The sequence below is a fragment of the Microtus pennsylvanicus genome, chromosome 12 (genome assembly GCF_037038515.1).
Source record: "Microtus pennsylvanicus isolate mMicPen1 chromosome 12, mMicPen1.hap1, whole genome shotgun sequence".
Lineage (NCBI taxonomy): Eukaryota > Metazoa > Chordata > Mammalia > Rodentia > Cricetidae > Microtus > Microtus pennsylvanicus.
The window spans coordinates 24,688,759-24,760,847 of NC_134590.1; the positions used below are offsets into that span (position 1 = coordinate 24,688,759).

The 72,089-nt window shown below is 38.7% G+C and overlaps 1 non-coding gene across 1 annotated transcript; it reads right to left on the reverse strand.

Moving 5' to 3' along the window:
• Positions 1–43,438: 43,438 nt before the first annotated feature.
• LOC142833258 (U6 spliceosomal RNA) lies at positions 43,439–43,548 on the reverse strand. Its single transcript, XR_012907384.1, has one exon. It is a non-coding gene; the product is annotated as a U6 spliceosomal RNA (small nuclear RNA).
• Between the last annotated feature and the right edge of the window lie 28,541 nt (positions 43,549–72,089).

Here is a 72,089-nt window from a genome sequence, read left to right on the forward strand (position 1 = left end):
CTCCACCCACCACAGCCAATCACTGCACAGAAGTAGTTCATCTGTAGTTGGAATTATCTTTAGGCCACTAACCAGTCCCAAATAAAAACAGAGATTTATTATTAATTATGAATGCTCAGCCTTAGTTTAGGTTTGCCCCACTAGCTCTTTTAACTTGACTTAACTTGTTTCTATTCATCTGTGTTTTGTCTCAGGGCTTTTTACCTTTCTTTCATTCTATATGTCTTTTGCTTCCTTTCTCTTGCTTCTTCCATGTCTGACTGGCTGGCCCCTGGTGTCTCCTTGGCATCTCTTTTCTTTCTGCCTCCTCCTACTTACTTCCCTTGCCCCAAAGTCTACCTATACTATAGGCCATTCAGCTTTTTTTTTTTTGAGACAGCTTTTTTTCTCTGTATAGTTCTGACTGTCCCAGAACTCACTCTGTAGACCAGACTGACCTTGAACTCACAGAGATCCACCTGCCTCTGCCTCCCAAGTGCTGGAATTAAAGGCGTGCGCCACCACCATCCAGCTTAGCTTGTATTATACAAAGCAGGTGTCATAGACAGGCAAAATAAAAAAAAAAAACATATTTCCGTAGTTAAACAAATATTCCACAACATAAACAAATGCAACGCATCTTTGCATAGCTAAACAAATGGAACACATCTTTGCGTAGTTAAGCAAATATTCGCCAACATTCATCTGTTACTGCCATGTCCATTTCTTTCTTTAAAGGGTAATAAATAAATTTGTCTTTTTTTCACTGGTTTATATTTTTCATCACTCTATAAAGAGCTGATTTGTTAATCAACCCCCCCAACCCTCACCAAACAATAGTGTCAACACTCCCTGAGTCAGAGTATGGCTAGAAAAAAAGGCAAGTGGTACCAGATTGAGGACCTTGACATTGCCTAGAATTTTAACATGAAACTTTAGAGCAAGAAATCGTAAAAAGGAAGTCACAGAAAGTACAAGATGATGGGAAACTATTCTATGTCCATAGATAAGCAGAATTAATATTATGAAACTATATTAACAAAATTAGTATATGAAATTAATGTCATACATATCAAAAATCATATGGACCCACAGAATACTAGAAATAGCTAAAGCATTCCTATGGAGTAAGAACAATGCTGGAGGTAGTACAATCTCTGACCTCAGATTATGCTGAGAGGAATGCTGATAAAGACAACCCAATGCTGGCATAAAAATAGACTGGGAGACCAAAGGAACAAAATAGAGGACCAGAAATAAAACATCAAAACTATGCCCACTTAATTTTTGAGAAAGGAGACGAAAATATTCTTTGGAGAAAAGATAGTTTATTTAACAAATGGTGCTGGCATCCTGGACTTTTCCCTGCAGAAGAATAAAATTAGATTTATATGCTTCTCCATGTACAAAAATCAATTCAAAATGGATCAAAGGCCTTAATTTGAAACCTAAAATACTGAAACTTTTACAAGCAAACACAGGGGTACACGTCAAGACACTGGGATAACAAGGACTTTTTCAGAGAACTCCACCAGCATAGGAACTGATGTCGAGTACAACAGAAGATATGACAGGGAAACAGAAAGTTTCTGTACAGCAAGGGAAACAGACAGTCCACAGAATAGGAGAAAATCTTTACTAGTTATGTGTTAACCAAAGGTTTAATATTTAAACAGTATAAATAAGTGCAGAAATTAAATGCCAAGGAAATAAAACTGTCAATTGAGAAATAGGCAAGTGAACTGGACAGTTTGAAAAAAGGAAAAAAATGAATTAAGGAAGGAAAGGAAGAAATGCAATTAATTGGCCAATTACTATTTTTAAAGATGTTCAATATCCCAAGCCATCAGGATATTTTGAGATACTACCTTATTCTAATCAGATTGGCAAGCACCAAGAAATCTTACAAGTGTTGGAGGGGATGTAAAGAGAAAAGAACCCTCATTGATTGGTGGTGGTGGGTACAGCCGTAGTGGAAATCGGTTTCAAGATTTCTCAAGAGATTAAGAACATGACAACCATATGATCCAGCTACTTCCTTCTTAGGCATTGACCCAGAAAATTCCATATCAAATTATAGAAATATTGGTATCCCCACACTTATTGTTACTTTATTCACTGTGATAAAGAATTTGAATCAACTTAATTGTCTAACAACAAACAAATGGATAATAAATATTTGGTAAATATAGAAATTGGAATACTATTCAGTTCTAAAGAAAAAAGAGATGATTTTTTTCAGGAAAATCAGCAGACTTAAAATATAAACTATTAAGCAAGGTTAAACAATCTCAGAAAGAAATAGTGCATATTCTGGCTCATAGCCAATACTACATGTATATGTATAAACAAATGTACAACTGGTTACAATATAATGTGAAAAAAAGAGAAGAAAAGGAAATATAATGGAGTAAAGAAAGACTGAACGTAGGTAATGGACATGAGTTATGAAAAATCATATAGAACTGTTTTATGTTAGAACATATAATTGTTTACTAGCTCTAATTCTGTCATATATATTTAATACTGATGTTATAAGATTTAATGTGAGCTTCTGTTACAAACGCCTCTTCTAACTGCATAGACATTCGTCCAGTTGCATAGACTTTTGGTCTGAATAATTTGGATATGCATTATTTTTATTTATTGGAAAGTTTTTATAATAAAATTTATAAATTTACATTTAAAATGATATTTGGGTACTTGTCATTTTTAGGGCCCCATCTGCACCAAACTTCTGTGAAGTATGGGGTCCTCATAGTATCTTTTCCAGTGAACTTCAAGTTGTACATTGAATACTTCACTAAATCTCCCCTTTTCACCCAATTCTTTCCAAAAGAGAAGCAAAAGAGAAGCCATTGAGGATTTCCATTTTCAACTTTTGGTCATGTGTCATCCCCAACTGAGGCTTCCATTTGAGAGCTCAGGTATTGTAAGACTGTTGTTTACCATTGCAGAAATTTTGTTTCCAAAGATGTGACACTGTGAGAGGCTACTTAATACTATGTGTGTGTGTGTGTGTGTGTGTGTGTGTGTGTGTGTGTGTGTGTGTATGCGTTTCTCTGTGTGTCTGTCTGTGTGCTTCTGTATTTGTATCTGTGTGTCTCATGTGTATGTGTCTATGTCTGTGTCTGTGTGTCATGTGTGTGTCTGTATGTGTGTTTGTTTCTGTGTCTGCATTTGTGTGTGTATGTAATGTGTGTGTGTGTGTGTGTGTGTAAATTTGAATGTTAAGGAAATGGAATAGCTTACAAATTATTTTATCAACAAGAAGAGCAATATGCTTTGCTAACTGTTCATCACTAAACTATCAGCTAAATAATACTTTTAAGTGAATCAAAGTAAGAGCCTATCTTTCATTAAAAATCTTCCTGATGGACCTGTTATAGTTTTGGATGTGAAAAGCCATCTATCACCCATCAATGTTTGCATCCCCTTGTCTTACAGGATTGCGTTTGTGCCCTTACAAAACTTGATCATGAAGGATCTAGAATCACAAGTCCATCGGGAAGTTTTAGATTTCTTTTCTTGTGTTTATTTCGTCAATACCAACTATGTATCTGTATTTCTAAAATGAAAAATGTGCAGCTGCAAGGAGCCAAGAAGGGTGCACATTCTATAAGCCCCAGGATCATCGGGGGGGGGGGGGTAAAAGTAGACTCAAACCATAAAAACTCTCATACCGCTAAAGTCCCTTCAAGTCATAAAGTGACATTTCTTATGGTGTCAGGAGCCCTTTGAACATGCTGAATTAGCAGCGCAATTTAATGAGGACTAGGCTAATTTGACAGAGAGTAGGACACTCTCTCCATACTGCCTCACTTTAATTTCAATCTGCTGTCCAGTAGCTAAAGGTGAAGTTGTGTGTGACCTTTACCAGCAAATTTGAGTCTCCAACTTGACAGAGTAGAATTGCTCTTCTTCAGATGTCAGGGTAACCACGATGCATGATGTTGATAGGGGTCAGATTGTCTGAGATATCTATTTTCATTCACCTCCTTAGAGATTGGACCTGACAAAACTGTAATAGTTTATTGAGTTCCAAATGACAATGACATACTGGATATCTTCTTGCACTTTTATTTCTCTGACTTCCTGTAAGCACTTAGGAAAGAAATCCCTTTATTTCACAAAATAATTGTCATGGAACAATTTCGAAATAAAATTTTCATGTGCAATTAGGCAATGCGATTGTATGCCTCATCCTATGGTATATGTACATTAAATACTGAATGTACATATACAATAAATGAAGGGACAGTCACCATTGTTTTTTCACTAGTTTCACTATGATCTTTGTGGTCAGAGGGGTTGGAGGACACCAGGAGAAGATGGTCCACTGAATCAGCTAAGTACATATGGGCCCCCGTGACTGAAGGTGTAAATTAGTGGCCTGCCGAGACCTGTACCAAGTTCTTTGTTATGGCTGTTAGCTTGGTGGTTGTATGGCACTCCTAACAGTGGAAGCAGTGTATTTTTTGACTCTTTTTTCCTGTTCTTGGGACTCTTTTATTCCTAGTGGGTTGTCTTGTCCAGCCTCAATATGAAAGGCTTTTGCTTTTTCTTATTGTATCTTGTTTTGTCCTGTTTGACTGCAGTCTCCTGCTCCACTCTGAAGAGGAAACAGGGACGGAGTGCATCCGGGAGAGAGGGAAGATGAGAGAGAGCTGAGAGGAGTGGAGGAAGGGAAAACTGTAGTCAGGTTACAGTGTTTGAGAAAAGAATCTGTTTTCAATAAAAAAAAAAAGAGTTTCTTCTATGTAAACACCATCATGAATATAGATCAAAAACTAAAAACATGTTCTGTAAAGGGTCGGGAGTAACTGGTTCCAGCTTTGCAGGTTGTTTTTTTTTTTATTTTATTTATTTATTTATTAAGGATTTCTGCCTCCTCCCCGCAACTGCCTCCCATTTCCCTCCCCCTCCCCCGATCAAGTCACCCTCCCTCATCTGCTCAAATTGCAATCAGGGATCCCTGACCTGTGGGAAGCCCAAGGACCGCCCACCTCTATCCAGGTCTCCTAAGGTGAGCATCCAAACTGCCTAGGCTCCCCCAAAGCCAGTACGTGCAGTAGGATCAAAAACCCACTGCGATTGTTCTTGAGTTCTCAGTATTCCTCATTGTCTGCAGGTTGTAAGGCACCTTCCCAATTCAGCTATGTACTGGACAAAGACATCAGCTACAGCACTGGGCTATCAGAAGTGAGTGTCTGTGCTTCATGAGACTTCAACTGTCAGCACAAAATTAAATTCATGTCATGTTCATTACATATTCTGTGGATTTTGTTTCAGCCATCTGAAAATGTAAAAACCATTTCTAACTCAGAGACTACACAATGAACAGTGGTTGCTGTCTAAAAATCACATTGTAAATTGGCATGTGTGCTCTAAACTATACTTCTTTTGGCTCAAGTTATTTAGGCTTTGAAAAGCACTTAATGTCAATGACACTGGCCTCAAAGGACACGGACTATTGTAGCTGCGATGTGTGTTTTGGTTACCTAAAATGCTACATCAAATGTAAGCTCTGACTTCTAGTGAGTCAAGAGTCAAAACCGGGCTCCCAATTTCTAAGCATCATTTTGAGGGCTGGGTATTGAACTCACAACCTTGGACAAGCTAGGCAAAGCCTCTACCACAGAACTCCATCTCCAGCCTCAGGTTCTGTCTTCTCAAGCTCTCAGTGAGGCTGCCTTTCTGAACCTTACTTCAGGTGGCAAGGCAAGTGCATATAGAATTAAAGTCAGCCTCAGTCGCTGTGTAGAGTGATCAGACAGAGAAATGAGGAGCTGACTTGTGTCCTCTGTGCTGGGTGGCACGCGGACTCTGAAAATATATAGGATATAATCCTTTCCCACTGGAGCTTATAATCAAGGTGAGCACACAAGAGTAGGTAATTGGGGAATAAATAAAAGAAATTTTAAGTGACAATTGAGTACATAAAAACGGATGAAACCCAGGGTATGAGATAGAACAGATAGATTAGATTTCATCCTGAATTACAAAGAATGAACAGTAAAAGAAGAGAGACTTAAAACAGCCTTGGCTCAGGTGGTGGAAACGGGTAAGGTAAGGGATGTGTAAGTAAAGTGGAAAACGTGTCATAAGGAAGCCCATTATTTTGCATAATAACTAAAGAGGCAGGGATGCAGGAATGCAGTGTGCCAGCTCACGGAAATATGCACGAGAGGCCACCTGGCTAGAAGGGGCGTGTGTGAAGCTATTATTGGATTATATGTTTATTGAGTGGCTTTGACAACTCCCTTCCTCTGGAAGGGAGGGGAGATTTTTGCTACTCTGCTATAAGACACCTTGTGGCACCACTCTAGGGATACCTCACAGCAAGACTCCTTTTGGCTTCTAAAGCAAGTTTCCTTAAGAACACATTTCATTATCCTTTATTATTGTTGCTGAATGGGGCAGACGCTTGCAGACTAGGTAGTTTACTGTGGGAAATGGTGTGTTCTGAGTGCTCACTGCTAAGTACATTTATCGGGACTGCCATTAGGGTTTAAGCATCTCTCTCTCTCTCTCTCTTTCTCTCTCTCTCTCTCTTCTCTCTCTCTCTCTCTCTCTCTCTCTCTCTCTCTCTCTCTCTCTCTCTCTCTCTCTCTCTCTCTCAAAATTCTGCCTGCAATCCCACTTTAGAAATTGCTTATTTTAGATTAGGACCATGCTTTTCAAGTTTGGGAGCGTGTAGTGTGCAGGGAGCACAGACACTCCCAGCCAAAACATCAGAACATCTCCCAGCAAGCCAATTTTTATCAATTTAGCAAAAATAAAATTTAAGCAAATTTAATCATGCTCTAAGATATTATTTTTAGCACCCAAGCATGAATATACTGTGCAACAGAATGCAAAATCGGCATGCTTTCTTTGTCACACATAGATCGTTCCTTTAAAATGAATATGGGCTTGAGCCTAGAAGTTTGGGCTCCCTTTGGAGAATCAAAGGCTGTAATATTCACTCTCCTTAACCTTTATAAGTTCTTTGGTAGGAAGTTTGCAAAGTTTGGGTGGATGTACACCTGAAAATGCAGTATAACAATTAAAGAAGGGACACGGTGACATTCACAAAAATGTGGCTGTGAAGAAGGCCACAGAAGGATGAGATTCAGTACGCAGTATTCTATTTACATAAAGGAAGCTACACACACAGTAGAAATGCACGGGCTATGGGAACAGAAGAATGCACAGTGAATATGTTAAAATGGTTGTCCTGGTGTATGAAAATAGAAACGGAGACTGTGTGAATGAAGGAGAAAAAAGCTACCTGTCCAGCCAATAGAAATAACAATGAACTAAACAATAAATAAATTAAACCAAAGCTCTGCACTTGATGTTCAGAGAGGACTGGAGAGTGGCCATCACCAACTGCAAAGGTTTTCTAATTATTACTACACATTGCCTGAGAGAGGAGACACTGAGGGGAATACTGAGGAGCTTAGGGGGTAACACCAGAAAGGAGGGGGCAGAGGGATATGGAGGGAATTCCAGAAGGCAATGGAAAGAGCAACACCTTCTTCAGCTTAGTCCTTAGTCTGCCTTAAAGTGTAGGCTTATGATTTCCCAGCTCAGCTGTACCTGATCTACAGCTTCCCATAAATAATGGAAGCATCTTTTACTCTTTCTTCTAGAATTTGTTTTTATTACTTATTTTTTATTTATTTTTGCTTATATAACATTCTTATTTTACTTATCAATCCCAATTCCTTCTCCCTCCAGTCCTCACATTCCTCCCACCTTCTCTCCACTCCACTCCCCATACACTACTCAGAGAGGATGAGGCCTCCCATAGGAAGTCAACAAAATCTGTCACATCACTGAGGCAGGACCAAGGCCCTCCCTGAATCTAGGCTGAGCAAGGTATCCCTCCATAGGGAATGGGCTCCAAAGAGCCAGTTCATGCATTAGGAGTAAATGCTGGTTACTCTGCTAATGACCCGACAAACTGCCTTTGCCACACAACTGTCACCCGCATTCAGAATTTGTCATCAATGTATTTAGGACATTTTCATAACAATCTTTATTAAGAAAAAAAGACAAATTGAGGCAATTTATGAAAAACTGCCCTTTAAAGAAAAAAGTCAAATTGAGGCAATTTCTGAAATTTAATTTAATTAGCAAATTAGAGTACTTCGGGTGGAATTTTTAAAGCAAATATCTTTGAGCCTGTTCCTATAAACCTTAATTGTCTGGCCTACAGCTTAATAGTGTATAGTGATTTATTTTTTTATTGATTTTTATTGAGCTCTACATTTTTCTCTGCTCCCTTCCCTGCCTCTCCCTTCCCCTTCAACCCTCTCCTAAAGTTCCCATGCTCCCAATTTACTCAAGAGATCTTATCTTTTTCTACTACCCATGTAGATTAAATCTATGTATGTCTTTCTTAGGGTCCTCATTGTTGTCTAGGTTCTCTGGGATTGTGATTTGTGGGATGGTTTTCTTTGCTTTATGTTTAAAAATCACTTATGAGTGAGTACATGTGATAATCGTCTCTCTGTATCTGGGTTACCTCACTCAAAATGAGGTTTTCTAGCTCCATCCATTTGCCTGCAAATTTCAAAATGTCATTATTTTTTCTGCTGTGTAGTACTCCATTGTGTAAATGTATCACATTTTCCTTATCCATTCGTCAGGTGAGGGGCATTTAGGTTGTTTCCAGGTTCTGGCTATGACAAACAAAGCTGCTATGAACAGAGTTGAGCACATGTCACTGTGGTATGATTGAGCATCCTTTGGGTATATACCCAAAAGTGGTATTATTGGGTCTTGAGGAAGGTTGTTTTCTAATTTTCTGAGAAATCGCCACACAGACATCCAAAGGGGTTGTACCAGCTTGCATTCCCACCAGCAATGCAGGAGTGTTCCCTTTACCCCACAACCTCTCCAGCATAAGCTGTCATCAGTGTTTTTGATCTTTGCCATTCTTAATAGGTATAAGATGGAATCTCAGAGTTGTTTTGATTTGCATTTCTCTAATGACTAAGATGTTAAACATTTCCTTAAGTGTCTTTCAGCCATTTTAGATTCCTCTGTTGAGAGTTCTCTGTTTATGTCTGAACCCCATTTTTTGGCTGGATTATTTGTTCTTTTGATGACCAATTTCTTGAGTTCTTTGTATATTTTGTAGATAAGACCTCTGTCTGATGTGGGGTTAAGAAATCTTATAAAAATAATTAGGTATCTACTGCTTAGTTACTCAATGATGTGTGTGTGCTGTCATAGATCAATGTCTCATTCTGACATTATCAGAGAAGCTTCTTGGAGTAGATGGTAATTGACAAAGAGAATCATTAGTAAACTATGTACAGAGAATGAGACTTTGAATGTGATGCCTCCATTAAACCTTTCACAAATCCATGTGGAAGAAGAAGGAGAATACTTTTTGCTCCAGAGGGGACAGTTGACCCAAAGGAAACAGTGTCATCCAGACACAAAAGCACTGACACACACATGAACTCACAGAGACTGTGGAATGCCCAGGGCTTGTGCAAGCTGAAGTCAGATGGGATCCCAATGCTAAGAGGGAGGGAAGTGGATATGGGCTCCCACTCCTAACCAAGAAGCTATCTGTAATTAATACCCACTGGCAAAAGAAAAACTAGTTTCCTCTAGTGGAGTCTCACTGGGCATATTAACTACACATAAGGGTAGGCCCCAGGAGTAGTTGGCCAACACAAAATGAACTCAGTGATATTTTTGTAGACATTTGTCTCTTATTGCTTTGTTTTGACATGTCTTGTCTTAGTGTTCTTTTCTTTGTATATTTTAGGTTTCTTTTCTTTTGTGTGTGTGTGTGAGAGAGAGAGAGAGTGTATGTTTATTGTTTTGTTTGTTTTTTAAAGAGAGAAAGCAATGACTACATGGAGTTGGGTGGGTTGGCAGGTGGGAAAAAATATGGGAGTAGTTGGGGAATGGAAAAATTATGATCAGAATAGATTGTATGAAAAGATTCAATTAAAAATAAAATAAATAAACACCCCTCCAGAAAACAAAAGAAATAGTAATTCTTTTTTAATGATAGGGTAAGGGTCAGAGAGCTCGAGTTTTCACAGAGCTGTGACACAGAAAACACTGTGCCAGGATTATGTGCCTTTGCTGTGGAATTTTTTGTTTCAATCTTTCTTTTTAACCATGGAGAACCTAAGCCTAAACTAGGGAATTTAGTTATCCACCAGACCCACAGTGCTCCTCACCCTGGCTCTTCCTGAAAGATCACAGATAAATTCTCCAAGTTCTGAGAGAATAAAAAGTGTCTGACGCTTTTGTTATGGTCTCCTACAATTCAGCAGAGCACTTATTGATGAACGAGGCAAGAGTGTCCCAGAATGTGGCCTTCTGTCTTGTTTACACACTTTAATAATCTACAATCACCTCCTTATAGAAATTGCTTTCTTGAAATTTCTCCAGGATTCTCCCAAAAGGATTTTGACTCATGTGTGTATTTGTTGTCTTATCTTCTTTTTTGCCGTTATCTGATGTATTAATTTATTGCACCTGCATGTGTATCTCTCTCTGTGGCTGGGAGGGTGTGTGTGTGTGTGTGTGTGTGTGTGTGTGTCTGTGTCTGTGTGTCTGTGTCTGTGTGTCTCTGTGTGTCTGTGTGCAGTGCAAGCATGAGTAGCATAGGTGGAGAATTCAAAGGACACCTTTTTTCTGTTTAGGGTCCAGGGACTAATCTCAGAACATAAAGGCTTTCACCGAGCAACTTTCCCTGTTGAGCCATTTTTCTGGTCCTTGACATTGCTAATTTTTGTTTCTGTGCTTAATTTTCTTTAAGCAGCCTTGAGGGTCCAAAATGTTAAGTTGGGTTTTATGATTAATTTTTAAATGTTGTCTTCTTTCATATTGCATGTTACCCAGATTAAATGACATAGAGCCTCAAAAGATTTTGTCTGTCTTTTTTTTTCTTTTAAATCTAACATGGAATAACTACTCCCTAAACTTGGGGAGCAATGAGGTTAAAAAGACAGAAGGTTGCAAATGCTGTTTTCAAAGCCTTCTCCTATGGTCTTCTGACCCTTGTCTTCTCAAATGAAAAAATTTTAAAAACAGTGTTTAAGTGAAAGTTTGTTTAACAAAGCAAATCAAGCTTTGATTCTAAATAGAGATTTGATAAGCTGTATCCAAGTCTGCAAGCAGACCAGTGGACTCTGTGCTGTGGGATTTAAAGATGTTTTATGAATACTTACAAGGTGGGTAATATTCATGGGGTATAGGTACCAGTCTTCTGTCCCCAGATAAGGTGAACCAAATCTTCCTTTTATAGTATTTCCTCCCATGATCCCCTACCGAGCAACTAAACATGGAATTTTTAAACTACAGCTAATAATGGCACAATGAAGCCAGGAACTTCTAAGGCTATAGATTTTTCCTTGGAACATGTTTGACAAGTGAGAAAGTGCCTCAGTTCACACCATAGCAGGAACAATCTAAGCTCTGCGGAAAGAAGTTTAACCACATCCAGAGCCCCAGAGACACAACTGCCAAGATGCTCTGCAGCTGTCCTTAGCTGCCTCGTAGCTATCTTGCCTAAAAAGCAGCAAAGTACTAACATTTTAACACAAATACTATGAAAGGGTATCTATTAGTATTTTTGTTTGAAAAATGTGGATATTTAAAACTATTTAACAGGTGACATTTTCGTCACATTTTGTCTGTGATTGAAGGAAGAAAAATCAGACTATGAAAATGAAAACAGGGATTAAAGCCTGAGACAAATGGAGGATGGGGCAAAAGGGAGTAGTGGGGGGAGAGGGGAGAAACTATCTCAAAGCACAATGTATATACCTGTGTGAATATTTTGATAAATTAAAAACTAAACAGAAAAGATAGACCTATTTTAACAACACATTTAAACAGTTGTATTTCATAGATTAAAATGCATATAATATGAACACAATTTTCTCAGGAAAAGAGACAAGGCAAGAAAATTTTGGATTGATATTTCCAAAGCATGCTAACTCTGTTGAATGAGATGAGAGTAGAGAGAATCATAATAAAAGTTTCACATTTGGCTAATCTGAGAACATCATTCCAAAACAACAAATCAGTAGTTCATGTATCTATCTGTGTTCCCTCAACATCTTCTGCTTCTCAATATTGCAAAAGCTGCAGGAACAGAATGGTGGAAAGTTTATTGGCACTGGCATCTATGCATTAAACATCTGCACACATAAAATAATTCTCCCATTATTTTTTAGTGATTCAAACCTTCGTGTCAATTTGCTTTCCCTAATTGCTTTTTTATTTCATTACCAAGACTTTTTCAAGTAATTCAGAGTATGCAGCAGTGTTTGAAGATGTTTGTCATCTTAAGTAGCTTTTTCTTTCACTTACCACTCAGAAGCAGAAAGAAATTTCAACATATTAAGTAAAACACTAGGGTTTTAATAGATGTAATTAACAGAGAGACAGTGCTTGAGGACTTAACCACTCACTCATCCATCCATCTACCCATCTGTTCCACAAACTTTTTTGAGCAATTATTTGACACTTATGCTAAGATAATAAAATGTCTTAGGGATTTTCAGATTTAGGAGAAAAAAGAATGAGCAATAATTGCAGTGAAGTCTGAGAAATGTTAGGTTAGAGACTGGTGCATAGCATAGGAAATAAGAATAAAAACTCCCAGTAGAAGCCGCAGCTCATACTGTATACACTATTCCTTTTATTCCAATATAAAATTCTGTATTTCACCAATCACTCAGGATTCATTTCAGAGTTTTTTGAAAATGAGATACTAGAACGGAGCTTTCAACCTATGGTTTCTGAACCCTTTGGGGGTCAAATGACCCTTTACAGGAGTAACCTAAGACCATCAGAAAACACAGATATTTACATTACGATCCATAAGAGTAGCAGAATTACAGTTACGAAGTAGCAATGAAAATAGTTATGTTTGTTGTCACCACAACATGAGGAACTGTATTAAACACCCTCGGCATTTGGAAGGCTGAGACCCACAGAACTAGAAGATGGAGTTGTAAGGACACATATCATCTCTCACGTGACCTTTCACTGTTGACTACTCAGGAAGGTGATACCATTTTATGTTTGTGGGTGTCCAAAAAAGGGTTTTTTTTCATTCATTTAAAAATACGAGAGAGGAAGATATATGAATCCCTACTTTAGAGAATCTCATAATTTAGCAGAAAAGATTATTTTATTAATAACCATAATGTAATATAATATGAGTATAATTATATTATGAATATAATATAAAGATGAAAAGTCAAATGTTAGTATTTTGATAAGGCCAGATATAGGTCACATCAGTAAACAAACAATAAGATAAACAGGGAGAAACAGGGACACAAGTAGCTTTTTGAATGCCAAGCTTGGAGATGCTTAATAATGAGTCAGCATTTAAGAGCACTGGCTGCTCTTCCTGAGGACCCAGGTTCACTTCCCAGCATGCACATGGCAGCTCATGACTGTCTGTAACTCCAGTTCCAGAGGATCCAACACACTCAGATGTGCGTGCTGGCAAAACGCCAGGGCATATGAAATAAAAATAAATATAAATAAAAGAAATGCATGTCTTGTGTGTAATAACAGGAATAATTAAGCAATTTTAAATTACTAGAGTGGCATCATGAGGTCAAATGAACATAACAATAAAATTTTAAGGTAGATATCTGTATTATTAAAATAGTTTGGTCCTTATGGGCTTTCTTATGTCTGTTTTAGCAAGTCCACTGTGTTAGCTCAAGCTATAGACAACTAAGGAAGGCAGAGAGCCTTCTTGAGGAACAGCACAGCCCTGAAAACATGTTACAAGTAATATTATCCAGACTGAGAATATGACAATAAACAATGAAAAAAGGCCATGAATTTGAAAGCAAACAAGGGGTATATTTATGGAAGGGTTTGAAGGAAGGAAAGGGAAAGGGGAAATGATGCAATCATATTATGTTCTCAAAAAAGTAAAAGAAATTTTCTCAAAAAATAAAAGAAATTTTCTCAGAAAGTAAAAGAAATTTTAAATTACAATATAAATAATTGCTATAATATATACAATAAATTTAAGCAGAAGTATAGAAAATTCTGTGGAGACTTCAGACTTTAATGTAAAAGAGCATTTTGTTTTTGTTTTTTCTTTTTAAAGAAGTTTTTTTGAGGAGCTAAACTTCAGTGGCAATAAGGGGCAGATAACCTAAAGAACGATAAAAGAGGGGACATCTGATGGAGCTTGGAGACAGTGGTACATCAGGTAAACATGGAGACTACAGAAGAATCTCTCCAGGCTCTCCATAAGGAGATAAACTGAACAAAATAAAGACAATAGGAATCTAATCTAATAAAAGAAATTGGCTAGTACTTACCTGTTCTGTAGAAACATAAATGATAAAAAATAACTCTCTTGAATATGTAGAATAGTCTAGATACCATAATTAGTGGCTCTTGCATACAGCTTATATAATTCTTATTTTAATTAATCTGTAATTTATTTATTTATTTAGTGGTGGGCGTGTGCACACCTGCCCCCACCACGTGGGGAGAGACGACAACCCTCAGGGTCTGATTCTCTCCTTCTGCCACGTGGATCTCAGGGGCAGACCTCAGCCTGTCAGGTTTTTTCACTACCGCTTTCACCAGCTGAATCACCTGAACAATCTCCTCCCCTTTAAAAGATATATTTATTGATTTAATTGAGCTAAACATTTTTCTCTGCTCCCCTCCCTTTCTTTCCCCTCCCTATCTACCCTATTCCAAGGTCCCTGTGCTCCCAATTTACTCAGGAGATCTCGTCTTTTTCTACTTCCCATGTAGATTAGCTCCACTCTTAGGGTCCTCATTGTTGTCTAGGTTCTCTGGGATTGTGAATTGTAGGCTGATTTTTCTTTGCTTTATGTCTAAAAGCCACTTATTAGTGAGTACATATTATACTTGCCTTTCTGAGTCTGGGTTACCTCACTCAATATGATGTTTTCTAGATCCATCCATTTGCTCAAAAATTTCAAGATGTCATTATTTTTTTTCTTCTGTGTAGTTCTCCATTGTGTAAATGTGCCACATTATCCTTATCAATTCTTCAGTTGAGGGGCATTTAGGTTGTTTCTAGGTTTTGGCTATGACAAATAATGCTGCTATGAACATAGTTGAGCACATGCCCTTGTGGTATGATTGAGAATCATATGAGTATATACCCAAAAGTGGTATTGCTGGGTCTTGAGGTACGTTGTTTCCTAATTTTCTGATAAATTGCCATACTGATATCCAAAGCAGCTATACCTTTACCCTACAGCCTCTCCAGCATAAGCTGTCATAAAAGATCTTTATTTTTAAAAAGATGAACTCATTGTACTTATTCTCCAGCGAATGAAATTTATATAAAAATAAATTGCATGACCTGATAAATGCTTCACAGCTGTCAAACAAAACAGTTCCATTTTAAAAGCAAGATTTGCCTGATTCTTAAACAAAGGTTGGCCTGTGGCTAAATCTAGCCCATCACCTGCCTTATGTCAATAGTCTTCTAGCAGCGCAGCCACTCCCGTCTGTGTGCACATAGATGATAGACAGATGATGATAGCTAGGTGGGTAGACAGACAGACGGATGGACAGACAGATAGATACATGGTTACATAGAATCTGTTTCAATTTTTACCAACCGAATTAAATAGCACCAACAGAAATACCTGGTTTCTAAAGCCCTTACCAGCTGACTGTTTTGCTCTATAGTCCTCAATATGAATCATTGAGCAAATATGTATCTAACCTGAGAATTCCAGACATTGATTCAGGTTCTAAGCTTCAGCAGCTCACACAAGTGATAATCTGCCAGCCACGTGAGACAACAAAGATGCTCCTTACTTTAGCACTCAGAGGGAGAAAAAAACCTTGAGCTGACTTGACCCTGACCCCATTCACCTTCAACAGCACTTCTCAGTCTTCCAACCATGACAAAAAAAAACAAGTGTTTTCCTAGTACTGCATCCCTTCCTCAGCCTAGGTATGCCTGGTCTGGAGAGATCTTTCCAAGGAAGCCACCCAATCTCTTCACAGATCTTCTTAACGTCAGATGGAACTTGAACAAAAATTCAACTGAGTCAGAAAGAAATGAATATCTGAGATAATGCTTTTAGATGAAAAGTGATTCTATAAATATAACATATACACTTTTAAAGCTATTAAATAAATTCTATAAATAAAATCAAATTATAACTTGTCTAGGATGCCAAAAATTTCATGGAAAGTGGCAGCAATTAGGCAACAAGAGAAATAATAAACTCTGCTAAGTGGACATTTCAGACAATGTTGGTGCCTCTTTCTTCACCCCTTCCCTCTGAAAGCTTTGCCTGCTTCAGGAAAACTGTTAAGAAGCAGAAATGGGAAGGGGGAAGCTTTGCAAATTAGACACATTTGAAGAGGCCTGTGCTATGACCCTCACCTTCTTGACTCATTGACTCTTGACTTCTTGACTCAAAGAGAAGTAAGTGCTCCAGAAGGCTGAAGAAAGAGTCCATTTTCACTATGCACGGGGCCCAAGTGAGAAAAGCCCTGTTCCTGGCTCTACATGTGGGTTGCTGTATAACATTTCTTTGAATTTGATGTCATAACACATCAGTTTTATTTTGTCCATGGGTTCTTTGAGTCGGGAATTTAAATGTGCACACTGAGCAGTACCAGTTTCTGCTCTTGGAATATCAGTATCCTCATCAAGAATAAAAACCTGAACTTTGCCAAGAAGATACAGGAGTTTGCCAAGTATTCCTAATTAAACATTGCTGCTAGCACTATCACAAATAGTCATAAAAATGGGACTTCTTTTTCTAAAAGTAGCAACATTAATCCATATTACAGTCAAATATCCACGTTTGTTCTCTCTACCCTATGTATGTCGTCTATGGAACAAGGTTTGGAGTTCTTTTTCTTAACATAGAACCATGTTGAAATTAATACCTTGTCCTCCATTAGACTTTAAAAATAGTGATGTCCACCCTGACTTTTCTACCTCATTTCAACCAAGTAAACTATCATCAAGCCGATCAAGACTCGACGTTTAAAGTTTTCTCGTTATTAGCTTTTCGATGCAAAACTTTGAGGAAATCCTGTGACTACAAATGCAGACTGTTCTGAAATTGCATTGTATTCCTCCCCACCCCCAACTTTCTTTCTGCTCAATCCAAATCACTGTATCCAAGGCACCATCATTAGATAGCATGGACTCGGGTATCGACTCGTACTTTGTTTTGTTTTCGCCTTGTTCGTTTTGCTTATTAGTCATTTCCCCTGCTCTATCTAACCTCTAGTCACAATGTTGTCTACTTGACTCATTGATGTGCCAAATCCATCCATGTATGTGCACATACACATGCTGTACCTTGGTGTTTCCAAGGTCTGGAACTAACACATTTGCTAGGGTTTCCTTCCATCTACTTTATAACATACTAAAATTAATTTGACATTTAAAATACCTTCTATTTTCACAGTTGCCTTAAAAATGAGAAGGTTGTAGATAAGCAAAACTTAATAACAAATAATTCAGGATTTCTGTTCTCTCTCTGAAGCACAACTGTCATAAGCATATACTTTCCACTCTGGGTTACCGTGAGAAACGTATTAAAATGACAAACAGGAAAATGGATATGCTCCCAGCCAAATATTTTCATCATTAACAATAATAGAAATGCTGTTCCCAACAAGCCCCTGGGTATTGCAAGTGCTCAGCCTGGGAAGTAATTGCTCATAGATAGGGCTGGGCTGGCAGCAAAGCCAATAGGGCTTCTTTTTTTCTTAAATAATGATTACATAAAACCAATTCAAACATTCTTCCATGAAACATCTATGAAAAGACCAGGAACAGCTCTGGCTCAGAAAAACTACCTTGAGACAAGATATTGTTTGGGGGCTCGTGGGGTGAACTCTGCTGTGGATTTTCATGCTGTAAACCCTTTATGAATATTCCAAATTGTGGAATCAACCTAAGTCCCCCCAACAGAAGAATAGATAAAGAAAACACAGCACTTATACACAGTGGAATTTTACTCAGCCAAAAGGAATGAAATTATGTCTTTTGGATAAAAATACCTGAACTGGAGATTACTCTGTTGAGTGAAAAAAACCATTCACCCAAAAACAAATACATACATGCTGGCACTCACAGGTCTAAGCTGCAGCAGGAGCGAAGAGCATAATTACAAGGGGAAGTGTGGAGATGTGGAACTAAAAGAGGTGAAAGAAGAATGAGGAACAAGAAATAGTAATGGAAGGATGAATATTCCTAGCCTGTAAATACAAGCTCTGCCTCTTGTGGGGTAAACACCACAAAGGCTGATGAAGAAAGCATAATACCCCAAAGTTTCTATAATCTTTGGAAGAAACCAAAGTAAAGAACCAGAAGAGGAAACATGACAGTAGAGACATAGCATCTTCACCAGCACTCAGTCAAATGAAGGCACAGGCTCAGTCTCCGTTGTCTTTCACCTTTTCAGAGACTCTTCCATGATTGTGTATAAATCTGATCATTTATCTTTTCTGTCACAACCACATCAAGTGTATAGCTCGGACACAGTATTTGGTCATAGTACAATCATCTGCATGTCATGTGTTGTGGAGGGAGACTCAGACTGAGTTCACTAGAATTCCTGTCTCAGCTACTACTAAGCTGTATTTCCCAGGGAAAATTTCCTTAGCCCTGTTTCCATCCCTTTATCATTAAGATGGAGAAAATATAGTACTCAGCTCATGGGACCACTGCAGAAATTTAAATGAGAAAATCAGTGTGCAATGTTTTTCACAGTGTCTATCACAGAGGAAAAGCTAAGGAAAATAGCTACTGTTAGTTTTCAGTATCTCTTGAGCAGGACCAAATATTTAGTGGTTTCTGGGGCTCTCTGACTGATCAGTAAAAAATATATTGGAAATATAATATATGCCAAATGCTTACCAAGAGGTAGGTATAAAATCAATGTGATATTATTGCTGAAATGGATTAGAGTGGTCATGATAAACATAAAAGAATGTGTTTAGGAATATGGTTTAAAAAGTGTAAAAACAAACTTCATGGTGGTGTGGGAGGTCCTTCTGGCCATGTGCAGCTTTCATTGGTTAATGAATAAGGAAACTGTCCTGGCCTATTGATAGGGGAGAACTTAGGTAGGTGGGGAAGATGGAACTGAATTCTGGGAGGAAGAAAGTAGAGTCAGGGAGATGCCATGTATCTGCCTCTAGAGTAAAACTTAGCCGGTAAGCCACTGCTACGTGGCAATAAACAGATTAATAGAAACAGGTTAAACTAAGATGTAAGAGTTAGCCAATAAAAAGTTAGAGCTAATGGTCCAAGCAGTGATTTAATTAATACAGTTTCTGTGTGGTTATTTCAAGGCTAAGCTAGCTGGGCAGTTGGGACGAAAAAGTGGGCCGTCCTCCTACATCATGTTATAGGAAACTCCCTTATAATCTTCTCATCTTTGTCCACAATTCTTGCTTTCAGGAAAACTCAAACTTTTCCCTATATCTCTATAAAGATTGGGGGAAAAATCTGAGGCCAATAAAAATTACTTGAGTAGATTAGCATACTTGGTCGGTTAATATATATGAGCTCATAATCCAATTTAAATTATGAAAGAATAAAGATCTTATTACTATAAATTCAAGAAGTTATTTCATTAAAAATGTCAACTTCAAATAATCAGAAATTAAAGTATGTAGCTAAAAGTACTCTCTGTCCCACTGGCCCCCATGGACTGGATTTTCTCCATACACCTGTTCCCAAAGTCACATATGAAATAGACACTCTAAGGCTTAACATTAATTACATACTCTTTGGCCTATTACCTCAGGCTTCTTGATAACTCTTACATCTTAAATTAATCCATATCTATTATTTTATATTTTACCATGAGGCTCATGGTTTGTTACCTCACATCTTGCTTCCTTGGTGGCTGCTGGCATCTGTCTGACTCTACCTTCTTTCTCCCTGCATTCAGTTTAGTTTTCCCACCTAACTATATTCTGCCCTGCCATAGGGCAAAACAGTCTCTTTATTAACCAATGGTAATAAAACACATTATTTTTATATGCACACAGAAGGGAATTCCATATCACAAATTATTCATAAATAAGAGAAAAATTTTTTATTATTTTGTTTTGTTTAAAAGGATATATTCCCACCAATAATTTCAGGAAGGACCCAAATAAAATCCACTAAGGAAACATCACCATTGTCCTCTGTCATATACACATCTGTTTCCATCAACCAATAAAACAATCTCTTCCTGATCCCAAGATGCTCATCCCATAAAGGTATCAGTCAGTACTACCATGTTCCCCCAGCCACCTAGATTACGAAACCGTTACAACAGAGCATATATTATTTACTAGGCTCTTGTTAGACTTACATTCCCTTGAAGAGCACAGAGCAGGGCATAGAATACTGCTTATCAACAAATTGAATACCAGCCATGAATGATCACGTCTGAAAAAAGTCATATGCAATTTTTAACCAAGGTGCTTCTCTGAGCACTGGGAAAAGGACAATGATAGATTTTATGATATGTATATCTGTTAAGTTGAAGGTGAAAAAAATTCAATTAATTCCTTTTCATGGGCCAGCGTATTATTCCCATGATCATTACTTAGCTAAGCTACTTAAGATAACTGTCCTTTAGAGAAAGGACTCCAAGTCTCATTAACTAGATTTCTGACCCATAGAGGAGTTTTATCTTCTGTTCAGGGACTTTGCTTTTTTCATTTCAATTTAGTACTTCATCAAAATTTAAAGTACTAGCACGATTTAATATTATTTTGTTGAAGATCTTTATTAGTAAAACTAATCAGAACATCATTAGATTATGTCCCCAAACTAAAGTTGAAGCTTCTCAAGGTACTGGTCTTTAAAGTTTTATAAAGTATAGGCTGTGTTATTCTCTAGGGAATTATTAACATAAAGGAGGGTTGCTTTGAAATTTGAAGAAATGACAATAATCAACAGTCTCTGTAGTCCTGCAAAGATAACACACAGAATCAGTTGGAGCAGTATATATGAATCATAGAGACAGTTAAGAACCCATTGTGAAGGAGAGATGATCAAATACACACCAACTAACTTAGTACAAAGAACCAAGGACACTGTATTTAGATGATCAAGAGTAGTTAACCAAGGGTGACAGTTATATATTCTGTTCACGAAGAATGTAATGATTGCAACTGTACTTGAAGGTATATAAGAACAACATTTTCAAAGTAAAAACTACAGATTTTTTTTTCTTTTAAACACTGCTTGGCCCATTATATCTAGCCTCTTCTCGGCTAACTCTCGCACCTGGACTAGCCCATTTCTAATAATGTGTGTAGCACCCGAGAAGATTCTAGCCTATGTCCATCCTGGGTCGGAGCTTCATCGATCGCGTATGCCCGGGAGAGGGGAGCATGGCCTCTGAGCTCACTTCCTCTTCCTCCCAACATTCTGTTCTGTTTACTTCTCCCACCTATGTTTTAACCTATGAGGGCCAGCCAAGCAGTTTCTTTATTTTTTTAACCAATGACCTTCCTCCATCATTTCCCCTTTTTCTGTTTAAACAAAAAAAAAGGAAGGCTTTAACTTTAACATAGCAAAATTACATATAACAAAACGGTTATCAAGTAAAAATTACAATATTTACATCTATTTTATCTTTATCATAACTAAGGAAAATTATAACTATAACTAACTATTTTTCAACTCCATCAAAGACTCCAGAAAGATACAATATTACCTAAGCAAACAAGAAATAAGCAACTTCCAAACTCTAGAAATGACAGAGACATCTCGCTGCCTGGACAGTCACCCAAAGTTTCTCTGTACTGTTGGGGCATCGATCTTCGGCCTACAGACCCATGGTTTCCAGCAGATATTTCCATAAAGCAGGAAATTTCAAAGACAGTTCAGTCACTTTCTGCTGTGTCCTGCAGAATATCTAGCAGACTCTCATGAATCAGGAACTCCGAAAGACCATCTCACTTTTAGGCAAGTTCAGCAGTCCTCTCTCTGTGGGTTCTCTGTGTCCATTTTATTTAAAACCTTGCTTTCACACACCTTAAAGTTCACTTAACTAAAACTTTATTCTAGATCATCCAAAGTAACTATAAATTTAATGTCTACTGTGTTTGGCGTGACCACTTCAAGTGAGTGGCTTCCCACACTGACACAGCAGGGAAGGGAAAAACTGATGCGAAGGCATAAGAAGGAAAGTGGTCTCAAACAGGGATGATGCTATTATGTCTTTGGTGAAACAGAGAGAAAGAATCACAGGCACATGTGCAAATGAGTACGGATAAGAAAAGCAGAGCATATCTACGTTCGTGGACTGTCAGACTTTTCAGAAAATTGGAAGCATCTGTTTAAAGAAGACAGGAACCAAAGAAGAGGCTGGGAGGCGGCATGCCAAGCAAGGAGTTTGATATGCCTAAGGAGCTTAGGCTTTCAGCAGGAAGAATTAGAGCCATTCTAACTAGAGATTCTCACTAGGTGAATGATACCACTGATGCTATGCTCTGAGGAAGACCTATGGGATATGGGAAGAAGACAAAGGCGGTAAGATTTAGTGACTGTCAGGGCAACATGGAGGGAGGCACTAGGATTGCACTCAGGCTTTTTCCTCTGCCAACAGGAAAAATCGTGTTGCCTGGGTTTCTTCTAGAAAGTCTTGGGGTGACATCACAATGTAGCCTGAAATAGAGGTCAAGAGCTCAGCAGAATGCTCTGTACTGCAATTAGAGACCCATGTGGAAGACACATTTCCTCTGGACTTCTACAGTAATTTGTATCTTTTATTTTTATTGTATTAATCACCTTATTAAAATTATACATTTACTCTTTGTCTCCTCTATTGTATTGTGCATTCACTGAGAGTAGGGATCATTTATATTCATCTTTCCATTTCCAGTGACTAACAAACAATTATTATAATAGCTAACTATGATTGAAAGCTTTTTATTCACCAGGCTTAGCTCTTACATAAATAAGGTGATTTAATACACAGAACAGTGTGAGGTGGTATTTCTTAGTTGCTCACATTGCAGATGAGAAAATTGAGGTTTGTGTTGTATAAATAAATCTTCCAAAGTGGCGCTGCTAGTAAAACTCTGGAAATGGTGTGGTCAATGAGTATGCCATGCTCATGAACACCATGTTTTCTCAGAGGCATGAGGGACAAGTAAGATTTCCACTAAGTTGACTTGAAGACTAGAGGCAAAATGTGCTGTCTAAAGCAACATGGGGGAAAAAATAAGGAAGCATCATCAATACGTGAAGCCTGTTCCCAGGAACAAGGTTGTGAGGAAAGACATCAAGAAAAATGAGTTTGTATGTTATTCTCTAAGTGTAAAGGTGATCAAGTCAAAGAGTCTGATTTGGGTAACTTCTCTGCACCATATAGTAAGCTAGGAGCTGGAGAGAACACAGGTTGGGTGCAGTTCCTTCACAAGGCCTAAGCATCAGGGGGTGTAGTGATCTGAATGAGAAATGTCCCCCACGCTCTCCATATCACTTATCTGAACACTTACTTCCCTACCGGCAGCATTGCGTCGGGAGATTAGACAACCTTCCGGTGATGAAGGCTTGCTGTGGAATTGCCGCTCTTACAGTTGGCTCTCTCAGCTTCTTCATCGCTGTTGGTTCTCAGCTTCCTCTTTTGGTTGCCTGCTGCCATGTATTCCCTGCCACTGTGCACACCCGCTTTGGAAACATAAGCCCAGATAAACTTCTTATCTTAAAACACTTCTGGTCGCAGACAACCGATTCAGACGGGTTCCTGCTGCATCAGCGGCAAACTCTGCCTTTCTTGCTCTCCAGTTTTTTTTCTCTTATAGTCACCACCAGTGAATTCCTTCACCTGTGAGCAAAGTGCCCACATGACTTGTACTATGGGTCATCCCTAGAAAAATAAACCCCGCCACTTCTTTTTTAATGGCTTCTGCATCCACTGTGGCAAGTCTTACCATGCTGAGCAGTTTATAGGCATTTTTCCGGCGACCGAGTCCAACCATGGTACTCCTTGTAAAAATCTCTCAGTGCTGTGGTATTCACTTGGAATAAGGCTCAAATCCTTGAAAGGGCATGAACTCTGCATAATCTGAACCCTGTCCACCCTCTTCCATTGTACCCTCCTCTTGTTTAAAGTAGTTTAGTCACAGCTGTTCACTGTAGTAGGAGTTTCCTGACTGTTCAGACTCAAATAATCACACAGATACTATATTAATTACAACACTACTTGGCCAATGACTCAGGCGTACTTCTAGCTAGCTCTTACATCTTGAGTTAACCCATTTCTATTCATTTGTGTAGCACTACTATGCTATGGCCTACAAGTCTTTCTCCTTTGGCAGCTACATGGCATCTCTCTAACTCTGTCTTCTCTCTCTCTCCATTTCTCTGTTTCTCTGTCTCTGTCTGTCTGTCTCTCACTCTCTCTCTCTTCTGATTCCCCCTCCCCCAGCTTTACTCTCTTAAGCTTCTTTATTAACCAATGGTAATAAAACATATTCACAGCATACACAGGGTAATCTCACATCATCTCCCCTTTTCTGTCTAAATAAAAAGGAAAGTTTTAACTTTAACATAGTAAAATTTCATATACAAAACAGTTATCAAGCAAGAATTATAGTTATAATATTTAGTCCACTTACTATTTGGTAAATTAAGAAAAATACTCTATCATTTTTCCTATCTTTGTCAGTCTAAATTTTTATGTTTAATTTCTCTTTTATCATAACTAAGAAAAACAACAACTATAACAACCCATCATCAACTTCAGCAAAGACCCCAGAAGGATATAATATTACCTAAGTAAACAGGAAATGAATTGTAAGCAATTCCAACGTTCTAGAATTGACAGAGACATCTTGCTGCCTGGACAGTTACTCAAAGTTCTTCAGTAACATTGGGGCATCCATATTTAGCCTACAGGCCCATAGTATCTGGCAGACTTTTCATGAAGCAGGTAATTTGAAAAGCTGTTTTGCTGTCTTGGTAGTTTGTCAGTCACTTTCTTCTATATCCTGTAGAAAGTCTGGCAGTTTCTTCTGAAAAGCAGGAACCCTGAAGAAGAAATCCCATCTTTTTGAATGTTTAGCAGTCACTTTTTTGTGGGTCTTGAATGTCCAATTTATACAGCATACCATCAAGCAGTCCATCAAGAGAAGTTTCTTGCCCAAATGGCTATCCTTGTCACATTGAAGGAAAATTCTATAATGAGTTTCTTCAATTCCCATCAAACTCCCTAAAGTAATTGGTGCTACCAGAAGCAGACATGTCTCACTGTCAAGAAAAGTCTAAGCTCTCAAACATTTTAAATGCCATATTCCATAGTCTTTAAAGTATTGAAGATTATCTATCTAATTGAAATATTTCTCTGTATATCTAGAAAACCTAACTAATGCAACTACAAGTTTGACAATTATAAATGACTATCTATTAATCTGTGATTTTAAATTTGCATTACATTTTTAAATGAGCTTCACAAACACAATACCTTAAAAACGAGCAGAAATACATATACATGGTATAACAAATCGACATTAAATTTGTATCGATAGATCAAGATCCATACCAATGCAAAAATATTCATCTCTATATCTTATCTCCCTTTAAATGAAAAAACAAAGATCTACAATCATTTTGGGAATTTAAGCATTGTTTTCTCAAAACTGCTTCTGCTGTTTGTTGGTTGAAGTAATTTTAGGGTTCATGGAGAACTTTCAGGGGCTCTTGTTCCATCAAATCACATTAGCCTGGAAGTAATCCACATACTCTCATCTTCTGTGGAACAAAAGCAGAATCTCTTTTCCAAAGTAACATATCCTTAGACCAAAATTTTGAAGTGAAGATACCTTTATGTTGGTTTAACTTAGCAGCCCCTAGAAACAAATATCTCTCTGCTGTCAAAAAATTCAAAGAAAACACAATAATATACATAACCTAGACTGTGTATTTTCCATCTTTACATGGCTTATTTTTCTTTACTCCTTTAATCAGTGACTATTCATAGTCATTTATATTACTTCTCCTGTCTCTTTAAACATTTTACTTTGTTTTATAATGTCTATACTCATTTTCCTCACTCTCCCAAGCCTATGTACATTTTTACAAAATTTACAGAGATTTATTTTTGTCTGAATCTGTCTTTATTGCATATCTGTAATCCATTGTGGGATGGTTGCTTGTTTGTTTCCTGAATGCCCAGTCCTGAAATAATAACACAGAAGCCATATTATTTGCAATACTCTTTGGCCAATAGCTTAAGTATATTTCTTGCTAACTCATATTCTAAACTAACCCATCTCTATTAATCTGTGTATCGCCATATGGCTGTGGCTTACAAGGTAAAGTTACGTCTGGTGTCTGTCTTTGGTGAAGCTACATGGCTTCTCCCTGACTCTGCCTCCTTTCTCCCAGTATTTTGTTTAATTTTCCCTGCCCACCTAAGTTATGCCCTATCAAGAGGCCAAGGCAATTTCTTTATTCACCAATGGTATTCACAGCCTACAGAGGGGAATCCCATATCACCAATCCTTTTTATTTTAAAATGTTATGCAGTGTAATCATAGTAGCTTGGTAGCTGGATTCACCTCTCTCAGCCTTCCAATATGGCAGAGATAGCTCACCAACGGATCTGGGACTGCTGGGTAGCAGCCATTCTCACCACCTCAACTCTGGGAAGGAATGTGTAGCATATTAACCCTTTTTACCTGAGTAAAAACTAAAATCTTTCATGCAGCACACTACATGACGTGGAACTATGTCTGTGTATGGTGGTGGAAATCTGCCATGCTTTCCTGCCTGTGCACACCTAGCAGACCTCATCCAGCCAGTTTCCCAGGCAGAGAATGCCGAGCTGCTGGCATGCTCTCAGCTACTTTCCTCCTAAACCTGAGCAGGTGTACAATGACCTGCACCCCAAGTGGGTGGCACACCATGCGTGTTAACCCCAGTTGTATGGGCACCATTTCTATTTTTATCTTTATGGTACCTTTCATTGAATAATGAATATAAATAATGTTTAAGTTTTCTACAATGAACAATAAATTTTCCTGCAATAATCTTTGAAGTTTCCAGGAAGAAGATGGGGCCCCACAACAACGATTCCACCTGTTTGATATGATGCCATTATACTGATAGTACCACTTTAAGATCGGATTTTGGGTTACAAACTGCTCAAGAGCATTCCAATGTGGCTAGCTGAGATGGTGCACCTTCTTACAATGTTCTGGCCAGAAATTCAAATAAGAACTTTAGAAACACCCTACTGACTATTCAGAGACTATCTGCAATTGAACTAGACAATAGTCTTGAAACTTAACCATCATTTTAGTTTTCGCAGGATCCCATAGAAATAACATCACCCCCATGCCATCTGGAAATAATTCTAGAAAATGACGTCCCTCCTTTCAGTAAAGTTTGTCTCCAGGGCTAGGAATATTATTAGGGTTTGGTTATAAATGGTATAGGGCTGGGGATGGAAATGAAATAGGCTCAGGGATTTCTTTTGAAAAAAATAGGATTGGATGGAATGGGATAAAATGTAGATTAGTGTAATCTTACTCACACTAATAATAATAGTAATAGTGACATTGCTTGTGAGCTATTATTTATAGACAATTTACATTAGCATAGATTCTGTATATTGATACGAATTCAAATTATCTCTGTTATATTGAATATGCTCCTATTTCTGTTTACAATATTTGTATACCTGGGTAGTTATTTTGTATTCATACATGTTTCTACCTCTGTTTAAGATATTTTCTTTATTGATACAATTTTAGGAAATATTATGCTATGTATTTCTACCTTTAATCAAAATACTTACATATTGTTTACATTTTGAAGTGATTCTCCTCATTTTCTGCAAATTTGTTTATTGTTTAATTTTTTTAATATGAAGCCTTTGTCTTTAAGCTATATAGGTACTAAGACTTACAGGCCAATACTCATCCATGTTTGTCATACTTATAGTTAGACTAGTCAGGTTATTTAGATACATAGAGATTATATTCTGTATAGATAGATAATCTTCAAACACCTCAAAGAACTGTAGAAGATGGCATTTAAATTACTTAGGATTCTGTTGGTGTGAGACATGATTGCTCTTGGCAGCACCGATCTATTCCTGAGAGAATGTTGGGCACCGAAGATACTCTACTTGGAGCTTGTTTTATTCTTGGCAAAACTGGTCTTTGGGCAAAGAACTGCCCCTGCCTCAATCAATCACTGACAAATGCATGGTATCCAGACTGGACAAACAGGATACAAACAAAAAGACTGCTAAACCTGCCAAGACAGGGTAAGACGGTTTTGAAAATTTTTCCTGCCTCTGAAAATGATCTGTAAGTTACTCTAGGCCTTAGCCAGAGTTGGTTGTCCCAACATTGCAAATGAGACTGTGGGTGATTGCCCAAGTAGCCAGTTGTCTCTGTCATTTCTTGCGTCTTTTGGAAGTTGCTTCATTGTATTTCCTGTTTACTCAAGTAATATTATTTCCCTTCTCAGATCTTTGATGGAGTTGGGGTTGAAGACTAGATAGTCTTAGTTACTTTTCTCTCATGACTTAGCCAAGCAATTTTTAATATATGACTTAGACTCCTTAGGATAGGATAACTATTGAAACATTTAGCATATGTTTCTTGCTTGATGTTTTCCATGCTGGTTCTAATTCTAATTTTTATATATGCTTTTGCCTCTTCTTTTCCCTGAACAATGCTTGATATTTATTCTTACTGTATATAGTTTTGTATCAAGCTTAGAACTCTCTTATTCAGGCAAAAGGGAAAGGTGCTGTGGGAACTTCTTTAGCCAATAGCCTTTAAGATACTTGCCAACTTTGGGTGTGATCTCATGTACTATAAATGCAAGCATAAAGCTCACAGGTCTCTTGGCTGCTGGATTCAGTTTAGGTGCCCAGTGCATGCAGAGGGCTTCAGATTGCTACTGTGATTTTACTCCTAAATAAATAAACTTTTATGATGCTCCATTCTGGGCTAGTATGGAACTCTTTTATATGCCAACGGTTTGTTTCTCATTCCTTCAATATTCTGGGCCCCACTAGTTACAGGTAAAATGAACTCAGTAGGTTTGTTTCTTGGTGACTGCAAAGCTGAAACAAACCTGGCCATAAAGCGAGGAAGCGCACAAAGATTACCTAGAGCAGGTAAGGAAAGCTCAGGATTTAATTCTAACGGATGCTCACCTCAAATAAAAAAAGTTCAAGGATTTTATTAAGGATTTTATTCTCTAAATTTTTGTGGGAAAGCTCTTCAGAGAAGACATATTCCCAGCTGTCTTAGTTTCATTTCTGGATGCATTTTACCCTGATAAAAGTAAAGAAAGGGTTCAGTTTATCTTAGAATTTCAGATTACAGTCCATCATTTCAAAGAATTCAAGTTAGAAAAGAACTTGAGGCAGCTAGCCATATCCACAAGCAAGAGCAGAGATTGAATGAATACATGCATTCAGCTTACTCTCTCCCTTTACAGATTAGAATCTCCTTCCTAAAGGCCAGTGCAACCCACAGAATGTAGATCTTCCCATCTCCATTAATGCAATCAAGATAATCTGTAGTAGGCTTATCCATCGCCCAGCCTGGCCTAGGAAAACGTTCATTGAGAGGAACTCAGATGACGGTAGCTTGTGATAAGTTAGCAAGTAAAACTACTGATCAAACTTAAATTGGGTCATATTTTAAAAAGGAAATGTGACTCAAAAGAAACACTTTGGGCGTTGTAGCAGATCTCATGCAGCGTGTTTAGTTTGTGCCAAAAATGATGGACGGGAATGTTCCAGTACAGCCTGCCTTGTATCACAGTGCTGGAGGATCCCTCTCAGTGCTGTGTTGCGGGGTTGGTAAACAGTGGCTAGCTGCTACTCGGAGCTCTCTACTTGGTACAGGCCATAAATAAAGCACAAGGGGCATCCTCAGACTTCCTTTCCCAAAGTTGTTCTTACTTCAGCCAAAAAAAAAAAATTTGAGTTTAACTTGATATGGCAATCTGCTTCTACTCCACAGATGCTTGGCTTACCTACCTGCTACAGGCAAGAGAATCAGCACACTGTTGTCTTTACCTATCTGGCTACCCCATCCTTTCTTTCCAAGTTACTACTCCTCCAGGACTAGGTAAGATACTACCTGATCCTTTTTTCTGATCACCTAAGTCACATTTGTTTTATAAATCCCTAGGGTCTTTTCTCTATCACATTTATTGTTTTAATTTTCAGAACTCTGTTCATATCTGTTCTACAGCCACCACCTCTGTGTTCCCTGTGAAATCAAAGGCAGCAGCTCTGCTATCTGGACTTCTGCTGCTTCCTCATGCTGTATTTGGTTCACAGGAAGTCTTCTAAAAGGAATCCTGTGTGACTTTACCTGTATGTTTGGCATCCACAATTTTTCAGCACCATGCCACATATGGTTTTTTTAAGCAGAACACTAGCTACTTTTTGGGCTCAGTAATTCTTTGCTGGGAAGACAGAGACCTGCACGGTGCAGGACTTGTAGTCTCTGGACTCTGCGTACTAGAATCCAATAACACCATCCCCTGAAGGAATGATCAGCCAGTGTCTCCAGAAAAAAAAATGGGGACACATCCTAGAGTGCTAATGTGAAAGGGTGCAGATAGAAAAGTACAAAGATTCATTCGTGGAAATATACAACCTTATAATAATCCCTGCTATCTCTACATCCTAGCCACTTACAAACAAATGACTTTTCATTTCTTCAGCTGTGAATCCTTTCGAGTCTTCTTTTTTTTTTTTGGTATATATGGTAATATTTATCTTCCTAACATATTAACCCTAGACAATCATGTTCTCTTGTGCTCAATTATTTACCTATCCAATGCCAATGTTTATCTATCTCAGTCCCATCCGTCTCTTGTCTGTCTATCTGTATCTCTCTCCCTCGTGTCAAGTATCCTCTGTGACTAAAGATTTTAGAGTTCTTTCTGTTGTGCTTCACCTCCTCCTGTTACTAGCTAATGTCTCATCATTTCAATCACGAACAACACCTGCCTACACTCAGTACCCAGGAGAGAGGGAAGAAAGTTGGCTACTCTGGACAGGACCTGGCAGGGATCATCCAGACCTGTTCTACCTGTCTCTCATCATCACCCCCTGGACCTATAAGACTAATCAAGATGTGTTCTTCTAAAGGTAAGAGCAGAGTAAATCAAACCCAAGTGAACAAACATCCAGTCAGCATTTAGACATATGATGCCTGCTGATGTGACATTGACCAAGTCAATTTGTATATACAAACTCACCCAGGGACAAGAGAAAACTGTAAACTATCATGGTGGGAGATGTGGTTACAAAGAAGGATGAGTAACCGGGTCCGCTTTAACCAGCGGTGCCCTCTCTTTGTGTTGCCATTATTTCCAATCCGACTATCAGCCCCCCGAGTCTCGTCAGTGTGTTTTATTTCCCCTTAAAACTAAGAACAAGTAGTTTCCTCCTCGTACCAGCAAACGCGGTGATAAAATAATGGCCCGGTGTTCTGACACAAAGCCTTACCTGTTAATATTCAAGGCAGGTGATAAAGGTCCACTTATCAACTTCTGATTTATAAATAGAACCGAATTGTCCCCTGACACAGCTGTGCAACTTCACTCAATTTTCAGGAAAGATGGGGCTTCTCTCCTAAACAAGAGAAATAATTATCACCATTTTTAAAGCTTCGGTTGTACATTTTGCTTTCGCGTATTAGTCATTTTCTACAAATGGGAGATTTTAAATGGTTAGGATTTATTATAATAATAATAATCAGACACACAGGAACAGTGTGTCACATCTACAATGTTTCTTTACTAGCTACAGGAGAATTGTAATCCAAATGACAATAGAAAAGCAGCAGAAAATGACAAGAAATCCCTTTTGCAAGATGAGTGATAACTACGCTGTGTATCAAGTATTCATGTGTGTATCTAGATACTAATTGTGCCGAGTCCCAATGAAACCAAATGGCTTATTACTTCTCAGACTCATCTCTCATTCTGCTCCTATGATTCTGGAATGTCCACACAAAAACTCTCATCTATTTTAAAACTGGAAAAGCCCAGCTACTTAGACTCTTCCACATCGAGTAAACAGTTAGACACAGACTTGTAGCATAGCTGCCCTTTGTTTCAAATAACAGCCATGAAAGGACTGAAAGAAACCTAGGTCAGGCCCTCTTCTAGGACACTTACTGCTTCTTAGATCCATCATTCCAAGCACAACAATAGCATCATTGAGTGATTCCTTTCCCTTCTCTCCAGCTTCTAACCATGATATCCATAATACACTAATCACCATCTTCTAAATATTACTTGGCCACCCTTTTCTGTCTATCCCACTGCCTTGTCTTTATTTGTATCTGTTTGTATAAAATCTCATTGTGCTCTGAGAGGCCTGGTTAACAAAACAAATCTGAAGCTGGGCATGGCGGAGTATAACTGCAACCCCAACGACCTAAGAAATAGAGACAAAAGATTTCAGATTCATGTACTGCTATGTGAGTTCAAGGCCAGCATAGCCAATCTGTGAGATCCTGTTTCAAAATAAAATTTAAAAAGGAGGAGTAGCAGGTTATGGCAGTTCATGCCTGTAATTCCAGCAGGAAGGTGAATACCAGAGGATTGGAAATTCAAGGTCATCCTCAGCTACTTAGTGAGTTCCTAGCCACACTGAGCTACGTGTATTCCCACCTAAAAGTCCCAAAACTCCAGAGAAGGACAAGAAATGTAGCTAATTAGTAGAGCACTTGGTTAGCATGTGAAAGTCTCTAAGGTTTCAATTTGCCTCCTGCTAGAACACACCACATACACACACACATACACACACACACACACACACACACACACACACACACACCACACACCACACACATCACACCTATTTCTCTTGATGAAAGTCTACACTTTTAATCTGTTGTGTTACTAACAGAGAGGGTAAGGCCTCCCATGGAGAGTCAACAAAGTCTGGCATATCACTTGAGGCAGGACCAAACCCCCTCCCCTCATCCCCATATCTAATCTGAGCAAGGTATTCCTCCCTAGAGAATGGGCTCCAAAGAGCCAGCTAATGTTCTAGGCATAAATACTGGTTCCAGTGCTAGTGGCCCCACCAACTCTGCCCATGCTGCACAAATGTTGGCCTCATTCAGACGGCCTAGTTCAGCCTTACACTGTTTCCTCAGCGGTCAGTCCAGAGTCAGTGACCTCCCACTAGCTTGAGTCATCTGTTTCTGTGGGTTTCCCCATCATCATCTTGACTACTTTGCTCATATATCCCTCCCCCCTCTCTTTCACTGGATCCTGGGACCTTGGCCAAGAGTTTAGTTGTGAATCTCTGTATCTGCCCCCATCAGTTACTGGAAGAAGGTTATATGATGACAATTAAGGTAGTCATCAATCTGATTATAGGGTAAGGGCAGTTTAGGTGCCCTCTCCACTACTGTTTAGATTCTTAGCTGGGGTCATCCTTGTGGTTTTCTGGGAGCTTCCCTAGTACCTGGTTTCTCGCTAACCCCACAATGGCTCCCTCTTTCAGGGTTTCTCCTTCTTTGTTTCCTGTCTCTGTCCTTTACCAAACTCAATTTCTCGATCCCTCATGTTCTCCTCCCCGCTCCCCTTCTTCCTTCCCCACTCCACTACCACCCTCCTCCATCCCCAATTTACTAAGGAGATCTTATCTACTTCCCCCTTCCAGGGGGATTCATATATATCTCTCTTAGGGTTCTCCTTGTTTGCAAGACAGGAGAGTTTATAGGGGATTCATTCACATCTGCATCCTGCCTTGTCTTTAACATGTCCCAGGGGAAGCACCTACAAAATTCATTCAGTCTATATATGCACCCTCCAGCCTCCTTCTCCTATACATTGCCGCAAATGGTGTTGGAAGACAAAACTAGCAAGAGAGTTATATTTAAACATTTCAGAATGAGTAGCATTTGAATATAAGGAATATTTGGGGCATTTCAGAAGAGACTCTAAAGAAACAATGACGTTCCAATTCAATTCACCAAATGCCGACTGTAGCTATAGCTGGAAAAATCTGTGATAGAAACAGTCAGGAATTACAATCCAGTAGAGAAGATAGACATGTAAATAAATGACTCTGGCAAATATTATGGGGTGGCGTTAGGAACAAATATACAACCCATGTGTCCATCTTCTGTGGAAAGAGAGCACTTTAAAAATCTGACCCATTCTGCATCTCTCTTAGGAGAGATGCATTTATCCAATAGGCTCGTTCTTGGATAAGCTGTGATGTTTTGAAGACCAATGGCTTATGGCACCCATTATAGCCCAGCATGATAGACCGGTAATTGCTGGGAAACTTAACAGCTGTACATCTTTGAGTAGAGACTGCCTCTGAATCTTTGGAATTCTCACCTATTAATTGTGGTGATGCTAATAAATGACCCTTAGCACTCCTTGCAGTGAAACTCCAGAAACGGTTCCTTTGACAGAGTCTCACAATGTGGCAGGCGCTGTTTCTGATTCATTCTTACAGTACCTCATTGGAGTCTTGCAAAAACTCCTGGTGGCAAATACTATCATTAGACACACAGCACAGTTGAAAACCCTGCCATACAGTGAGTTAAGTAACTCGCCCAAAGTGACACGGTGAGTAGGTGACAAGGCTCAGCTTAGAACACAAACTGTCTGTCTCCAAAGTTCTTTAATTACTTTTTGCTTTCGATTTCCTTCTCACAGCTCACGAAGTCTCTAAACAACAGGTTTTTCTCGGCATAGGCTTTGCCACACAGTAAAGAATCAAAAAGCTTAGCTTTAAAGTGGAAATTAGCTTCCAAGTATCAAGCCTCTGTAGTGTTCATCCTCTTACTACAGAGAGAGAGAGAGAGAGACAGAGACAGAGACAGAGACAGACAGAGACAGAACCACAGAGACAGAAAGAGACTTAATTGGGCTAAGAGCTCTTGCTGCTCTTGTGGAGGACTGAGATTCCATTTCAAACACCCTCAGATGTCTCAAAACTCACTGTCACTGCAGTTCTAGAGGGTCTGATACACTCTTTTAGCTGCTATGGGCTCCACGTACTCACATGGTACACAGACATCCATGAAGGCAAAACCCACACACACAAAATGAAACTTTAATGTTATAATGTCATTATGACTCAGCAGCGCCACGTGATTCAAATTGAGATCTATCCACTAGTTTGGAACCCAAGACTATAAACACACCTACTTGATTCACTGTTCTTTAGGCCTGCCAATGTGTAACATAGAGTAGAGGTCCCAGGGCTTTCTCCGACTTTATCAACTCAATCCTCACCCAGTGATAACCAAGACCTACACAGAGTAAAGAGAATCCACTGTTAGTTAGCAATTCAAATTGAACCAGGCAGCCTGTATTGGATCTGCTATCCACGGTATCTATTATAAGTCATTTTTAAGGCGGAGACACTCCTTTGAAGTCAATTACATTTATGCACTGGATCCTTCAGGGCACAAATAATCCCCGTGGAGTCTTTTATCCCCCGCATACAGTGTGAAAATAGAGGACAGGAAACAGACTAATTTGAGATGGGGATAGGAAAGGAAATGTTAGATCAGCCATGCTTCAAAGAACTGCAAACACTTACCATAAATGTATACAAATCCCTAAGAAAAACTTCATATCAAACTCAATCCACCTCAACAAAGTAAAAAATAAAAGATAAAGGATGGCACCGAGTGAAAAACGACATACTTTAGTTAGCAAGGTGTCAGACATCCTTAGGTAAGCTATATGAGTACCAATTCTACTGCCATTTTTCATAAATGTGCTCTAGTGGTTATCTTTATATATTTTATTAGCTTTTGGGGAATTTTGTACAAAAACCACAAGATTTCCCAGATCACCCCCTCTTTCTATACTCTTGGCTTTATGACCTGATTATTTTTAAACCATCAAATCTAATTTCTGCTGCTCATATATTCATGGGTATGTGGCCTTCTCCTGGAGCTGTCCAACTTACCATTATTATAGGCCCCTGTGTTTCTTGCAGCCCCCTCGGGCTCTTGTGTTACACATCTTACAGTGAGAAAACTCATCAACACCCCTCTCTGCATGAATACCTCAAACCATACCTACAGCTGAAGTCTTAGTAAGGAGCCAGAGACTTTCTCAATGCCCCATTATCAGGGAGATTAAGTTCAAGGGAAAATTGCTGTATTTTCCCCATTAAGCATCTCTTCCTGTGTGTGTAATGTTGGTTGATGGCCACAGAACCCATCCTGGGAGGCACTTTCTTTCATGTGTATGTGTGTCTTGCTTGCATGCACATCTGCACCACATGCACGCCGCTGGCCCCTGCCATCAGATTCCCTGGAACTGAATTTGCAGATGGAGCAAGTGAGAGGTTGCTGTCATGCTGTCCATGTTAAAGCCAATCGACCCCTTCGGAAACTCAAATTGATCATCTTCCTCACAAGGGAAAACTCTCCAAATGATTCCCTTCCACTTCACTAGAGATGCCAGACTCCTTAGACCCCTTCTGCTCTGCTCCCACCCTGCCTGTCACACTGCCTTAGATCACTATTTACCTTTCAGCTTCTTCGGTGTCAGAAATGGTTTGGAACTTACGTGTGGCAGCAGTAATTATTTAATACCTGAATTAAGGACTGTCAAAATTTTAGGATCACTGTGTATTAAAAAGTCAAATCCTAGCCAGGTAATGACCTAACCACTCCTCGTCTCAGACTTTGTCTCTAAAATAATGCTTACACCTATATCTCCAAGGTTCTGTCAAGATTAAAGAATGTTATACACGAGGTCAGACAAGGAAATACCACATAATTTCTGCTTTTCTTCCAATTTTGGTACTTTACGAATCTGGTCCACCATTTTGAGACTGGTCTGAAGAAAATTTCCCAGGATCTGTTTACTTAGAAGAGGAGTCCTTGAAGCATCTTAGTGAACAAACTTTCAAGACAGGAGCATCTAAGTGTCTGTGCTACTGGTGTCCTTAATTACACACATAAGAAGTGGCGGGATCATCAGGGAGTCAGGCGCACCTCTCTGCCCACTCTCCCACTCCAGTTCCATAGGAGAGTACACACACACACACACACACACACACACACACACACACACACACACGGTGTGCTGGGGTGGAGATGAAGAAAATGATACAAGGTATTATAACAAAGTCCACTTTTAAATAATTATAACTTCAGTTAATTACACTGACATTTCTCAGCAAGGATTAAGTAAATCAGAAGGGGGTAAAAAGCGATTGAGAAAATAAAAAGCAAGGGTTGGACTGCCAGAGCATCTCCTTTGTCTTTCCTTGAGGAGTGTAATTAAATTAAGTGGGATTGATTGAGTGTCAAACATCTGTGGGAGTCATTTCCTAACTTCATTAATGCTATTGTGCCTGGAGAAGGCACAGTGGTAATTTCTCGCACAAGGACCTAATGAGAGTCTAGTGGTGTGATATGAGAGCCTGACACAAGCCGCTGTGTGCTCCGCTGCTGTCTGCCTGTGTGTGAGGGATTTATTAGAAATGCTGGCCTGGCAACAGCACAGTTACATTATCCACGTGGGAGTGGGACAGCGGGCCTCGGAGAGCCGGGGTAATGGAGTCATAAAGTTAAGAGTTTAGACAGCTAGCATAAAGAAATAAAAATGGGCCTGCTAAGGAGAACTAAATGGTCATAAAATAGATCATATATAATGAGGTGCAGCAGATAATGAGGTGCATTTATATGGAAAACACTAAATAAAAATTATTACCATTTCCTCTTTAACCCCATAACTATGGGGACTTATCTCCGCATCTGGATTTGCAAGGTAAACTGGGGAGAATGAATTAATGGGGAGGAAACTATCTGTACTGGCCAGCTTCATTCATTATTACAGGAGTTTCAGATTGCACACGAACACCCAGTAGAATACTTGGCACTGGACAAAGCATTATGAAAGATCTATTATTCCAATCATTTTTATAGAATTATGATAAAAAAGCTCTAATACTGTTGCAGTTATAAAGTAATTAAGCGAGGATAAATGTAAAGTTAGTCCTGTGTTATTCATTTTATCATTGCAATTAGAAGTTTCCTGCTCCCAAGCTTTATTGGTTCACTCATTTATCAGCCAATGAGTAGTTTCTCTGTACTGGGACTTCCGGCCAACTCAAAGATGCCAAATTGCATAAGGACAGTAACTGCTTGGCTTAGTCTTATGCAGACAACTTAAAGCGAATCATTAAAATACAAATGTATGTGGGAAACCTGATGTTCACACCAGCTCCCATGGGAACATAAAAGGCATAGAATCTGGCAGAAGTCAGAACTATGAAAAATGAGTAGAAATCAGCTGGTTTTGAAATGCCATCCCAAGTAAAGGAAAGGACAGAACTACAAGCTAGCAAGCAGCATTTACAAAGATACCCAAGACCAAAGAACTAGCTCAGCTGCTAAAGGTACTTGACTTCAAGCCTAACAACCTGAACTCAGTTCCCAGCACCCATGAGGTAAAGGGCGAGTCAATTCCAGGAAATTGTACTCTGTGTAAATACTTATCTCTGCTTAATACACATAGACAGAGGTAGATAGAAAGATAGATGATAGATAGATAGATAGATAGATAGATAGATAGATAGATGATAGATAGATAGATGATAGATTTCTAGAGATACTCAAATATGAAATAGCAAGAAAATTGTGGAAACACTAGGAAAAGAAGAGTCTCTATTGCAAAATGAAACCTTAAAACAATATGCACACAAACAATAAAAGCTGACTCATCAGGTCCTATTTACATATATTTGTGCATATGCATACATTCTCACACACACCACTTTCCATATGTATTACACATAATAAACTAATAAACATAACCAAATGGAGATTTGACATGGCATAACTGGAAGGAGCTAGAGGGAGGGAAGGGAAGGAAAAGTGATGTGATTCTATTTCAATTAAAACATTATCAAAAACCTGGGATAAAACCGGACTTGCTGAACATAGTGGACAATGAGGACTACTGAGAACTCAAGAACAATGGCAACGGGTTTTTGATCCTACTGCACATGCTGGCTTTGTGGGAGCCTAGGCAGTTTGGATGCTCACCTTACTAGACCTGGATGGAGGTGGGCGGTCCTTGGACTTCCCACAGGTCAGGGAACCCTGATTGCTCTTCGAGCTGATGAGGGAGGAGGACTTGATCGGGGGAGGGGGAGGGAAATGGGAGGCGGTGGCGGGGAGGAGGCAGAAATTTTTAATAAATTAATTAATTAATTAAAAATAAAATAAAAGTTCATAAACAAAAAAAACATGATCAAAGCGTGACCAGCATGAGGGAACCTTGGGTTCAGAGGTTAGAGAAGCCATGCTTCAGCTATGGTGAATCTCCTCTGCTTATGCCATTAGGTACTGCAACCTAATAACAAGGGTGTGCCTGTCTTGCAAGTTCACCTGCTGAAGCCTTACCTTTCAACTTCTGTATGCAGTGAAGTCTTCCATAAGACACAATGAAGTTTAAGAAGACCATGGTATTAAACTCAACTATATACTTTCAAGAAGAGGAGTAGAGTATCCCTACCTTTCTCTTCCCCCAACCTCCATTCTATGCCTCCCCTCTCTCTCTTCTCCTCCTCTCCCCTACCCTCATTCTCTGCCTTCTCTCTCTTCTCCTCCTCCCCATACCCCCATCCTCTGCTTCCCTGACTTTCTCCTTCTCCCTCATCCTCTTTTGCTTCCTCTTTCCTTTCTGGTTATCTCTCCACTATTTAAAATCATAGCAAGAAGTCAACTGTCTATAAACCAGGAGCAGAGGCCTCACCCAGAAACTGAATCATATTAAAAACTCATTCGTGAACTTTCCAGCTTCTACCACCATTGAGAAATGAATTTCTGTTATTTAAGTCACTCCTTTGTAGTTTCTTATTACGGCACTTATTGCCTCACTGACCATTGGGGAGTCTGTGTAGAGATGTGTGGTCACTCATTGCTTCAAATGCACCATTTCAGTACTGGCTTCTCATTCTTCTAAACTTTGATGTAGCCTATTGAGAAAACCAGACCTGTATCTGCATCACTTTAATGTAATGACTAAATTCATGCTGCTAATTTCTCATAACATATAATGTCCGTCTCTCATTAACTACCAGATGTGTGATGGCAAGGTAACCTCTCCCCGACAGGATGAAGACAAGAAATTTCCCATTCTCTCCCATAATCTCTTGGTGATGAATCCTATTTAAAAGCTGCTCGATAATGTAGCAACATATGGCACACAAGTTAACAGAGCGACTCTGAAGTTTTAAGATGTTTCCTTGTGTAAGACTTTATTCCACTCACAATGGGAGGCTTTATTCATTCAACAGAGATATAACCCATAAATAACTTATCTCCAAATTATACCTCATAGAAGATGACAGTCTTATTTGAAAAGCAGCATAAAATTTAGTGACATTATAATACCTATATTAGAGAACAGTGTTTGTATTTCTGGCAAATACTATATGACATACTTTCCTACAAGAAGGTGTGAAAACCTGAGGACTTGGGAGGAGTTTATGATATAGCCAAACTGGAGTTAGCCATTTTGTGACTGGACTCAGTGGTTTTGTCCTAGCATAACTTTTCGTAAAATTTAACATCTTAGAAAATGAACACATGGTCTACATATTCAGAGGGTTTGGGTTTGGAGGGACGAAGTCACTGCATTCATCACTGGCTTGACAGAGACTCAGAAATGTGCCAGAGTACTGTCTACTCGCTGTCATTGTCACTACCCCCTTTATAACTTTATTAACTTCTAACTGCAGAGAAGCTGGGGACTATATTTTCTTGCATCCCTTTTCCATAACAACTGAGCTAAAAGCTGTCAGTGAGACATTAGCATGTCTTGGTAAACTATGACTCATTTTTTCAGGTGACTGCAGAAATCTTACCCTAGGTAATGCTACAGTGATTCCAGATGTGTGCTTCAGCATCTTCTTCTTCAGGAGGGTCTCCAGGTGCCGCAACTTCCTTATCGTTGGAGCCCTTATCAGTTGTGAAGGTTTTCATTTGGGGGTGGGCCTAGACTAACACCTTTCCTACTTAGCAGATTTGAAGTAGCTTATGGTGTCCTTCTCTTCCCCTAAGCTGAGCCCGGTGGCAAGAAAAAGGAAGAAAAGAAGCAACGAAGCAGCGAGAAGATGGGAGGGGAGGCAGGCAACAGTGGCATGCCTTTCACAGTAAGCCAGAAACAGGTGATGCCACCTCCTTAATTCTGGGGTCATTGTCTGCCAGGAGAGGAGTGCCAGTCCTCAGTCCTCCAGAGTGTGACAGTAGCAGGGACTATGACTGAAAGCCCCCTTGGCATTCACAGACACCAATAAAGCATATCACTCTAGATGTCACCACAAGACATTGTTTCTAATTCTCCAAATTATAAAATGGGAGCAGGTTGGCAGACGCATAATCAAAGCTGACAGAATAGCAGAGCCCCTCAGAAGGCAGCCAGGGTGCAACGGCACATATGTCCAATCCCACAAGGAACTTGAGGGGATGGCTAAGTGAGAAGCTGTTTACTTCTCATAAAGAATCTTCTTTTCTGGATAAAAATGAGGTGGTGCAATTCATAAGGCAAACAATAATGCCTCTCTGAATCAAATACCTAACTCCTCTATTTTTTTTCTCAGAAACCAAATGTTAGGGAAGAAAATACAAAATATGTTAGACACATATGTTAAACAAAGGTGCTAAACATATGGATTTTGACATATTTAATCCTGAACTAAAACAACTTACTCCTGTAATGCATCCAATTTCTGGAATTACTAAGTTCATGGTTTCTTTGGGTATGCCTATGTATGCAAATGTATACATTTTCCTTAAAATCTCAACATTTTTAATTATTGAAACCTTTTTACTGAGCCACAAATCCTGTAGTTTCCTAGCATACTCACTGATCTTGGTTTTCAGCTTGACTGGCCCTGGAATCAACTAAGAGACTTGCTTCTATACAAGTCTGTAAGTGTGTTTTCTGGAAGGAGTAACTGAGGAAGAAGATCCTCTCCCAGAGTGAACAACACCTTCCATGCCAGCCCAGACCTCCAGAGTTCCAAGGGAAATGATGTTGATTTCCACCTGCTCCACTTCCCTCCATGTTGATCAGTGCATCTACTCTCCTGTTTCTGGCAATGCTCGTGCCATGCCCTGTTGACATTGAGAATCTTAACATTGCCAAGACAGGAAGCAAATTGCTCTCCCAGAACTTGGGTATGCCTATGTATGCAAATGTATACATTTTCCTTAAAATCTCAACATTTTTAATTATTGAAACCTTTTTACTGAGCCACAAATCCTGTAGTTTCCTAGCATACTCACTGATCTTGGTTTTCAGCTTGACTGGCCCTGGAATCAACTAAGAGACTTGCTTCTGTACAAGTCTGTAAGCAAATTGCTCTCCAAACTTGCAGTGGTACGTTGATACTACTAAAATATTCCACCTTATAGAATGAATAGCCACTGAGTCCTAAGCCCTTCCAGTGTACAGCCATTGCTGTTCTAACCAAGTCATAACAAATAAGCCAATCTTATAAAGTCCCTTTTCTTATATATACATACTATCAACTCTATTCCTCCCTGACTAGCATATTTTTATTGTCAGTACAATGGCGAAGTCCCCATATGAGCAAGGATACTTAATATTATCTGTGCAAGAACTGTTTTGAGATCATTTTCAGACCATATTTACCAATAGATTCATGAGTTTTCAGCTCATTATCTTGGAATTTAGGTCTTCTGGCCTATTATAATTGTCTTGGCTATGTATGTATTCTTATCCAAAGCTTCTTTAGAGCAAACAATTCTCTCAGGTCTGATAGTCCTTCATTCAATCATCTCATCTAGGAAACTATTGGGTTACCTTCAAATTTATCCTCTTTTGTATTTTCTATATTTATGCTAAAGCAAAAGAGTTTAGAATTCTACCAGATAGGAGGTGCTTCCTCAACAGGTTTTATGTGCTGAAGTCTTGGCCTCTCACAAGAGATGTTATTGAAGGAAGAGTGGACTATGATTCATTAATGAATTATCTACTGAAGGATGTACAGTCTGAGGGCATTATTGAGGATTTGGGCAGTAAGGTGAGATTGGAGGAAGTAAGTCAAGAAGGCATGCCTTAGAAGGGCATGTCTTGTCTAGCCTCTTCATCAGTGTGTGTATCTGCTTCCTGACTACCATGAGGTGAGTAGCTCTACTCTGTCTCAGCTTCCCACCACAATGTTTCTGCCTCACTGAAGCCCTAAAGGCGGTGGAGCCAGACAAGTATGGACTGATACCTCTGAAACTGTGAGCCAAAATCAAACTTCCTCTATATAATTTCCTGTTACCAGTATGTCATAATAACTGAACACTAACAAGCTCCCCTTTCTCACCTATTATAAACCAGTCCTCCCCTCTAGGCTCCTATGGAGTCCTGGCCTCCAGCTGCTCTTCCCTGCTAGGGAACTTTACTTTCCTTCTGATTTGAGTTACTAAAGGCTGTGTCAAAGTTGTTTACCAGCTCTGCTTCATGAATTTGCGTATCAGTTTTGCACAGGGGCCATGCTAATCTCTGTATCATTCCAGCTTTAGTATGTGTGCTGCTGAAGCGAGCACATGTTGCCTTGGCCTTGAGGATCAGAGGATAAGGTTTTCACCTGTTGGCCAACCTGACTGTTGGGTATATAAGCCTCCATGGTGCTATTGAATAGAGGGCTTCTTACCAGTGACTAGAGGCCCATGTCTCTATCTTTCTGTCTCTGTCTGTGTGTCTCTTGTGTTTCAACCTCCAGCCCCTTGCCCGAAGCTCGGAATCTCGCGAACTGTATGGTAGCACATAGAGCTCAGACAGGTGTTGTGCGGTGCACTCCTATGTGAAAAAAAAAATACTTTAACAAGTAAATAAAGAAGTGTTGGATATACATTCTTTTATCTTCCTTTTTTCCAGCTTTCTGGTCTAAACACCAAACCACTTAAAGCATAATGTTAATCAAATTATTCTCATATAGAAAGACCTCCAGGCCACCTCTTTCTGAACTATGACCTATTCTGCTAAGCAGCAATGTCTCTGGTTCCCATTCACCTTTCCAATATTCTCCTGTAATAATGTCTTACACACAAACTTTATGATCAGCCAAGCTAAGTTATCATCTAATTACATGCGCAAGGACTTCCGCCCGAATCAGGCATTATGTGACTTTTCCTGCAAAGTTGTGAACAAGGAATTGCAGGTAGCTTGACTGGCACTAGAGTCTTGTCTCCTAAGAACTGTTACTGCTTATATATTTCCCTGAAGGGGAAACGCAAATATTGTGACTCAAGAGCTTCCTGAGCGTGTAAGCCTGATTTGCTTCCTGGGCCTTTTAAATTCTTCCTGAGACTTAAACTTGCAGGGAGAAAAAGCAATACCAGGTAAATCCCCACTGGAAATTACCAAATCACCAAAAGCAATACCAGGTAAATCCCCACTAGGAATTACCAAATCACCAATTAGTTCATTGTAAAAGGTTACAGTCAAATTCCACTTATCTTAAAATGAAGTGTATAGCTTTGCATATTGCCTTCTCTCCAAGAGACAAATCAACAAAGAAAATGTCACACATTCATATCTCCCAAAACAGGCCACTTATAATCTGTACAGCATGTCAGCAAACAAGGCGCCACCAGGCCAAATCCAACTGAAGACTATTTTTACATTGCCTTCAAGCTGAAAATGAGTTTCATACTTTTAAATTGTTGAAAAAACTTAAACATAGAATAATATGTAATGTACACGAACATTACTCATTTATTGAAGCACCATCATGGTTCATTCTTTTATGTAACTCGTTTTATGTCCAGCAAGATTCCTATTCTTTAAAAAAAAAATAGCTGGCCATCTACCAATCATATTTGAACATTCCATAAAGAAAGGCTTCCTCTTCATTTTACTCTTCCACTTACAGGTACTCAACGTCATTTGGATAGCTTTGTATTTTGACTCAATTTCAATTTTGATACAATTGTCCCAATCTCTCTCTTTTCCCCTCCCCTCTGTCTCTTCAAACCAAAGTGGTAGATCTAGGATGCAGCTCTTTGAATTGCAAAATCATCAATCCATATCACTTCATGGAAAAGGACACGATGTCCCTGAAAGACAATGCAATTGCAGGCTTAATTCTGTCCAATATAACTTTGGCAACACTGTACAGATCCTGGCTACTTGAGGGATAATCTTTTCTATCAATTAAAACAGGCATATAAATATAAACATAAATATATATACATATATATGAATTCTTCTAAGATGATCAAATGAGCAACAACATATATTATAAAATATTGTCATGGAATGTATTTCACACTTTTGGAACCATGTAGATTTTAGCAATAATTTTCTATTCCTTCTTTGTTTTGAATCTCCAAGACCTGTCGGAGCTGTCAGCAGTGCATACCAATTGTTTACAAAACAGATCTCATTCGCAGGGGAACTAGAGGCCTGATCCAGTACTCTGTGAAGCTGAAAAGGGAAGGTAAAAAATAAAACCGGATGAAACAATGACAGTTGCAGATTTTTACTTGAAGTAAAATTTAAAGAATAAATAAGATGTCAGCAGAATATATGATTTCCTTTTTGAATAAAGGCTTCGATTCGGAAGTCATGTCACAACATTCTTGGGATATGAAACCCATTTTTAGGAAGTTCCTTGAGTTGAAACAACATTGATAAATAATGGATGGCATAACATCAGCATCTATTGTAATTTTCTTTTGTCTCCTTCACTTTCTGGTTTCTGCTACCTCATTTATAGCTCTTAAAATTTGGCTGCCACATTTAAAGTAAGTTCATGTCTAGTCACCCAATTCATTTCAAAAGTTTCCAATCATCTCAGTTGGGCTTTTCAATATCAGTTGCAAAGAGAATTATGGATACACACCTGAAACATTTCCCTCAAGTATATAATATGCATGACGTTTGATAGCTATATTGTCATCAATAAATCAAAGACAGAGTTGAGTTGTACATGTGGTGTATTTTAAATATCTATGAAAAGAAAGTTAATAGAAAAATATTCCTTATTACCTAACTTCGTTGTTCAAATTCTTTGGTCTGTGAAATGGCATTCTCTCTAAATGTGGAGGAGAGAGATATTGTTTCTGTTTCCTCAGACCTGATTCCTCCCACTTTGCTAACCACACTTCCGCTCCCACTCAGCCTTCATTCACAGACCACATGGGTTGGGGGCTAAGTTCACTTTTTTTCTGGAATAAAATGTCATACAGCCCTGTCCATCAGATGATTTCCTTCTCTTAGAGAGTTAATTGTTTATAGCACCCTCAGAACAAAGCTCAAATAATGTCATGCTTAGTCTGACCAGGTAAGAAGCTAATGCTACAGTAAAACGGGAGTCTCTTGGTGAATGGAGCCACCACTAAAATGATGGTGCAGTGGAAGAAGGGGAGAACATCGCCATGTGAAAATCATTTCAGCCTTGTTCTCCCTGAGGAAACATACCTTTCACATTGCGAATTGATAAATATCCTTTAATTCACTCCCACTGTTCGTGTCCCACAGAAACATCAATCTATCAACATATATGCAAAAGCCCTAGCACAGACCATGCGGGCTCAGTGACTGCTGCTTCAGTCTCTGTGAACCCCTACAAGTTCTGCTTAGTTGGTGTCTGCGGACCATATTCTCCTGGTGTCCCCTCTGCATCAGGAATATTTTGAAATTAGGTTTAGGAATGTGTGTGCTGATGCAGAGGTCAGGAGTGGAGCAGGATAGGCCTATAGCTGAAAGTCTCTTTATTAAAATAGGAGACCTGGTAAACACCACTAAGATGACAGACAAGTGGTGAGTACCCAAGAAAGGCAGAATCAGCCAGCTAAAGCCTGGGGAACATTGAGTGCTCTGTGCTCTCCAAGTACTGAGAGACATCACCTAGGAGCTGTCCTCCATGTGCTTCCGATGCTTGAACAAGAATTCTTAAAAGTTTGCATTCCCACCAGCAATTGGAAAGCAGTGTGGCAGTTTCTCAGGAAATTCGGGATCAACTTACCCCTGGACCCAGCAACACCACTCTTGGGAATATACCCAAGAGAGGCCTTATCATACAACAAAAGTATATGTTCTATGATGTTCATAGCAGCATTGTTTGTAATAGCCAGAACCTGGAAACAACCTAGATGCCCTTCAATGGAAGAATGGATGAAGAAAGTATGGAATTTATACATATTAGAGTACTACTCAGCAGTAAAAAACAAGGGCTTCTTGAATTTTGCATGCAAATGGATGGAAATAGAAAACACTATCCTGAGTGAGGTAAGCCAGACCCAAAAAGAGGAGCATGGGATGTACTCACTCATATTGGTTTCTAGCCATAAACAAAGGTCATTGAGCCTATAATTAGTGATCCTAGAGAAGCTAAATAAGGAGAACCCAAAGAAAAACATATAAGCATCCTCCTGAATATTAACCTTCAGCAAGCGATGAAAGGAGACAGAGACAGAGACCCACATTGGAGCACCGGACATAATTCTCAAGGTCCAAATCAGGAGCAGAAGGAGAGAGAGCACGAGCAAGGAACTCAGGACCGCAAGGGGTGCACCCACACACTGAGACAATGGGGATGTTCTATTGGGAACTCACCAAGGCCAGCTGGCCTGGGGCTGAAAAAGCCTGGGATAAAACCGGACTCTCTGAACATAGAGGACAATGAGGACTACTGAGAACTCAAGAACAATGGCAATGGGTTTCTGATCCTACTGCACGTACTGGCTTTGTAGGAGCCTAGGCAGTTTGGATGCTCAACTTATTAGACCTGGATGGAGGTGGGGGTTCCTTGGACTTCCCACAGGGCAGGGAGCCATGATTGCTCTTCGGGCTGAGGAGGGAGGGGGACTTGATTGGGGGAGGGGGAAGGAAATGGGAGGCGGTGGCGGGGAAGAGACAGAAATCTTAAATAAATAAATAAATAAATAAATAAATAAATAAATAAATAAGAATTCTTAAAAGGGGAAGGTGAGGAAGAGGAGCCTGTTTCCAATTCATGGCTTAAGGACATCTTAGCCTGCTTGACAGAAACCTGAGTGTCAAAATTACTTAATTTCAAAGAGCTGTTGCATTCAAAGATGTGTCCAAAAACTGTAGAATGCAATTTGAAAAGCATTTTCTGGCTCCCATAGCCATTGAATGAACTGGGAATATAGAACACACTTTCTCGAATTTCAGTTTGCTTGAAGATGAGGATTTCTTCTGCCTGCACACTGGCCATATCCCAGAGTCCCACCTAATTCTACAGTGAACTGATCAAATATGAAAACCATTTATTTGGAAAATATTTTGCTCGCTCATTTTGCATGATTTTTTTCCAACTAAGTATATTGTTTTCTGCTGCTGAGTTTATTTTCTGATTCATATCAAGAGACATTCCTCCCAAACGCAAAGCATGTAAGCTCCTAATTTATGCATATTTGCCTATATTAATTTGATATAACTTATTTATTTTAAATACATCATTTTTGTTAATTCTTTGAGAATGTCATACACACACACAATGCATTATACTAACCCCATTTTTCCCTCTAATTCTCCCAGATCCATTTCCACTCTTTCTCAACTTCACATCCTTTTATATAACATGCTGAGTCCCATCATCAGAATATGGTTCACCTGCAGGGAGTCATTCTCCTCAAAGAAAACGAGCTCACTCTCAAGTAACCATTAATTGTCTACACACTCTTGAGTGAGGGATAGGGGCTGCTGACCCCTCATTCCCCTCCATGCTAGAATATTGATCAGCTTGATCATGTGTAGGTCTGATGCAGGCAACCATAGCTGCCATGAGTCCTCACGTGAAGTAGTCCCATTGTGTTCAGAAAATACTGTTTCTGGACGATTCTCCGAACCTCTGGATCTTTAGAATCTTTCCACCTTTCGTTCTATGCTATTAATTCCGTGAGCCTCAGGGGTAAGGGTGTAATATAGACATCTCACTAAAGGATAATTAAGGATGAGTACTCCGTAGGTACTTCTTCTCCGAACTTTGATCAGCTGTAAACTTCTGCGTTAACCACTCTCTATAGCACAAACTTTTCTGATGAAGTCTAAGAGCACTGATGAAGTCTGAATCTATGGATTCAGAGACAAGAATTGGGAGGGCAGTTTGATACTATGTTCTTCTAGTAAAATGTTAGAATCAGATTCACACCTTTGGTGCCAATGAGCTCTACAGCCATTGTTTCTTAGGTGTATTTACAATACCAGATATGTGTTGCAAGTTACTTCTTTTATGTTTGTATGTGTGAAACCTGAACCTGGCACCTCACCTATGCTAAGCAAGATATATTCACTGAGATATAACTACAGCCTTTATTTTAATTGTTTCATTTGTGAACATAGTCTTAAAAAGTTGCTCATGGTGGCCTTGAACGCACACTGTAGCCTAGGTTGACCTGGAATTTGCAATTTTCCTTCCTCTGCCTCTCAAGTAGCTAGGATTACAGAAAGGGATGGATATACCCCCAGAAATGGATTATATAATGCTTTTTTGACCTTGAATTTTCTTAACACTAATGAGAAAAGGATAACACCAGCAGAGAGACATTAAATAATAGAAAAGTCTTCAGAATTAAATCAGCCAGTGTATTTCAAGGATGCATTGACCTCACAATGGAAGCCAGAAGATGTGCTACATTGCAAAAGGGGGGTTGCTCTTATTTCCACAGGAGAAGAAAAGTTATGGATACCATCAAAATTAATAAAGATTCAGTTTGAAAAAGAGAAATCTCTTGAGGAAGAGAAATGACGGCTCGTCCACAGAGATGACAAGCAATCAGGTGGTAAGGAAACCTCATAACAGTTGGGGCAGGGTTCTGTTCTTGTCTTTGTAGGAAAATACTCATCTTCAAAAAGTCAAAAGACACTGGACATCTACACACCTAAAGAAGAAAATAGAATTATCCAGAAAGGATCACCAAGCAAAGAAAATTATGACTTATCAGGACAAGTCATCTGAGGGTAAGAATCGCTGAATCTTAAATAGAATAATAGAATTATTCACTTAAAAATCAAACCTGGCTTTGGAATTGGACAATGGCTTTGTCCTTCTCTAAATCCAAGCATGTTGTTAAAAGAAAATTCAGAGTTTCTGTGTCATGTCAGGAGCCATCTGGTATGGGACATAAAGAAGAAAGAATTTAGAAAATATTTTACTTTTCTCCATACCTATTTTTGTTTCTACCATACCTTTCCTTGAATATATGTCTGTATAAATAATGTTTAAGTCTTCCACAATGAATAATGAATTTTCCTGCAGTAATCTTTGAAGTTTCTAGGAAGAAGAGGGGACCCACAACAACAACTCCACCTCCATCATGATGCTGATAGTGCTAATATAAGACTTGTTTTGGGTATCAGCTGTTCAAGATGGTTCCAACTTGGTTAGCTGAAATAGTGCACTTTTCTACAACATTCTGGCCACAACTCCAAATAGGAACCTTAGAAAAACACTCCCAAATACTCAGAGACTATTTGCAATTATACCAGACAGTAATCCTGAAACTTAACCATCATTTTACTTTCACAGGATCACAAGGAAAGAATATCGCCCCCAATGTGGTTGAAAACCAGATAGTTGTAGTCACTTTCCTCCTATGACTTGGCCAAGTTATTTATAATTCAAGACTTAAACTCCTTAAGATAGAATAATTATTGAAACATTTATTGCATGTTTCTTGCTTGATATTGTTTATGCTGGTTGTAATTTTTATACCTGATATTTATTCTTATTGTATATAATTTTGTATTAGGCTTAGGAACTTTCTTATTTAAACAAAAGGGGGACGTGCTGTAGGAATTCCTACAATCAGTAGCCTTTAAGTAACCCACCCACTTGGACATGGCCTCTTATATTATAAATGCCAATGTAAAGAACATCAGGTCTCTCTTTCAGCTGCAGGACTCGGTTGCTGTTCCCTGTTCAAACAAAGGACTGTGATTTGTGAGTCTACCCCTAAATAAATAACCCTTTATTATGCTCGATGCTGAGCTAGTGTGGGATTTCTTTATAGTGTTCATTATCAAATGTATAATCTCCAAAATAAAAAAAAATATGCTTAAAATGGATGCTCCTGCTTACACATATAGCCAATGGGAATTCTAAACTTTTATGTTTACACTCACAAACTTTTGAGAGAAGCTTCTGTTTGCCATGGGCACCAGTTAATCCAGAGTCTCAGAACTGCAGAACTAGTCCAAGTGCTGAGAAAAAGTGGTTGAGTGCTCAGCCCTAAAGTAAACATCTCTATCAGCCCTTCCAAGGCCCAGTGAATACCCAGAAGAGACAGAAAAATAGTTAGAGCCAGAGATAGAGAAGAGCACTTTGAAACAGTCTTCTGTATATAAAAAGGGTGTCTCAGTCATAGACACTCAACCGTCATGGATGCCTACAGAAGATCCACATAAAACAAAAAAGATACAGGAGCAGAAGGAGGGATAGTAGAGGAGAAGAGAGCCAACGATAATGATGGTAATGGCAAATATAATTATAATATATTCTATACATGTGTAATTATCAAAATAAGAGCAATGAGTGTGGCAGCACGTGTACATAGTCCCAGCACAGGAGAGTTAGACACAGGTAAATCTTTGGAGCCTTAGCTCCAGTAACCTAACCTACATGGCAAGCTCCAGGACAGTAAGAAACTCTGTCTTAATAACAATAAATTGCTAGTAAAAAGATGCATGGAGCTGGGTGGTGGTGGCGCACGCCTTTAATCCCAGCACTCAGGAGGCAGAGGCAGGCAGATCTCTGAGAGTTTGAGGCCAGCCTGGTATACAAGAGCTAGTTCCGGGACAGGCACCAAAGCTACAGAGAAACCCTGTCTTGAAAAACCAAAAAAAAAAAAAAAAAAGATGCCTGGAGCCTGAGAAATAATGCCTAAGGTTGTCTTTTTACTTCTGCATTTATGTACAGAACTTACATATTAACTAATACACAAATGAACATGCATGCAGATGTAGATAGTATACACACAGACAAAAATGCAACTAAAATAAGGTCAATTAAACTTTAAAAAGATATAGGTGTTATAGAGATACATATATATCTATAGCATGCAAAAGATACATAATATGCTTACTATTTAATACATTCATTATTCATATGAATAGTATATGACACTCTTTATGTAATCAGCCAGAAAATGTGGCAGGACCTCACATTTATTAGCTATTCCTCATTTTAGAAAAGTTTTGTCAGCACTATGAAAATCAGAACAAGTCGAGACTGAAAAACAGCTGGATGTGAACTGCAGAAACTTCCCTATCTTAGTCAAAAAACTAAACATGTTTTCCTTGCTAATTTGCACTTTACTTCACAGTTAAAGGTACCTTAAAGGTGTAAAAGATAACAGTAATTCTGTGATCTGATTAAACTTGAAAGGGCACTGTTTTTCCCCTCCTTCTACACAGAGAAAGTTGAGAAAGGCATTTGAAACTGATATCCACAGAGGCTTTCTATGGGGAAAACTTGTTTCCAAATACTAACTGCACAATTTGCATAGAGATTGCAAAGGCAATCATGTTTAAGAAATACCATATGCAAAGAATGGAGCACAGTGCCAGGATCTAAGAGCTCATCATGTGCCAGTCACTAAAATCTGTGCTCCCATGCCAACACGATGGCACATAAGGCAATCCCCATCTAAGGAAGTCCCTGCATCATCCTGTATCCATCACCCTGAAGAGATCTCTTTCATGTTCCACTGTGTACCAATTGAGATGGAAACTCCATCTGATATGTCCATTCTCAAAGAGCAGGTACTGATGCCTAGAGGGAAATGCAGGAGTTAGATTATTGAGCCCAGGGAGTACTCAACACGTATACCATTCCTGACCAGCATACTGCTTTGGGGTCCATGTGAAAAATCAAACGAAAATATCCTGTGGCTTAAGGTTGCCCATGATTGAAATGGAGAGTATTACAATTTTTTTTAGTGTAAATTTTCCTACTTTGATACAAGACTATGTGTTCAGTATTGTTTTCATTACCATAATTCAAATGTAAGTTTTGTACACATACGTTTCTGTTCTCTTTTCCATTGCCCCCACTCTGCCTCCCTTTACCCATGCCACTTCAACCTTAGAGTTCCCTTAATTACTCAGATAATCAAAATGATATTTTTAATATACATTCTCCTCACACCCACAGTTACCCAGTCCAGAGTCCTTTTCAGCTCAAGTCTGAACAGGAATGATGGCTTCTGACTAGGTATTTCTGCCTCCCATCTCTTCATTAAACCAAAGCTACTCCATGGAAAACTAATGAGTTTCCTCTAACTCTATTTCCTTTAGGTATCTTTCATGCTCAGTGATCTCCTAGGCTTCGGTGTCACTTATTATGCACACCCCAAGCCTTCTCTGGTCCTCAGAGCTTTCCACTAATATTACACCCTCCAGGATCCCATCCACCTTCATTTCTCATTACTTCTCACCACAGCCTCTCCACTCCCACCAGCAATATCTGTCTGCCATCTCCCACGTGTGGTTTGTTCATTTTCATCTCTGTAACTTTCCTCATGTAATCCCCATCCTCTGACCTACAAATTTATTCTTTGCTCTTTCCACCAATATTTTGCCTCTTTCAAATGTCTGCTCATCATTCATCTCTCCAAAAACTTCCTTCTTGATTAATTGCAGCCAATTGCAGTATTCACCTTACCCTTTATCCCCTTCAAAACAGGGTGATCATCTAGAGGTACTGCAGTTAAGGACATGAAAATAAAAAGGGATTCAGAACGAAATACACAGTTTGGCTGCCAAAGTTCACAAATAGTTTGATCCAAGCTACAAATGAAGAAAACATCTTGCAGATAAAAACAATGATTCAAGTTCCAAGTAAACAAACAAAGCCCTCTCATTTGTGAAAGCATTTACACTGGAAATATCTTTACTTAATAGAAAAATCTACTAATTATTATGTGATTTGTCTCTACTAAAGTTCATATAGTTATTGACCAGCTTCATTTCTATTATAAGGAACACAGACATTGCTACAATCATATTATAGAGGAGAAAATTGATAGTCACAACACTAATACAAGTTACCAGAGTATCTTAGTTAGGGTTTTATTGCTATGACGAGACACCATGACAACAGCAAGTCTTGTAAAAGAAAACATTTAATAGGGTGGTTCTCTTACAGTTTCAGAGGTTCAGTCCATTATGATCAGGACAGGGAACATGGCAGTGTTCAGGCAGCTGTAGTGCTGGAGTAGCTGAAGGTCCTACATCATGTAGGCAACAGGAAGTCAGCTGACACACTGAGTGGTACCCTGAGTGTAGTAAACCTCAAAGCCAACTCCCACAATGATATACATCATTCAAAAAGTCCATACCCATTCCAACCAAACCCCACCTCCTGATGTGCCACTCCCTATGAGATTATGGGACCAATTGCATTCAAACTACCACACTGTGTTAACTGAAAAACAAAGAGATAAAGAAAGAAATTAAGATTTGTCCTTCTCCCTGAATCTGTGATGTAAGCTACATATGTTTATATTCCTAAAAGGTTTATATTCCTAAAGGTGTTCACAGACTCTGTCAAAAGAAGAAGAAAATAGGAGACTGAGTGAGGAAAGAGAAGAAAAAAGAAGGGAAGAGAACATGTTTATATCTTCCTAGTATAACATTCAAAACAAAATTCCTAAAATGTAACAAATACATTACAAATAGATCCATTATTTCCCTCACTTGACTTCTAATGCCACTATTTTTGAGTCATCAATCCAGTAAAAAAAGAAATTGAATTTAAGAAAGAATGTGTGAATTTTTATGAGTCAGACCTGGAAGTAAAAAAAAAATCACTCAGTATGTGTTCTATCAGCTAGAATACAATGACATCAATGTACCTAATACAAGTGAGTCTAAGGAACATAGTCTAGTTATGAGCCTCCTCCCTCCAAAATGCAACTCCAATAAACAGCTAACCCACAGATGGAATGCTGTATTTTCCTTTCAGGAAGTATCCACTGGCAGAATGGCAGCCTGCTGGGTAGAGCTCAGTAGCACTGTACTATTGAAAGGAAGAACGAATGACACGCGTCACTAAATGTCAGTTCCTTAAGTTTACCCATCAGCCAATGGAAGAAACTGAGCAACAGCTCTACTTTGTCTCATGCTTGGGATACTCTGTGCTAAGCCTGAATTCACGTCATTTAAAGACACGGGGTGTTAGGAATGAATGTGACACCTTCAGCCATGTTTGAACTCCTTTCCAGAAATTATTCCTAGTATAGATTGTATTTTGCCTGGCATTCTGAAAAGTGACGAAACTATTTAAGACAAAGAAACAACCATATATTTATTGCAAATAATCATTTTAAAACTTTGTTTCTTAAAAGATACTGTCAAAAGTACTGCCTTACCAAATTTAGTTTTTCTGTACATTTTAATGGAAACGACTTTTCCCCTAATCTCTTGCAAATGGCTTTGCACTGTTTGACACTCAGTACTGTCTTAGACTTTTCCAAACAATATAGAGTTAGTCATGTCATACAAGACATAGCATGCTGTAAATTTACCGATTCACAGACTGTCCACCCTTCTTCCTACCTCTCACCTAGAAACGATACAAACTATTCTTTTTATTTCATCCCCAGAAGGTGAGCAGTGTTTTTCTTCATTACCTGCACATGACCTTGAGTGTAACTAGATGGCAAAATTGTTTAATAATGGTATGTCTCTCAATGGCTGCCTCATGAGAAAAATCAATGAATAAATTTTCTTTAAGCACTTACACGCTCGTAAAAATACTTTCTAGTTTTTATTCAGTACTTACTTCTTAGCCGTCACTACCGAAGATAAGAGAATGATTTCTCTTATTTATTATTACATTTATTAATGCAGCCATTTGCTTTGGAAATACCTACAGTGTGACGACAGCATGAGAATGGGCAAGTACTGACACTTCTGAGGAATGTAGCCATCAGATTAAAAATGAACTCTAAGGGATGTTTCTAAAAGACTATTTAAGAATCTAAGGAATCAAATTTTTAATAGCTGTGGTAAATTTAGCAATTCTGAAATATCCAGTGTGATAGTCACAGAAGAGAAACACACATTCAAAGCTTAAAGGCTGTTTACAAAATTCATGAAAATTGTGTTTTCCTACTCTCACAACAGAACATATTCCCAGAATAGGATGAGCTAACAAGCCCAGGAGGAAGTGCCTTCCAAAGAGCCGGGGAAATGTCTTAACCCACTATTTAGAAAGGTTACACTGATTATTTATACTCCGGTGATTATATTCTTAAATATAGAGCACCAATCAATTAGTTTTAAAGATTTATGAAGGAACAACTTAATAATTTTCCACTCAATTCCTTCCTACTAATTAAAGATTTTTCACCATTAATCTTTGTCCTTTAGCATTTAATCTGAAGGAATGCATGTCCTTTAACTTTAGAATTAATTTTAAAGAACATCTTTCATTTCAGTATGGAGAACTATTTTCACAATTGCCTTTCAGAGTAAATTAGGAAATCTCTCAAAGTCTCCTATTTAATTTCACATACAAAATGTCATTTGCATTAATCTGATGATTTCAAACTACATACTTGGTCCAGGATATCTAATTAATTTGGCAAGAGAATTGTGGAAATAATAAAATTACTTCCAAATTTCTAGGAACACTTCATTTTTAAATGCCTAATTAAATATATCTTTGTAATAAAGGAAATCATTCAGAAGCAATGTAATAGTATTTTAATTCCCCACTAAGAGGTGTGCTGATTGGCAATTTGCTCCATATTTGGCATTAACAGGGAAAGGAAGTATTGCCTCATTTACTCCAAAAACAACCCATACATCTACACAAACAAAAACAAAGTTGTTTGGCAGAAAACTCAAAGAAATGAGCTGAAAAACTGAGTTACTTTTTTGAGAAACTAACAGACCAATTATGATTAATTTCAATTTTTCATGTATTTGAATCCAGAAACCAGTATTTTTTTCGTTTCTTCGTCTGTGTTACTTCTCAGTTCTCACCCTTCCAGGCCAGCAGTGAGGTTGGATAAGGAGGAAAGGTCATTCCATTTTACTTTAAAGTGTTTACGGTTTTCTAGCCTGCTCCTTCCATCCCATTTTCTTTAAAATTCAACTTTTAAACTGATTCCTTCAGTGAGTGAATCACAATCATCTGGATTTATGTAATTTTGTTCTTTCATTCTTTTATTAAAGTCACTTAAAATCACTTCAACTTCCCTTCCTATGACTCTCAAACTTGATATTATAATATTGCACAAATCTGAAGAAATTCGGTGCCTTTTCTTTATATAGATTAAATGGAACAAAATGTAACTTTAATTCCAATGGAACAAGCATTAAGTCCAATGGATTAAAACATAGTGGTATTTAACGTCTTGCATTGAATATTAGTAAGCATTGCAATAATTCCAAATAAAGCATGTCAGGATTAGTAAGAGAACAACCTGCACACATGACGACACTGAATAAATGCACCCATTAGCTTCCTAAGTACTTGGAAGGAACTAATCTAGAATTCATTTTGTCAGTCTATTTTACATTCAAGTATAAAGAGATTTGGATTCAGGTCTCAGATTCGTTTTTCAGAGAAGAAGGAAAATGATCAACACCCTTCAAAATGAAAATGTGTCATTCTGAAATACCTTTACCTCTGCACACTGTCAGAGGACTAAACTCTACAAGCCTTACCAAGCCAGGCCAGCTCAGAGTAGCACTTGTGAATAGTGGACTTCTGTCCCCTGCAGTTTTCCAAGTAAAGGAAAGGTCAATAATGCAAGCTGCCCACTAGTTTCTGGCTGGTAGCTTTGCCTACCAATCCTTTATTGCCCCGGGTACCGCTGCTGTAGCTACATGACTCCCCCAAGGGTGTTTAAAGCTCATTTTCTATTCATCCTAGAATAATCCTCTGACTTGCTGACCATTAACAGTGTAATTAATGGGCATTTTCTGATCGATGTACCCTTGCAGATAAGTATTATAATAAAGGGTGATTACAGTGCAGAATAATACAGTTAAACCCAGCACCTAGACGCCGCCACTCATTGATAATACCATAACAGAATCAGGCAGCACAGCCAGACTGCATAGAAATTATATCAAATCAAGCAATTTCTTCAATTTATTGCACTTTTAATTATGCCATCTTTAATTTAAAGAACTACCTTGCCCCCACACAATGTAGTCGTGAAGCTAAAGAGAATTAATCTAAGGCTAACTAATATTCACTTCCCCCAGCACATTTAAAATCAATTTTACCTTAAGCAAAATGTTTTATGAGCCTTTAGTTTACCCTGGGCATTATGCGTCTTCATAATTTTCTAATGAGCTTAAGATATCCATGAGCAGAAGCCATGAATCATATTTTGGTGGCCCTTAAAAACAATTTTTCCCAACACTGCTGTAAATTAAAAGAGATGTGAGAAAATGAGAATAAAATCTCATTACTGCTGACAACCTCACAGCTCAATAAAGCTGTTTTAAATCTTATTAAAGGGTCAGTTATTTGTCATTTTAGTAACCTTCATCATCATAGCCAGTACCATACCATCCAATCTTTCTTCAAAATATCAGAGCATAAAGGTCGTGCGAAGAGCTGGGGCCATGAAAATCATCCCTGGGAGACTACATAAGGGACTGGAGCTCCTTCAGGGCCTTCAATTTAAATATTGACAGGCACTGAGCTGTGATATTACACACAGAGGGTCAGGGACGAAATTCTAATCAACAGAATCTGAGAAGAGCCTGCTGTTCCCTGAGGTTTCCTGATGACCAGAACCTGAGAGAGAGCAGAATCATTTCACAGGGGCCCCCGGGGATATCTCCAAATGAAACTTGATCTTTGCTTATCAGGTGAATAAAAGAAAGGGGAAATAATAGATCACAAATAGCTACAGGTTTTGTGTATAACAAATTTTCTAGATGCAAATTAAACTCCTTGAGTATTATCCTAAACTGAATTTAATCAAAGCAGACCTGCATCTACCACCAGACAGCAGGCTCTAAAGCTGCTTCCTTTCCCTTCTCCTGGGTATGTTCATGTACAGAGGAAACTTTAATATATTAGAATCAGGGAATCAATATAATTTAAATAAATATAATTAAACCAATACATATACAGATATAGACATGTACACTAACTAAAAGCAGCCAGAAACCAGTGCAATGAGTTAAGAACAATACAGGTAACTTCTCACCATTCTTCAATGGGCCTAATCACAGCCATTCATTTCCACTTGGTAAATAGTGGCCATAGACTTCAATAAAAGTAAGACTCTTAAAACTGAGTAGCTTTTCCTTGGCTTTGGAACATGATAAGATGGTCAATGTGTTGCTGGTGGTGGTTAAATGGAGACATGTTTGCCATAAAAGACATATCAAAGGGACATTCTTTGGCTTGACTTGCCGCGCACCGCGCCCCTGTGTCTGCGCTCTGTGCGCTGGCACCCAGTTCGCGAGCTTCCGGCAAGGGAGATGGAGGTTAAAATACACAAGCACACACAGACAGAGAGACAGCGACACAGGTCATCCTTGAATTCCCCAAGAATGGCCCTTTATTGTGTTCAGGGGTAGATTATATAGAGATAGCTACACCCTAGCCAAACCCACCAGAAACCACTCTCCTGCCATCAGGAACTCCTGAAGGTCTCATGCTCAGAGCAGCTATAGGCACTCAGATCAGGGGAAAACAAGTTGTTTACAAGAAATTCAGGAACTGGGGTCTCATTGCTCCCAACATTGACTCACTGGAGCTCTCGTGAACCCAAATGCTCTAAAAGTATCTCTTGCTCCTGCTATCCTTGCCTCTACCCTTTCAGCACAACTGATCTAGGCCCTCTCATCTGATAGCTGAAATTCACAGGTTCTACATAATAAAAGCTTAATAAAATCAAAGGTGCTGTGCACTTAGAATTTTGTGTACAGTCCATTAGATGTAATTATCAGCTCTCCCAGCAGCTTGCTACTCTGAGTTCATTCATTTGGGGAAGGATGATCATAGCTTGAACTGTGTCTTTAATTATCTCAAATAATTAGTAGCAAAATTTCTCACCCTACTATAGTTTACCTCTGACAGAATTCTGTGTCAACGAAGTCCACTGTCTGTCTATATTAATTTTCCTGTCACCTGATCACAGCATCGAGAGTATATTTGGTCACTTGGGCTGCCATAATAAAATACCACAAACTTGGTGGTTTAAGCAACAGAATTTTATTTTCATGGATCTGGAGACCAGCAAATCCAAGAACAGAATGTCAGAATGACTGGTTTCTGGTTAGAGTCCCTTCCTTCTCTCTATGTCTTATATGACAGAGAGGGGGGGGGCAGCATCTTTTCCCCTTCTTGTAAGGGCACTCTTCCTAGCAGGTATAAACAGAGACAGCTTGGTTTTTTCCCAGCTGCCAAGACCCAAGTAATCACACAGAAAGTGTATTAGTTAAAACTCTGTTTGGCCAATGGCTTAGGCATATTTCTAGCTAACTCTTTCATCTTAAATAAACCCATTTCTGTTATTCTGTGTGTCACCACAGGCTGTGGCCTGCCAGGTAAGTTTCCACCATTTATCTCCTTTGGCAGCATCTCACAGACTCTCCCCACTCTCTCTCAATACACATTTCCATTCAGATTTCCTTACTGGTTTTACTCTGCTAAGCCATTGACTGAAAGTTTCTTTATTAACCAATTCTAATAAAACATATTCACAGCATCCAGAGGGGAATCCCACATCACGTCTCCTTTTATGTCTAAGTAAAAAGTAAGATTTTAGCTTTAACATAGTTAAATTACACATAACAAAACAGTTACCAAGCAAGAATTAAAGTTACAATATTGCTTTGTGAGTCTAAAGTTTCATATCTAATTTATCTTTAATCATAACTAAGGAAAACTATAACTATATGTCATCAACTCTTCAAAGACCCCAGAAGGATATACTATTACCTAAGTAAACAGGAAGTGCATTGCAAGCAACTTCAAAATTTCTAGAATTGACAGAGACATCTTGCTGCCGGGACAGTCACTGAAAATTCTTCTTTTGTAATGTTGAGGCATCCATCTTCAGCCTACAGATCCATAGTATCCAGCAGACTTTTCCATACAGCAGGAAATTTGAAGATTTGTTCTGCCTTGTAATAGCAAAGTTAATCAGTTGTTTTCTTTTTTGTCCTGCAGAATGCCTGGCAGTTTTTTCTGTGAAGCAGGAACCCTGAAGGACCATCCCGTCCTTTGGAAAGTTTAGCAGTCACTTTCTGTGGGTACTGCATGTCCAGTTTATAAAGCATACTATAAAGCAGTCCAGGCACGAACAGTTTCTTGCCCAAATGGCTAACTTTGTTACATTGGAGACATTAATTCCTTGTTAATCCCTTAAGAAGTTTCTTCAATGCCCATCAACCTCTCTGAAGTAATTGGTGCTGCCATAAGCAGACATGTCTCACTGTTGAGAAATAAAACATTTTAAATGTGATATTCCATAGGTCTTTGAAGTGTTGAATATTATCTATCTAACTGAAATATATCTCTGTATCTATAAAACCTAATTAACATGACCACAAGTTTGACTATTATAGATGACTATAATACTGTTATTTTTAATTATAAATTACATTTTTAAATGAGCTGCAAAAGCACAATACCTTAAACAAGAGTAGAAATATATATGTATATACATATAGTGTAACAAAATCGACCTTAAATTTGTATCAATAGACCAAGATCCATACCAATGCAAAGTAATCATCTCTATATCACATTCTCCTTTAAATGAAAACAAACATTTATAAACAATTATTTTAAAAATTTGGGCATAGTTTGCTCCAAACTGCTTTCTGCTATTTGTTGGGTAAAATATTTTTAGGGTTCATGGAGACTTTTCGGGAGGGACCTTGTTCCATCAAACCACATTAGCCTGGAAGGAACCCATGGGTTCTCATTTTCTGTGAAAACAAAAGCAGAATCTCTTTTCCAAAGCAACATAGCCTTAGACCCAAATGTTGAAGTAAAGCTACCTTTAAAATATGTATCTTGGTTTAGCTAGCAGTCCTGAGAATTAGATGTCTCTCTGCAGTCAAAAAATTCAAAGAAAATACACTAATATACATAATTCAGATTCTCTGTGTATATTTCTTCTTTATGCGGCTTATTTTTATTACTTTTTAATATTTATTATCTTTACTCATTTAATCTATGACTGTCTATATTCTTGTCTATATTCTTTTTCCTCTGTCTCCCAAGCCTACAAACATTTTTTTAAACAAACTGTGATCATTAAGAGGTTTATTTTTTTATCTTCATCTGTCTTTATTGTGTATCTGTAATCATTTTCAGACTAGGAGCGCCTTTTTTGTTTTAATGGCTCAGACCAACTCCTCAACCCTGCCTGTTGGATCTGCCCAGTCCAACATGACAGAGGGAAGCTCACCACCTCTGTGAACCATGCTCACCTTCCAGCTCCAGGTACACAGTGGGTCTATGTCGCCATTAAGCAAATCCTAACACACAGCTCACAAACCCCATATAAGTGCAGGATCTCAAAAGAGCCAGAATTTGTGCTGCCAGCACAAACCAGGAAGCCACCATTTCTTAAAGTAGCTACACAGTTTTTGCTGTTGATGTTGATTCAGGATGCCTCTGCTCACCACCAGCAAATAGAGCCTATGTGAAAAATGCAGTTACCAAGGAGCTGCACTTGGCTCCCTTTTTTGTGAATCTAGAAGCTCTGTTATTTTTCTTAAGCTATTTTTAAGGTCTTATGTGGACCCATGCCCCAGATGGTGGGCGCCATTTTGTAATTGGAGACTGCTAGTTCATTTTGCAACCAACCAGACCCAAATAATCACACAGAAACTATATCAATATATTATATTTATAGTATAATTATAATGATATTAATAAGTATAAATATAATTAACTATACTAACACTGCTTGGTCTATGAGCTCAGGCTTCTTATTAACTAACTCTTACATCTTAAATTAACCCATTTCAATTTATCTGTGTATTGGCATGATGCTCTGGCTTACTGGTAAGTGTCCAGTATCTGTCGTCTTTGGCAACTACATCGTGTCTCCCTGACTCTGCCTACTCACTCTTCCCACCTAGTTCTATTCTGCCCAGCCATAGGCCAAAGTAGCTTCTTTATTAACCAATGATAATAAAACATATTCACAGCATATAGAGAGGCATCCCACATCAAGCAGGATATTACTTCTCTTCTCTTTCTTCATTTAACCTTTGTTACCTCTTTCCAGGCTCTAGCACCAGGTACATGCACCTTGGAGGTTAAAACCTCAGCACATTTACTTTGAATGAATATACATCAGCCTTCTACCTTTGTTCTCCAAGTTTGTCCCTTCCCTTTCCAACTTGCTTATAGCCTTTGCATCCCTGTTCCTACCATTAGCACTCAACCTAATTTATATTCAAAATGATAGCATCTGATCCCTTAGAATCATGATTCAAATCATGTCATATCTCTTCTCTTATCCCTTTGTCAACCTCTAATTTAGAATAAAGCCAAAATACTTACAGTGCCCTCAAGACCATCAAGGTCTTTCGACCTCACCTTAACTGTCTAATTTTATGTCATACTCTTCACCTGTTCTTTATAACCTAGACACATTAACATCTTCTCCCTCATTAGAAAGTACTTCTGAGTCTTTGTATTCATTCTTCCTCTGCCAAGAATGCCCCTCACTTAAGTGCCTCTCCATCCCTCCTCCAGGCCTTTGCCTAAAGATGATTTTCTCACCAGTCCTCCATGACTTCTGCAGTAGTTACTCCTATATAATGATCCTCCTATCTGTCCTCTTTTTTTCTTTTACTATATAATAAACTTAAAGTATATTTCTCAATTAGGATTCCCTATTTTATAAGTAATAAAAGTTCAACTTAAGTTGAATTAAACCAAAAGCAACATGTTCCTTCAGATAACTAGAATTTCAGAAGTAGAACAAGCTATGAAAGGATACAGGTAAGCAAGGTTTCCAAATCCTTTCATTCATGTTACTATGCTACCTCCATAAATTAGTTTAACCTACAAAATTTTCTACATGATCAATGAAAACTGCATCACATAGAACAATGTGACATACTCAGTAAACAGTATAGGCCCCATTACAACAAGGGTCTTCCTAAATCTAAAGCTGACAAAAAGCATTAGCCATTCTACATCTCAGCTACTACCCATTACCATAAGCTGCTCATTATGCCTGAATTTGCTCCTCATTAACAGAGATTCTTGTCCAAATAAGTCAATCAAAACTGAAAACTGAGGGGCTGAAAAATTATTAGGCCAATTCATAAGGACATGAGTGGAGAAAAGACACGGTCCTCTAACAAACTTTTACTCTCTCTACTTCCTCTGTATGAATAAGTCTTTTAGAATACTTGCCAAGGCCAAACTGCAAAAGAGATAAACAAATAGCAAGAATATTGATTTGTCTGAAATATACCATTCTATTAAAGTTGAACAACTGGAATTGTTAGGTGAGGTATGCCTTGATGATCTTGAATTAAGACTTTAAAAAAAGTCAATGAAATGATTCCTATATTCTGATCTATTCATAGATCAGTGCCTAGCCCAATCATCATCAGAGAGGCTACATCCAGCAACAGATGAAAGCAGAAGCTCAAATTCCTAAATATTGTTCATAAATGTTTGTTTACATTTAAAGGGGGTATGCTATAGAGATTTGCACTGGTATGGATCTAGGTTTATTGATACAAATTTAAGGACAATTTTGTTATACTGCATATATGTATTTCTGATCTTGATTAAGGTATTGTGTTTGTCTAGCTCATTTAAAAATGCAATATATAATTAAGAAATATAGGTTAATAGATAATCATCTATAATAATCAAGCTTGTAGTCATGTTAGTCAGGTTTTTATAGATGTACAAATTTGTATTTCAGGTGGATAGGCATTCCTTAAACCTTTCAAAGAATAACAGAATATGGCATTTAAAGTGTTTTAAGAACTTTGTACTGTTCCTGACAATGAGACACATCTGCTCCTGACAGCATCAATAACTTCAAGAGGAAGTTAGGTATTGAAGAGGCTTCTCATAAAGTTTGCTATTCATTTGGGCAAGAAACTGCTCTTTCCTTTACTACTTGATGGTATGCTATATGAACTGGACATGTAGGACCCACAGAAAAGTGACTGCTGAACTTGCCTAAAAGTGAGACAGTCCTTTGGGATTCCTGTTCATGAAAGAGACTGCCAAACATTCTGCAGAACACAGAAGAAAGCAACTGATGGACTTTGCCATTACAAGGCAAACAGATCTTCAAATTTCCTGCTTCATGAAAAAGTCTGCCAGATACTAAGGGCCTGTAGGCTGAAGATGAGTGCCCCCAACAGTACAGAAGAACTTTTGGTGACTGTACTGGAAGTGAGATGTCTCTGTTAATTCTAGAGTTTTGGAAGTTGCTTATAATGCACTTCCTCCTTACTTAGGTAATATTATATCCTTCTGGAGTCTTTGATGGAGTTGAAGAATAAATAGTTATAATTATAATTTTCCTTAGTTATGATAAAAGATAAAGTAGATATAAATATTTTAACTGTAATTCCATCATAATACAAGATATATTTGATCCAACTTCAAAAGTCACCATACTCTATCCCAATCTTAACAATGTTTAAAAGTTCAAAGTCTCTTCTGAGATTTATGCAATCTAACTGAAATTCCCTATAAAATCAAAATAAAAGAACAGATCACATACTTACAACATAGATAATGTCACAGGATATACATTACCATTCTAAAACATAAAGAAGGGAATGTAGTGAAGAAATACCGGACCAAAGCAAGATGAAAACCAGCTGGCCAACTCAGTAGCTGATGTCAAAATGTTCTTCAGATTTTCAACTTCATTCAGCTCTGTTAACTACAACACACTTTTTTCTCTTGGTCTGGTTCTATTCATTGTTAGTAGCTCTCCTCAACAGATATGCCATGGTTCTGGCATCTCCAACATCCTGGAGTCTCCAAGGCAATCCAGGCTTCAACTTCACAGTTTCACACAGTGGTCTCTCTAGGCCTCTATTCAGGGACAGTTCTAAACCATGCCTGGCCTCATGATGACGGAAGTTACAAAACAATCCCACACTAGCTCAGAATTGTGTCTAATAAAGAGTTATTTATTTATTTAGGGGTAGACTCACAGATCACAGTCCTCTGCACAAACAGGGAACAGGAATCGAATCCAGCAGCTAAAAGCAAGAGAGCAAGTCTGTGCTTTACCTTGGCAATAAAAAAGACCACGCCCAAGTGATCTGGTATCTTAAAGGCTACTGGCTGAAGGAGCTCCCACAGCAGCCTCAGTAGCTTTCCTTAGACTCAGAGGCAAATTCCAAAAACAGATTCTTCTCTCCTTAACGGTAAACCCAGAACAATGTGGCCGAAGCTGCTAACCTCTGCTGATTGCTGGAACTGGAGCTTCCACTCCACATTCAATTACAACTTCTCCAACATTCTATTTTTAGATTGTTACCTTCACTGCCTAAACTTGGCTGTCCTTTAACTTGCTCCATAGACCAGGGTGGCCTCAAACTCAGAGATTCAGGGATTAAAGGCATCCACAACCACACCTAACTCTAAAATTTTCTTTAATTTCTTTTCGCAAGTTAGAAACTTAGCTGGGTGGGATCTTGCCCCGAGGCCTCCACTCCTTTATTCAATTTCTTATCCAATTTATCTCCTGGAACATAGGGTTTCGCTCCATTCCACATACTGTGCTCCTTTGCTCAATCTGTACATTTTAGATTTTCATTTGCTCAGTTTGGCCCTTTTCATTATAAATCTTCATCAGAGTTAACACTAATAACCACAAAACAAAGTCTATAATAGGCTGTTTTGACATGTACTCTATGGACAGAATTAATCCAAAATGCTTCACTTTAGCCTCAAGTAGACTTTAGTGACAAGGGCAAAAGGTGGCTGAATTCTTCGCCAAAGCATCAGAAGAATGACCTCTGAGCAACATAATAAAATTTTTCTCCTTGGAACTCTTAAGCAAGCCTCCCACAGTTCAAACAGCCCTTAGCACCACTGTCTTCCATGCTACATTATTTGATGAGCACAAATGAAATCCCCCAAAATTCTGATTATGCAAAGAAAAGTATTTCTCAAAACAGGCTTTAAGAAATCTCATGCATGGAAGATCAACAATCAATTTAACCTGGACAGACAGATCTTAAAAATTATAGCTCAAATACTGTTAGTTTTTTTTTCTCAATTGTAATCAAGTCCTTAATGCAATAATTATGGAATTAATTGCAAAGGAAAATTATATTGTGCACTATTTCTAGAGCTCAGTTGGTTGATGCTGTGTTATAAAAGCTTTTGGAGAAAATGATGCATGCTCTATCAAATACTCCTAGAGAAACCTGACTCTACACTTGACCCTTCAAATGGAATAAAGATTAGAAGGTCGAATGACTATCCATGGTTACAAGTTTGCATTAAGTTTTGTGGATATGTGTAATCAATGAGGTCCCATTGCATCAATAGAAAACATGTTAGGATAAGTTCTTGTTATCTCTGCAAGTCCAGAGTGAAGCTACTCTAAGCCAAATGGCCAAATGGTTCACTTGCAAAATAATGAGAATATTCACCAAAGGACCTGAACATACCAAAGTGAAATAAAGTTCTTGCCAGGTCAATCTTTGCAAAAGACAATAGGAAATGTGACAGTGGTAAGCGGTTTTGTCAGTAAGATTTTTGAGACAGTATTTAATATGTTTTCTATTGTAAATAATGTACTATAAAGCAAGCTGTTTGACCTTCCCCTTTGATTTTGTCTGAAGAATAATCCAGAGAAATAATGTTTCAGGACAATTGCCTTCAAGATGTTGGTATTCATTGTTCTCAACAATGTGTGCTGGTGATGTGAACAGATCATGCCCTACCCTACTTCCTCTCTTGAACAATAGCTGGCTGCTTTACAAATAGCTTTCAGAAGGTAAAATGATGACTGAAATTTCAAGATATACCTTAAAATTCTCTGTGGATAAGCCATTGCACAGCTAACATATGTGTAAACTACTATATTCATATTCATGTACACCTACATAAGTAAACATAGTAAACATATGATGTTATTGTTATCATTTTGCTTACCTCTTTCACCTGTGTACCCTGAGAAACAAACTTCGCCCACCCTAATCTTCCCCTCCTACCACCCCCATTCTCCCCTTCTTCCAGAGGCAAACTGATCTTGCACCTTCTCTCAATCCTCTCTCTCCACCCCCAGTCCCTCTTCTAAAGAGGTAACTACTGCCTTCCCCTTCTTTCTCTTCTCTCTGTCTCTCTCTCTGTCTTTCTCTCTCTCTCCTCCAAAACCCCCTTACCTATTAAGTAAACGCTATACCTAAGCTCTCTCTGCATGGTGTATCTCTCTGTCTACCACCCCCGAAGTCTCTCACCAGTCAGGGGACTTGCCAGGGTCACATAGTCATGAATCTTTCAATTGTCTACTTCTTTTCATCACTTCCTTTTTTACCTGCCAATTCCTGAAAGACTTTAAGCTGGTTGTTATTAATAGAAGCCATTCTTTCAACTGTCCATAGAATTCTCATCTTGAATGGGGTTGTTTTAGAAGCATTTGCATAAGCTAAAGGTAGTATCTAAGCATGCTTTAGAGCCTCATAGCCTGTATTTGGGTTCTTCCTTCTTTCAAAGTTTTGTCATTAAAAAATGATCTTACCTGTAGTGATGAGGCAAGCAGGCCTGCTTTTCATCCTGCCCGGCTCCTGCATGGCTAGCTTAGCCCCTGAAATAATAACACAGAAACTGTATTCATTTAAACACTGCCTAGCCCATTAGTTCTAACCTCTTATTGGCTAACTCTCACATCTTGATTCAACCCATTTCTAATAATCTGTATCGCCACTTGACTGTAGCTTACCAGGATGAGTTTAACCGGCATCCATCTCGGAGAGGAGAGCCATGGCATCTGCCACACTGCCTTCTACCCTGCATCCTGTTCTGTCTACTCCGCCTACCTAATTTTCTGCCATATCAAAAAAACCATGGCAGTTTCTTTATTTAACCAATGAAATCAACACAAAATAGAAGATCCTTCTACATCACTTACCTCTAGCCCAGGGACACATTCCCAACCATGTCCTAACCCCACTTCCTATAGTTACAAAACTTTGTCCCAGGGCTTGGACCACTTTCTGGCTACCTTCAAGAACTGCTGAGTAACACTTTTAAACTAACACTCTTCCTTGTTACCATATGCTCCATTTTAACCAGGCCTAGATGATAGCACACATCTGGGAAGCTGGCAGGGAACTAGAAAGGAGGAGCAAAGGTCGAGCATCCATAGCCTGTGGTGTTTAGGCTGCTTGGGGACCACTCAAATAAGGACAGTCCACAGCTGTTCTGAGCTTCCTTCCCAGCAGAGAAGCAGAGACAAATTTGTAGAAGACAAGAGTAAAAGAGGGCACAAACTTTAAGAAAAGGGGAAGGAGAGCGAGAGAGAAGCCTATAACTAAAGAAGCAGAAACAAAAGTAGTCATTGTGGTGATTGCATTTCTCTTCATTATAACGAATTACCTAATAAGAAAAAAAGAAGGAAGGAACATGAGGAGGGAGAGGGTCTTGTTGGTTCATGTGAGCTCACATTTTGAGAGTACAGACCATTATAGGAAAGCATGGTGGGGAAGGTGGTCCTAGTTAAGGCGGCAGGAACTTGAAGCAGTTGGTCTTGCAGTATCTGTGATCGGAAAGCAGATAAAACTAATAGTCTGCCGCCGCCTTCTTCCTTTCTTCCTCTCCTTGTTCAGCCAAGGACCCTAGTCCATAGCATGATGCTGTCCATGTTCAGAATGTGTCTTTCCTCTCATTTAAGCTTCTGGAAATGGTCTCACAGACATGCCCAGAGGTATGTCGCCTAGATGATTTTCAATCTATTTGACAATGAAGACTAACATAGAGACCTCTTAAAAAAGAAATCTAGCTCACAAATCGCAATCCCAGAGAACCTAGAGAACAATTAGGACCCTAACAGAGACATACATAGACTTAATCTACATGGGAAATAGAAAAAGACAAGCTCTCCTGAGTAAATTGGGAGCATGGGGACCTTGGGAGAGGGTTGAAGGGGAGGGAGGGGAGGGGCAGGGAGGAGAGCAGAGAAAAATGTAGAGCTCAATAAAAATCAATAAAAACAAAACAAAAAATAGCTCTTAATGCTCCAAAGACTCGAAAGCTTAAGATTGTGGACCCTCAGAAGTCTTACAGTATTGCACTTGTAGTCAAGCTTAGAGGACAGGCAGGCCTTTAAAATAATTTTGGGTATAGGTTTTTCATTGGGAGCAAAATGGAATCAAGCACATAAAAGCCAAACTGATTATTTGTAAGAGGTGGACTGGCAAGAAAGCATGTCCTAAGCTAAAAGCTGGTAGACCTACACAAGATTTAAGAAGCTTCAGGGCACTCAACCTCCTAGAGATGGGAAACAAGCTGAAGATTATTAGGCATAGAAAATGAAATATTCCTGTGCCCTCTTCAGGAATAACCAAGGACAAAGATGAAAAAGGAAGAGTCACTAGAAGGATGGAAAATCTACAGAAAGCTGATTCAAAAATCAAGTGGGAAATAGGTCACAAACTTGTAAAAACTTAGAGAAAAGGTATAGTGTACTAGAAGCTCAAGGCAGGAAATTGGATAAAGGAGAGGAGGAAATTACCAAATAAATAATTCAAGTACATTTCTCCTAACTCCATAAGACACGAGTCTCCAAGTCTCCAAACTAAACAAAAAGGGTGCACAAAACACACACACACACAAAGAAACACTTCAATGTGAGTCTATCCTGAAGTTTTAAAGCAGGTGTGGAAAAGAGAAGGTTTTACAAGTTTCCTAAAAGAAAAAACCAAAAATTTATATGAACAGGATGGGGGAATGTCTTCAGGTTCCTCCCAGAACTGCTGGAAAGTTAAAATAAAAATTTCTGAAATGTCTTCAAAATGAGCACTGAAAATTATTCCCAATCTGTGCACTATGTGCGGGGAAATTGTCAATCAAATCAGAGAATGGGGTAAAATTCTTGTTAGATATCCAGAGTTTAAAATATATTTGCTTCACATGCAATATTTCTCAGAATCTGCTAAAGAATTCCCCCACCAAAAGGGAGGAATAAGCCAAGAAAAAGGTGTTTACAGAACATAGGAAACAGAAAATTCGACAGAGGTGAGACTCCAATGGAATGCTGGGTTAAGAATGAATGAAGAAGTCGGGCACAGAGGTAGGCGAGTCTCTGTGAGTTTGAGGCCAGTCTGATGTACAAAACAAAACCAAACAACAAAGAGATCCAGGAAGATAGCTGGGCTGGGGTCCCATAGCACAGGTTTGGTGGCCACACACAAGAGGCCAGCTTTCTCGGCGTCATAGTGCTTTACTAAAGTGGCTTAAAGGTTTAGGTACTGATGAAGTCTTGGTCTCTGCTCCATTTCCTTCTGCCTAGATCAACAGAGGATGCTCATGACACCCTGTGGAAAATTGTGTCTCCACATACTTCTAAGACCTAGTCACTGATTTGAGTGAATTTGAAATCCAAAAATACAAAAGAAAACCATGTAACTGTGTTCCTATTAAATACCAGAGCCTCCCCCAACACAGCCCTGCCAATCATTCCCTTTGGTGAGCCCTGTGGCACACAAGTCCAGCCTGTGGACAAGCCTGCTTACCTTCCAATGTCCCAGGAACTCAGGGAAGCTGCTCCCAGAGTGTGACCCGCAAACACATCACAACTTTTCCTGCTCTAGATGTCTGCATCTATGTGTGCCAACTGCCATTTCCTTCACAGTTGGGTTTCTATAAAACTAGCTACTGTTTTATTTTTGTATGAACTCTCTCCAGTCATATTTTATAGGTAATTGCTGAGAAAAATAATACACTATTACCTGAACATAGTGTGTACCTGTCCAAATTCAATTAGAATAATAAAAGTAACCACATTTCGACCAGAGAAGATTTGACACAAGAATGAGAAGGATAAGAGAATACAGAGGAGACACTGGGGAAATGCAGAAATATGAAAAGGTCTGGAAAAACTTAAAGGAAGAAGGGATGTTTCTAAATTCTTGGTTCACAGAGGAGGATTTCAGAGAA